At 36.7% G+C, this 72,089-nt stretch overlaps 5 protein-coding genes and 1 pseudogene across 14 annotated transcripts in view; 5 read left to right on the forward strand and 1 right to left on the reverse strand.

Annotated features, from left to right (window-relative positions):
* The first annotated feature begins 7,155 nt into the window (after nucleotides 1–7,155).
* LOC126598957 (transcription termination factor MTEF18, mitochondrial-like) lies at nucleotides 7,156–21,008 on the forward strand. 6 transcript variants are annotated; one of them, XM_050265349.1, is made up of 2 exons: nucleotides 7,156–9,131; nucleotides 20,493–21,008. In XM_050265349.1, the coding sequence occupies exons 1-2, from the start codon at nucleotides 7,408–7,410 to the stop codon at nucleotides 20,527–20,529; spliced, it is 1,761 nt and encodes a 586-aa protein (XP_050121306.1). In that variant the 5' UTR covers nucleotides 7,156–7,407; the 3' UTR covers nucleotides 20,530–21,008. The 6 variants fall into 6 exon arrangements, with proteins under 6 accessions (XP_050121306.1, XP_050121308.1, XP_050121307.1 ...); XM_050265351.1 differs by lacking the exon at nucleotides 20,493–21,008 and adding an exon at nucleotides 20,463–20,481; XM_050265350.1 differs by lacking the exon at nucleotides 20,493–21,008 and adding an exon at nucleotides 20,451–20,475.
* On the forward strand, nucleotides 17,689–19,812 carry LOC126598958 (transcription termination factor MTEF18, mitochondrial-like). The gene has a single exon (XM_050265352.1). The coding sequence runs from the start codon at nucleotides 17,941–17,943 to the stop codon at nucleotides 19,786–19,788; it is 1,848 nt and encodes a 615-aa protein (XP_050121309.1). The 5' UTR covers nucleotides 17,689–17,940; the 3' UTR covers nucleotides 19,789–19,812.
* A 595-nt stretch (nucleotides 21,009–21,603) lies between the features above and the next one.
* On the forward strand, nucleotides 21,604–23,653 carry LOC126598960 (transcription termination factor MTEF18, mitochondrial-like). Of its 2 annotated transcripts, XM_050265354.1 has the most exons (2): nucleotides 21,604–21,741; nucleotides 21,862–23,653. In XM_050265354.1, exon 2 carries the CDS (start codon nucleotides 21,982–21,984, stop codon nucleotides 23,647–23,649), a length of 1,668 nt encoding a protein of 555 aa, XP_050121311.1. In that variant the 5' UTR covers nucleotides 21,604–21,741; nucleotides 21,862–21,981; the 3' UTR covers nucleotides 23,650–23,653. The 2 variants fall into 2 exon arrangements, with proteins under 2 accessions (XP_050121311.1, XP_050121310.1); XM_050265353.1 differs by having other exon boundaries at nucleotides 21,604–23,653.
* A 4,693-nt stretch (nucleotides 23,654–28,346) lies between these two features.
* LOC126598961 (uncharacterized) lies at nucleotides 28,347–30,229 on the forward strand. 4 transcript variants are annotated; one of them, XM_050265358.1, is made up of 3 exons: nucleotides 28,347–28,714; nucleotides 28,814–28,919; nucleotides 29,420–30,229. In XM_050265358.1, exon 3 carries the CDS (start codon nucleotides 29,536–29,538, stop codon nucleotides 29,947–29,949), a length of 414 nt encoding a protein of 137 aa, XP_050121315.1. In that variant the 5' UTR covers nucleotides 28,347–28,714; nucleotides 28,814–28,919; nucleotides 29,420–29,535; the 3' UTR covers nucleotides 29,950–30,229. The 4 variants fall into 4 exon arrangements, with proteins under 4 accessions (XP_050121315.1, XP_050121316.1, XP_050121314.1 ...); XM_050265359.1 differs by having other exon boundaries at nucleotides 29,427–30,229; XM_050265357.1 differs by lacking the exon at nucleotides 28,814–28,919.
* A 756-nt stretch (nucleotides 30,230–30,985) lies between these two features.
* Nucleotides 30,986–33,792, reverse strand: LOC126598959 (uncharacterized; annotated as a pseudogene).
* A 38,289-nt stretch (nucleotides 33,793–72,081) lies between these two features.
* LOC126600726 (squamosa promoter-binding-like protein 9) overlaps nucleotides 72,082–72,089 on the forward strand; it is a 3,764-nt gene continuing 3,756 nt past the window's right edge. The window contains exon 1 of the mRNA XM_050267360.1: nucleotides 72,082–72,089. This exon is cut by the window's right edge and continues 670 nt beyond it. The gene's annotated coding sequence lies outside the window, so the exon portion shown is untranslated.

Genomic DNA, 72,089 nt, shown 5'->3' on the forward strand with positions numbered 1-72,089 from the left:
AGCCGAGCAGCCTCGCAACATGTGCTACTTCTAGTTGAGCATCATTTCAGATTGAGCACCGCCTCATATCGAGTATCAGTTCAAGACGACATCTAGTTACTTCGACCCACACATGGACTGAATTTCAAGTCTCCATCCAAAAGACTATCGTGACTGAAAACTTGGGGGACTACTGTTTGTACCATACTTAGAGCCTTTGTATTTAGACCTCGTATAAATAGTCGGGGGACTTAAGTGTAATTATGTAATAAATGGAGGAGGCCAATTCTTAGGCCACACCCTCACCTTCTCAGAGCTCTCATCCTCATAGAAAAGCTCCATCTATCCCTCATAATCCTCTCAGAGAAATACAATATCAATGTGGACGTAACCCAAATATTGGGGTGAACCACGATACATCTTGTGTTCTTTACTTTCTTGCAGATTCACGATCGGATTTACGTTGTTCCAAGACCTCTGGTTTTGTGCATCAACATAACCCTTTACCCGTTTCAAGATTACCAAGATCAAGAGCTTTCTGACTTTGTTCTTGTTGTCTCATCAAGAAAAGGTGAAACACAAAATCAAAAGTTTGTATGTCTTTGAATAACCTAGTTGCTTCATCGAGATTATCTTGGTTGTGATCAATTTTAATCCATTCAACCACCTCCACCACGGCTTCAAACAGAACAATAATACTAACTATAGTACAATAATGCGAGTTCTATCGTGTATCACATGAACGCATGAGACTACTTTCTTGATTTAACCCTTTACCCGTTTCAAGATTACCAAGATCAAAAGCTTTTTGAATTTATTCTTGTTGTTTCTCTCTAAATGCATCACGACGCTTGCATGACGATCCAATAAGATTCACTAAACTACTAGCATTGATGAAGAAATTGACAACATCCTCATTTTCCTTTGCCACAAATACAAGAGCTATTTGGAGTTGGTGTGCAAAACAATAAATATAAAATGCTTGAGGGTATTTGTTCAAAATCTTTGTTTTAAGACCATTTAACTCAACCCTTATATTATTAGCTCCATCGTAGCCTTGCCCTTGTAGCTTGGACATACTCAAATTTGTTGCAGCAAACAATCTCTCAATGACATGTTGAACACCCAAAAACTTTTCAATTGCTTCTCATTTTTTGTTTACATAATGCAATACCATCGCCATTTGCTCTTTAGTGGAAGCATCACGTGATCCATCAACCAAAAGAGAAAAAAAATGTACCTTCCATATCTTTAGTGATTGCATTAATAATTTCAATAGCACAAGCACAAACAAGATCCTTTTGAATATCGGAAGAAGTATACTTGAGATTCTTAGGAGCATTCTCAAACACAACCTTCCTAACTTTCTCATTATGATCAGCAATAAATTGCATAAGCTCTATATAATTACCCCTATTGCTCGATTTCAAAGATTCATCGTGCCCACGAAAAGCCAAACCCTGTCGCAACAACCATCTTGTGCAATCAAGTGCTCCACTCAGTAAGGTGTGATAATTAACGCGAGCTTCATCAGTTTGCTTAATCACAAATGTTTCAATGTGTTGTTTTTGTGTCATCAAGTCTTTAGCCTGTTGCATAGCTTTATTATGAAGACTTCCAACACCTCCCTCATGGACTCGAAAATTTTCGGATCCTTTCCTCCAATTTTTAAACCCTTTTTCAGTGAAGACATCACTTCCACTACCACCAGCTTTATCAAAATCACATTTAAAAAGATAGCAATAACGGCAAATGCAGCATCTTTTACTATACTATACTCCAACCACTTAAATTTATTAAACCAACATGTGATAAAACATCGATTGTCACTAGCTTTCCTTGGCATGTTGTGAGATTTAGGTTGACAAGGTTCATTTTGGAGGTAGTACCTACGAATTGATTCTCGACAATTGAGTGGATAATTAAGCATTTGATGTCTCAATCCAGGGTCTGCAGGAAGATTAGCTAATATTTCATCCTACTCAGTAACCTCACTTTGTTGTGCACTACCCGGAATACTCGAAGGATGACTACTCGGAATATTTGAAGGTGGAGGAAGACTACCCGGAATATTTGAAGGAAGAAGAGGACTATCCGGAATATTTGGAGAAGGATTTAAGCACTATTTCTTATAGTATTGTTCCATTACGTAACTGTATAACGAAAGAAAAGAAAATATCTTAGACTCTTAATCCTAGAGTATACTACGAATTTAATTAATCAGTACCAACAATCATATGAAATTATGAATAATCAAGCATTCAATTTTTATCCTAGAGTAGACTACGAATGTAATTAATCAATACCAAAAGCAACAATGCATTTGAACGAGGGTTTTAGTTGGTTGAATTGGGGTTTATTATGTTAATGTAAATATGATGTAAAAGTCATCACCATGTTCAGCTTTTTTTTTTTTGGAGTTTTAACGAAAAGCCCGCGGTACTGTTCACTTTAACGAAAAACCACATTTTTACACTAAAAAGTCAAACCTGGTACTATTCACTTAACCCTTTATTTTGCCCTTATCATTAAAACTCAAAGTTTTCAAGCCCTTTTCATTAGTTTTCATTTTTTTTTTCTTGGTAGACTATATGTGATTCATGTTCGTATATGTATATATAATGTATCAATCCTCTTTTATGTACTTCAAAACAAAAAAAAAAAATCAATAATCATAGTATTCATATGAATAATCTATAATCAATAACCATATAATGTATAACCCTATAATCCTATATCAATTAAACAAAATTTTGTATTCAATTATCAATTAGGGTTTGAAATAAAAAAAAATTAAAAAAACTAACATTTTACCTGGAGCTTCTGGTGTGGCGTCTCGACTTTGGACTGGACAGTGGTCTTAGTGGCCAACCAACGGAACGGGGTGGGGGTGGTTACTTTCTTGTGTTCCTAGGATTTGGGACAATTTTGAAAAGTTAAATCTGGGACTAGGACTGGGAGGCAGGGGCGAAGCTACATAGGATCGATCGTCCCTCCGCTTACCAGAAAACAAAGGCAGGAGTGATGCTTGAACCCCCCTGGTTCTGCCGAAAACTGGGAAGCACCGCGCGGTGGTTCTGAAACCAGAAACCTGCGCTGCTCCCTGCGCGCAGGGTTTTTTTTTTAATTTTAAAATCCAGGCTACAATTGCGAAATGAACACGCTTTCGTTTTAGTCATGGCATTCATTTTGATATTGTCCTTTTATATCTACTAGCTAGCTTCTTACAAACCTATGATGTGAACTTTTCTGGCAGTGGCTTGCAACTCAAAGGGGCAGTCCAACTGCAATTAGATGTCCAGCTGCGTCTTCACAAACAGTTGGAGGTGTACATTCATGAGATCCAATTCAGTGATATACATACATACATACATATATATATATATATATATATATATATATGGGAAGTCTTTAAGAGAAATGATCATTTTTATAAAAGCGAGGATTAGTTGTGGGGTACACATCACACCGAACTGTAACGATTCGAACCATTTATTTTTTAAGTTGCACCTCATAAATTATTCTTGTAAAATATTAGACAAATCAGGAATATTTAAAACATCTAATTGAGTTAAAAAAAATTAACAAATACTTTATTATATAAGAAACAATGAAATTTTATCTTAAAAATTAAATAGGCAAATGGTTTCGGATTGAATTGAATTTTTGTAAAGATGATCTATGAATCAAGATTTATAAAATAAATAGTCCAGATCATTGAAGTTCAATGTGCACTGAACCTGCTAATCCCTACTTTTTGAAAAAAAAAAAGATCCCCTTGTATACAGGGCCATATATATATATTATTTCGAAATATTTCTAGTAGCATTAGTAAATCATTCTTGAAATACTCCAATTTTCATAACAAATTTATTCAACTATTTCTATGTGCTGATTCAACAAAAGTTACATTTACGAATTGAAGAACAATGGAAGCAGCTCAAGAAGATGTTTGATCTGCAACAACAAATTAAAAGGTAGTAACCTGTTGAAGACTCAGAATGCGAATGTCACATGCCACGAAGCTGCCCCATCAAATAGTCTCGACGACACTGATCAGGTTTCAACTTCTGAAGGTTCTGGGAATACAAGTTTTCACTCCATGACAAGTTAGCCTTGAAAGGAGAATTAGTCAGTCATTCTTCACACAACAACTGAACTCATACGGTTCCAAAGTCCTCAAAAAGTCGATGTGACTACTGGTTAAGTAAGAAAGAAACTAGAAATTGGAAGATGATACGAAGATTATAATCAATTAACCGGCACTCAGACATTGATCATAGGGTAAATTACACTTTCATACCTTAGGTTTGGGGTCTATTTTAATTCCTTACAATATCTTTAAAACATTTTACTTTCATACCTTAAATACTATTTTATTTCAAAATGATACATCTGTTACATTTTTCATCCATTAATCTGTTAAATGCTGACATGGCTACCACATATATGCCACGTGGCTGCCAAATGTCTACCATGTGTCAAATAAAATAATTTTTTAATTTTTTTTAAAAAACCTGAATTTTCTCAACAAAAAAAACAAATTTGAAACCCACATCTGCAAGAAGAAGAAGAAGAGGGAGGAAGAAAGAAAAAGAAAAAAAAATTGTCCCTCCTCCCCCCAGCGACCCAGAAGAAGAAGAATAAGAAGAAGAAGGAAGAAAATCCAAAAAAAAAAAAATAGAAACCCACATCTGCAAGAAGAAGAGAAGAGAAAGAAGAAGAAGAAGAAGAAGAAGAAGAAGAAGGAGGAAGGGAGCTGGGTCGAGGTGGGGGGAGGGTCCCCGAGGGGGGGTTCTTCTTCTTTTTTCTTCTTCTTCTTCTTCTGGTCGTTGGGGGGAGGGACAAATTTTTTTTTTCTTTTCCTCCTTCTGGTCGCTGGTTGCAGATGTGGGTTCCAATTTTTTTTTTTTTGTTGAGAAAATTCAGGTTTTTTAAAAAAAATTAAAAAATTATTTTATTTGCCATGTGGCATATATGTGGCAGTCACGTCAGCATTTAACAGATCAATAGATGGAAAATGTAACGGAGGTATTATTTTGAAATAAAATAGTACTTAAAGTATGAAAGTGAAATGTTTTAAAAATGTTGTAAGGAATTGAAATAAACCCCAAACCTGAGGTATGAAAGTGTAATTTACCCTTGATCATATTCCATTTAAAGGATATGAATGTTGGAAATTTTGAGTAGAAATTTCATTGTCCCACATTGTTCACTACCAAAAGGTTCGCTCATTTTATAAGACTTTGTCCCTTATAAATAGTGATTTGAGTGATAGACCATGAAAAATGAAATTGAACTCAACCTTGGGGTTGGGCTTTGAGATGCACTAATTAATTGATAATTAATAAAGATGGGCCTTGGGTTCTAATGATTAAAATTTTTAATTAATTTCGAATTTAATTAAATTATTTTTTATTTAAACAGACTCATCTTTTCAGATGAAGTCTACAGTGATGAAAGAACACAGAGAGCAAAGCACCCCTTTGAGAAGATGTCTTCCAACAATCACATCTCATTCTCATACCTGTTGCGAACATGCATAATCCTACTATATACACATCAATTTGCATGGCATTTTGAACACAAAAATATAAAATTCTTCTTCTACAATCCTAAACCTTCTTACTGAGAGAACCACAAAGAAATTTGCAGAAGTCAATTTTCCGGTGCTGGAATTCTAACTTAGATCGTTGAATCTTGGTAAAGCAAACGTCTATAACGATTGCATATGGTTACCATCAAGTTCTCATGCTTCCATGTAATCACACTTGAAATTTTGTACTGTGAATATTCTTTTTTCGCGCGGAATAAATTAGGATTATATTTGAACACAATGTTAAACTTTTTAGTTGGATAGAAGATGCAATAAGATAATTTTTTTAGAAGTTTTGTTATTCTACCCCTCCTCTTAATAATAACAAATTAAAAATAAATAAATAAATCTTGCACGCTATTTTATTAATCTTGCTTCCATTACTTTCAAGAAATTTGCAATCTATATTTCTTCCCTTTCGCATAGCAATTCCAAGAAACAAAAATACAACAATTTGTAATGTTTAGTAGTGTAGTTCTCTCTTTTCCATCGTCATAACTGGCAATTCCAAGGTTACATGTGCACTTTGGAAATAGACTATGCCATATTACACTTACAACGTCCTTGTAGTTTACTGCAATTTTCATTTCGTCCTAGTCATTTTCTTATTATATTTTCGTCCTTGTAGTTTCATTTTTCTTTCACTTTAGTCTAATTAGTCGACCAAGTTGATTCATTTTTCATCCTTGTAGTTTCATTTAGTGATTTCAATCATTTTAAAAGCACTTTTAAACGAGCTTTCAATATGTAGATTCACCAACTTTCTTAAGATTGACACTTGTCGCCTTGTGCACATATGTTGCCACATTTTTAATCTTTTTCAACCAAATTCCCTGTCACGCAAATTAGATTATTTTTTTGAAAAAAAAGGTTGCACAAGGTCTAAATAACACACAAAGAAACAAAAATACAACAATTTGTAAAATTGAGTAATTAATAATAATTAGTGAGCTGCGAATTCTTAAGCACTCTAATACTCATTTTCGCTTGTTCATCACTGGCAATTCTAAGGTTACAAATGTATTTTGGTAAATAAATTAGGCACATTGTACTTGAAGCTTCTTTCATTGGGCGTTTTATATTGTTGAAATGTTCTCCGAGTACAAGATGTAAGATGTCATCAAGCCGGAAACTGTAGATAAAATGTAAGTTTACATCTTTTTTACATCTTTAAAAGTTATGTCTGCATTTTCTAGGGGAATGTATAATGAGATGTAAATACGACTTTTTCATCTTATGCACTCTCAATTGAAGATGCTCTTACCGTTCAGGTAGTTCAACATGATTTCTACTTTCATCACAGTAGTTTTCTTGTTACATTTTTGTCCTTCTAAGTTAAATTTACTAACCACGATTCTTAAACAAAATGAGTAAATGTTCTCTCTAAGTTTTGTTTTTTGTTTTTTGAACAAACGATAATATTTATATTAAAGGGTAGGGGAGTGAGTTAAGCTTTACAATGAGTTTGTCGTAATAATGTGATTTAAATTCATATTTTTTATAAGAATCAAACCTAACATATCTTAAAATAAAGATAAATGCCGCTATACTATGATTCTTGATGGTGATTCACACTAGATTCTATTAATGAATTTGACGAGTGTTACATATTCACTCGGACAGTTGCTCAAGCTCAACCACCTTGTCGTACCGTTTCTGCATTTGGATGGCACTGAAAAGACCATTTCTGGCGGCGATGTGCCACTCAATCAGCAGCAGCAGTTGGACAAACTCTGCAGCCGGAGCGCTAAATCTCGCCGATTAGCGAGCTTAAATCCCCCCCACATTTTTCATCAAAATTCCAAGGTAACCCTTTCGTCCCGAAAGACTTGATGTTTCCATTTTATTCGGCAGAATCTTGGCATTTGAGCTTCCGTAGAAATTACTATGCTGGGAATCTCATCAAATTGATGATGACCCATTTGCACAAACTCAGAACAGCATCTATTCTCAAATGGGTTTCTTCAAATTTTGATAAAAACCACTTTAGATCGACAAGAACCCCAATTCACCCAATTGGGTATTTCCCCATTGTCCAAAACCCTAGGTTTTACACAACTAAAAGGGATTCTGTGACTCAAAGTTGTGAAAAAGGGGATACTACTTCGACTGCCATTGCTAATGGCAAAAGTGATGCTCAAATTTCTCGTGCTATTAGAAAAGAAGCGGAAAATGCATTGTTCGATTATTTGTATTTTACTAGATACTTACAGTTTGCAGATGCAGAGAACATGAGTAAAAACTCCCCACATTTTCTCAGGAAGCTTGTAAAATGTGCTGGTAATGAAAAGGGATATGGGGGTTCAATTGCTCGTTTCTTGCGTTACCACCCTATTAATGAATTCGAACCTTTCCTTGAGAGCTTGGGGTTGAAACCTTCCGAGTATAGTCCTCTTCTTCCTCGCAATTTGATGTTCTTGATCGACGATGGTTTGTTGCTTCATAATTATGCTGTTTTGTGTAATTATGGGGTTGCTCGTAATAAGATAGGAAAGATTTATAGGGAAGCAACTGAAATCTTTCAATACCGTGTTGGGGTGTTACGATCAAAGCTTGAAGCTTATGAAGAACTAGGTCTCAGCCAGTCTGATTTGATTAAGCTTGTTGTTGCTAGTCCTAATCTTTTAAGTGGGGTCGTCAATGCCATGTTGTTCAAGGTGTTGGAAAAACTGAAGTCTGTTGGATTTGAAACCAGTTGGATTATAGGGAACTTATCGGAAGAAAATTCTTATAATTGGAGCCGGTTGCTTGAAGCTCTAAGTTTTCTGAGTAAGATGGTTTGCAGCGACAAACAGTTGGGTGAATTAATTGGCCAACACCCACATATTTTATTTGAGGGCTCAGGGGAAAAGATGTTTTCAGTTATTGGGTTCTTACTGAAATTTGGATCCACAAAAAGCCAGCTATGCTCAATATTTCTGCAATTTCCACAGATTCCAGTTGTGAAATTTGTTTCAAATTTGAGACAATGCATTTTGTTCCTGAATGAGATTGACATGAAGGTTGCAGAGATTGGAAAGTTGATTCGTTTTCACCCCTTGCTACTGGGTTCATGTGCTTTGAAGAAAACGAACACCTTACTTCTTCACTTGAAAGTTGGAAAGAAGAGCCTGTGTAGATACATACAGGAGAACCCTCAAGAATTGAAGAATTGGGTTTTAGGTAAAAGACTTAGGCCATTAGAGAACCGTAGATCAATAACAGAGAAGACTATGTTCTTGTTAGACATAGGATTTGTAGAGAACTCAAACAAAATGAAAGTAGCGCAAAAGGCATTTCAAGGCAATGCATGGGAGTTTCAGGAAAGATTTGATTGTATTGTGGAAGCTGGTTTGGATCGCGAGGCTGTCTGCAAAATGATTAAAGCGTACCCTCTAATTCTTAGCCAGTCAAAGGCTGTTATTGAAATGAAGATTGATTTTCTTGTAAATCATTTGCGTTATCCGTTATCAACTGTGCTGACCTTCCCAAGATTTCTTACATATGGAATTAAAAGGGTCAAGCGTAGGGTGTTTATGTACAATTGGCTCAAAGATCAAGGAACGGCAGATCCTAGGTATGCTTTGAGCACTGTTGTTTCGTGTTCAGATGCATGTTTGATAAGGAAGTATGTAAATTGCCATCCTAATGGTCCTGAAGTGTGGGAGGATTTGAAGAATAAAATTCATTTGGAGCAATAAAATTTTCACTGCTCTCTTAAAAAAGGTTCTCCACTGTTGATTATCACCATGTTGATGCTATGTTAGTTTTACTTTAACATGCTGAGGTTTTCATTAGGATTACGGTTTGTGGTGAGGTGACAAATACGAATAGATACTATGAAATTAGTTAGGCATGACTGCATCTCCACTTCAGCATAGTAAACTTTTACTTTCACATTCATTGTGGAAGGAGAAACTGTCCTCATAACCCTGAAAACGTATCTCCTCATTTTGCAGTTATATTACCAGAGTCATTTTAGTTAGGCTTTCCTGCATGAGGTTAACATTAGAAGTAACATCCAAGTTCGAATGACTTTCAGCCGTTATCAGAATACTATACAGCTATTATTTTATTATCGAAACTCGTGGCCTTCAACTGCCCTTATCAAACTGATGACAAGGTGAGACAAGAACTTGCACAAGCGGCTTGTGTCATGCTTGATATAACTTGCCAGGATAGAATGGTTTGATTTGTGATGGTGTCTGCATAAAACCAAGAAACCGATGCACTAGTGTTGTGTTTGGGATTGATTATTGTGTATTAACAGTTTACGGATATTAGCTTCGTATGCTAGTGAAGTTCAATATGAATACAGGTGCAGTCTTTCATGGTTTGAAATGATGGATTGACACCCTTGTAGTTCTGTGTGAAGTTGATGGAGTTGTTTTTATTGCTGCCATAGCTCGAAGCCCTTGTACAACGCGACAACATTTCGTGTAAGTTTGTAACAAAACAAACTCTACAGAAAGAAAAAAAAGAAGATCAGTTGTTGGTTTGTTGCTTGTCATCGTCTCTGGTTCTGTCTTGTGACAGAAAATACACATCAGGAGCGTTCCAGGAATTAGAAGGAATAAAACCATTCGAGATTTTTACTCGAGAAAAAAAGTTTGAACATAAAATTTGTTTTTAAACTTGGTGCATTGGTTTGGAAGATGTGGATCATACGTAGGATGGTGGTTGTAAACTTGTAGTTCTGGAATATGAAAATTGTTGTACTACTCAGAATCAATAGTAGTAGTCTGCCCATTAGGGCTGGTTGCAGAAGGATTTTTCAAATTACGGTAATCTCAGCCTTTCCAATCATCATTAAGTTACTAATGGGTGACACGCTCTTAGAATGATGATAATATTATGGTTTTTATTGTAATAAAAATGTTATGAATATCACATTTTGTTTACCACATCAAAACGGGACATTTTTATATTGGGATCCCCATTTCTATTAAAGAGATGGTTTCGATTGATCTACACAATGTGGTTTTGCTAACACCAACTTTATAAAGAAATAAGGGGCCGTTTGTTTGACAGGACTAGGGAGGACTGGACTGGACTAGACTATAGTCCCTTGTTTGGTTTGTAGCAGGATTAGTTTTAATGACCTTAGGTCGGACTCGCTCGGATTATTCACCTCCTTACGCGTTCTTAACGAGGAACCCCAGTTTCGGGAGGACTCGTAAGCCCTGAGAGAAAGCCGCGAGAGAGTCACTCATCCAAGAACCTACGTCGCTCGTCCTCATCGCTGCGTCTTCCCTCATCGTCGTCCTTGCCCTGCTCCCTCATCGTCATCTTCCTCATTCTGATCTCTGCGCCTTCCCTCATCTGCATCTGCTCGCCCTCATCTGCTCCGACTTGTCTGGTAAACTTCGCATCTTCGCTTTATTTCGTCAATTTGTTTTGCAGATCGTGGTATTACTGAGCTTCATTTGATTTTGTTGTTTTGGGTTTGAGAAATTTTCAATGATAGACCTCTGCACTTGAACAAATTAGGGTTTTGATTTTTAGGTCAAATTAAGATTAGAATTTGGGGTTTTCATATTTCAACTTTTCTTTCAAATCCTCAGGTAGTAAAAACCGCCATCACAAAATTTGCTCAGTGATGAAATCTAAGCCCTGAAATTTTGTTTCTTTTCGCGTTTTCTGAATTGGGTTTTTTGATTTTTCGGGTTTTGATGCTTTGCTTGTTTGGATTTTGTGAAGCAATTTCGTGTCTGGGTTTCACAAGAGGAAGAAGAAGAGGAGAAGGGAAGCTGAGCAGAAGCAAGGAGAGGCATTGCGGCGGAAACGTCTCAAGCTGTGCAAAAAGGTTGGATTTTGTGGCTGTTTTTTGGCCGTTTGATTGCCTATTTTGCATAATGTATAGCTTGTTTACCACTCATTGGATTTTGATAGTTGGTTGATTTGGTTTTTAATCTCATTGTTGCGAAAAGTTGGTGTCTTTGCAAGAGGAATTACATTGAATTATGTTACTACTCTTTGGATTCTGTGAGTGATTTTTATATATACCCCGATTTTGTATATATAAATTGGTACAAGTTATTAGGTTCTTCAAATATTGGCTGCCTTTTAATGTTTAGAACTAACCCAACTTAAATAATGAATAATTTCTCTTTAGTTCTTGAGTGCCCTGCCTTTCTTTCATCTGGATCGTAGAACAGAATATTAGGATATGGCCTTCTCAGAATCTAGAATATGTTTCTAGCACAGTGGATGTTTTCAGGATTTTGTTTTACCTCCACCATGTGCCATCAACAAGTTTATTAGTATAAACGTGTAGGATATGTAATCTATGTTCTGTTATCTGCCACTTTAAATCTTACTTCATTTTGTTTGTGTTCGGTTTTAATTATTATGCGTTCAATTGTTCCAGGGGAATTCTATATCGACTACAAAGTACAACTTCATTACATTTTTGCCGAAAGGACTCTTTGAACAAGTAATTCACGGGCCTTCAATGAATTTGATTTTAGTTTTCAATCAATCTGCTTGCTGATGCAGTTCGAAGCTTATCTGATTTTTTGTGATGAAGTGTAGTTATATCATTTTGCTATGCGTTATGCATAAACAAATTGACTAGAGTGTATGTATGCAGTGTGTATGTATGCAGTGTGTGTGTGTAGTGTAGTTATATCATTTTATTTTGTCATGGTCCTGAGAAGTTGTTACACTGCCAGTGTGTATGTATGCAGTGTGTGTGTGTAGAGTATGTAGTGTGTGTGTAGTGTATGTAGTGTGTGTATGTATGTACTGTGTTTGCAGTGTGTATGTATGCAGTGTGTGTGTGTAGTGTGTTTGCAGTGTGTGTGTGCAGGGTGTATGCAGTGTGTGTGTACTTGCAGGGTGTGTGTGTAGTGTATGTTTGCAGTGTGTATGTATGCAGTGTGTGTGTAGTGTGTTTGCAGTGTGTGTGTGCAGGGTGTATGCAGTGTGTATGTATGCAGTGTGTGTGTGTAGTGTATGTAGTGTGTGTATATGTGTAGTGTTTGCAGTGTGTATGTATGCAGTGTGTGTGTGTAGTGTGTTTGCAGTGTGTGTGTGCAGGGTGTATGCAGTGTGTGTGTACTTGCAGGGTGTGTGTGTAGTGTATGTTTGCAGTGTGTATGTATGCAGTGTGTGTGTGTAGTGTGTTTGCAGTGTGTGTGTGCAGGGTGTATGCAGTGTGTATGTATGCAGTGTGTGTGTGTAGTGTATGTAGTGTGTGTAGTGTATGTAGTGTGTGTATATGTGTAGTGTTTGCAGTGTGTATGTATGCAGTGTGTGTGTGTAGTGTGTTTGCAGTGTGTATGTATGCAGGGTGTATGCAGTGTGTGCGTACTTGCAGGGTGTGTGTGTAGTGTATGCAGTGTGTGTGTGTAGTGTATGTAGTGTGTGTATGCACTGTATGCAGTGTGTGTATGTATGTATGCAGTGTGTGTGTGTACTTGGTTTATAACCATGATATTACAATGTGAATGTTTTGTATTGTGTGGGGTTGATGCTGAATTGCAATTTTTTGTGGTTGTTGGTTGCAGAGAAGAGGAGCATAAACGGAAGGCTAAGGCTAAGGCTACTGCATTACAGGTGTCCTTTAATTTCCCTTTTCACATGCAATGCCTAGCAATGATAGCAATCCTCATACTAGTGTTCTTAGACACATGTTTATAGATGTATAAGAGTAGAACATTTTGAATATGATGCCTCGGGTTAATGAAAACTTTTTTTTTTCAACGCCACCTGTATATTTGTTGCCTCGGGTTAATGAAAACTTTTTTTTTTCAACGCCACCTGTATATTTGTTGCCTCGGGTTAATGATCTAGTTAATTTGTTTTTTGTTTTTTGTTTTGTTTGGATAGATATGGATCGAAGGAAGCTTTTATTGATCTTATTGTTAGAGATGTCTTATTTGGAGACAATTTGTATTTGTACGATTCTTGTGGTGATGATGCTACGTGGCAAACAGAGACATGTTGAACGACCCACATTGACTAACCGTTCACTTATTAGACGAGAGATTAGTTTGTGTTATCTGAATGGTATAATAGGGAATACTGATACTGAATGTGTCAACGAATTGAGAATGGATAGAAGGACTTTTGGCATATTATGCGACTTACTTCGTCAAGATGGGAGGGTAAAAACTGATGGTTTGGTGTCTGTAGAGGAACAGGTGTGTATGACTTTACAAATATTAGCACATCATACTAAGAATCGTAGTGTTGGCGGTAGATTTTATAGGTCGGGAGAGACTATAAGTAGGTATTTCAATAGCGTATTGCAAGGAATTTTGCGATTACAAGGTATCCTACTAAAAGTCCCCCAGCCTGTGCCTATTGATTCTACAGATCCTAGGTGGCGATGTTTTAAGGTATGATGAGAATTTTTTTTCATTTTCCCTAAGCTTTAACTCTTCATTCCCTTTGTATAAATTAACAAAAACTTTTTTATTTTTTATTTTTAAGAATTGCTTGGGAGCATTGGATGGAACACACATTGATGTGCATGTACCTGAAATTGACAAACCAAGATACCGAACAAGAAAGGGTCGAGTCGCAACTAATGTGTTAGGTGTGTGTTCAGGAGATATGCAGTTCATATATGAAATAGACCCCAAACCTGAGGTATGAAAGTGTAATTTACCCTTGATCATATTCCATTTAAAGGATATGAATGTTGGAAATTTTGAGTAGAAATTTCATTGTCCCACATTGTTCACTACCAAAAGGTTCGCTCATTTTATAAGACTTTGTCCCTTATAAATAGTGATTTGAGTGATAGACCATGAAAAATGAAATTGAACTCAACCTTGGGGTTGGGCTTTGAGATGCACTAATTAATTGATAATTAATAAAGATGGGCCTTGGGTTCTAATGATTAAAATTTTTAATTAATTTCGAATTTAATTAAATTATTTTTATTTAAACAGACTCATCTTTTCAGATGAAGTCTACAGTGATGAAAGAACACAGAGAGCAAAGCACCTCTCTGAGAAGATGTCTTCCAACAATCACATCTCATTCTCATACTTGTTGCGAACATGCATAATCCTACAATATACACATCAATTTGCATGGCATTTTGAACACAAAAATATAAAATTCTTCTTCTACAATCCTAAACCTTCTTACTGAGAGAACCACAAAGAAATTTGCAGAAGTCAATTTTCCGGTGCTGAAATTCTAACTTAGATCGTTGAATCTTGGTAAAGCAAACGTCTATAACGATTGCATATGGTTACCATCAAGTTCTCATGCTTCCATGTAATCACACTTGAAATTTTGTACTGTGAATATTCTTTTTTCGCGCGGAATAAATTAGGATTATATTTGAACACAATGTTAAACTTTTTAGTTGGATAGAAGATACTAGGGCTGGGCACGGGCCGGGGCGAGCCGGGCCGAACCTAAGTTTGTAGGAACCGGAGGTTAAACGAAACGGGCCGGGACGGGGCGGGGATTGGATTTTCTTGTATAGGAACCGGACATTACCCGGCCCGGTTAAAACGGGCCGGTTCGGGCGGGTCCACGGGTACCCATTTTTTCTTTTAGCCATAGAAGAGAAGGGACGACCTCGTTGAGGTCGTCTTCCCCACCACATACGAGAACAAGCAGCACAGCTGCACAGCAAGCAATAAATGAAAGCCCAGATGCAAAAACAACAAATCAAACCCCTTTAATCATGCACACAGACAAAACCAACCACCAAACAATGATCAAAACATCAAAATTGAAAAGAAACAACAATCAACATATAAACAGGAAAAAAAAACATAACAGAACCCAGAACTCGCAAGGATGATACTGTCCTCGATAGTGGTGGTGGGTGGTGGTTGTCGCGCCGGCGATAGTGGTGGTGGGTGGTGGTTGTCGCGTCATCTTCGTCGATCTGGAGCCCACCATCATCGACGAGCTCGCTATCGTCGTCGCGCCATCATCGTCTATCTTCTATCTCTACTATCCCTCAGGTCCCTCGGAGCATCTCCGATCTGGATTCTGGAGCCTCATGTCATCGTCGACGCCATCTTCGTGTAAACCCTAGAACTCGAGAGGACTCTGACAGAACGAATCAGACAAATTGAGAGAGAAATGGATCAATTGCCGTCGGATTCAAGCATCGCCGACACCACCTCAGTGTAAACCCTAGTTCTCAGGCCCACCTCGCGGTACCCTAGCTCATCGACGGCGGCGATAATGATGATGATGGTGGCGGCAATAAAGGAGAGGAGATTTTGCATGTTGGAAGGTTGAAGGAGATTCAGGGAGGAGAGATCGAGAGAATGGAGGAAGTGAGTATGAGAATGAGAGTCTTGGGAGTCTCGGACAAGAATAAGAGAGAGAGAGAGGGTGAAATCAACGGTAGGAAATCAAGGTAGGAATCAACGGTCCGGGCCGGGGGCCCGTATTTTCCCATTTCTGTACCCGCCCCGCCCCGTTATTTACATGTACCCGCCCCGCCCCGCCCCCTTTTGAATTTACAATATCTGTACCCGCCCCGTACCCGCCCCGTACCCGCATTACCCGCCCCTACCCGCGGGTCCAGGACCCGTTTGCCCAGCCCTAGAAGATACAATAAGATAATTTTTTTAGAAGTTTTGTTATTCTACCCCTCCTCTTAATAATAACAAACTAAAAATAAATAAATAAATCTTGCACGCTATTTTATTAATCTTGCTTCCATTACTTTCAAGAAATTTGCAATCTATATTTCTTCCCTTTCGCATAGCAATTCCAAGAAACAAAAATACAACAATTTGTAATGTTTAGTAGTGTAGTTCTCTCTTTTCCATCGTCATAACTGGCAATTCCAAGGTTACATGTGCACTTTGGAAATAGACTATGCCATATTACACTTACAACGTCCTTGTAGTTTACTGCAATTTTCATTTCGTCCTAGTCATTTTCTTATTATATTTTCGTCCTTGTAGTTTCATTTTTCTTTCACTTTAGTCTAATTAGTCGACCAAGTTGATTCATTTTTCATCCTTGTAGTTTCATTTAGGGTGCGTTTGGTACGTGGGACGGGAGGGGACGGAACGGGACGAGGCGTTCTGTCCCGCGTTTGGTACCCCAAAAATGGGTGGAACGGGCTGTTCCACGGGACAGATTTTGGGTGTTTTTGCGTCCCACCTCCCCCCTGGAACGGGTTTGTTCCACGTCTGTGGAACACACTGTTTTACCATTTTAAGACAAATATACCCCATGTATTTTTCAAAAATTACACCTTCGTTCCGTCCCGTCCCGTCCCGTTCCGTCCCGTCTGCGTACCAAACGCACCCTTAGTGATTTCAGTCATTTTAAAAGGACTTTTAAACGAGCTTTCAATATGTAGATTCACCAACTTTCTTAAGATTGACACTTGTCGCCTTGTGCACATATGTTGCCACATTTTTAATCTTTTTCAACCAAATTCCCTGTCACGCAAATTAGATTATTTTTTTGAAAAAAAAGGTTGCACAAGGTCTAAATAACACACAAAGAAACAAAAATACAACAATTTGTAAAATTGAGTAATTAATAATAATTAGTGAGCTGCGAATTCTTAAGCACTCTAGTACTCATTTTCGCTTGTTCATCACTGGCAATTCTAAGGTTACAAATGTATTTTGGTAAATAAATTAGGCACATTGTACTTGAAGCTTCTTTCATTGGGCGTTTTATATTGTTGAAATGTTCTCCGAGTACAAGATGTAAGATGTCATCAAGCCGGAAACTGTAGATAAAATGTAAGTTTACATCTTTTTTACATCTTTAAAAGTTATGTCTGCATTTTCTGGGAGAATGTATAATGAGATGTAAATACGACTTTTTCATCTTATGCACTCTCAATTGAAGATGCTCTTACCGTTCAGGTAGTTCAACATGATTTCTACTTTCATCACAGTAGTTTTCTTGTTACATTTTTGTCCTTCTAAGTTAAATTTACTAACCACGATTCTTAAACAAAATGAGTAAATGTTCTCTCTAAGTTTTGTTTTTTGTTTTTTGAACAAACGATAATATTTATATTAAAGGGTAGGGGAGTGAGTTAAGCTTTACAATGAGTTTATCGTAATAATGTGATTTAAATTCATATTTTTTATAAGAATCAAACCTAACATATCTTAAAATAAAGATAAATGCCGCTATACTATGATTCTTGATGGTGATTCACACTAGATTCTATTAATGAATTTGACGAGTGTTACATATTCACTCGGACAGTTGCTCAAGCTCAACCACCTTGTCGTACCGTTTCTGCATTTGGATGGCACTGAAAAGACCATTTCTGGCGGCGATGTGCCACTCAATCAGCAGCAGCAGTTGGACAAACTCTGCAGCCGGAGCGCTAAATCTCGCCGATTAGCGAGCTTAAATCCCCCCCACATTTTTCATCAAAATTCCAAGGTAACCCTTTCGTCCCGAAAGACTTGATGTTTCCATTTTATTCGGCAGAATCTTGGCATTTGAGCTTCCGTAGAAATTACTATGCTGGGAATCTCATCAAATTGATGATGACCCATTTGCACAAACTCAGAACAGCATCTATTCTCAAATGGGTTTCTTCAAATTTTGATAAAAACCACTTTAGATCGACAAGAACCCCAATTCACCCAATTGGGTATTTCCCCATTGTCCAAAACCCTAGGTTTTACACAACTAAAAGGGATTCTGTGACTCAAAGTTGTGAAAAAGGGGATACTACTTCGACTGCCATTGCTAATGGCAAAAGTGATGCTCAAATTTCTCGTGCTATTAGAAAAGAAGCGGAAAATGCATTGTTCGATTATTTGTATTTTACTAGATACTTACAGTTTGCAGATGCAGAGAACATGAGTAAAAACTCCCCACATTTTCTCAGGAAGCTTGTAAAATGTGCTGGTAATGAAAAGGGATATGGGGGTTCAATTGCTCGTTTCTTGCGTTACCACCCTATTAATGAATTCGAACCTTTCCTTGAGAGCTTGGGGTTGAAACCTTCCGAGTATAGTCCTCTTCTTCCTCGCAATTTGATGTTCTTGATCGACGATGGTTTGTTGCTTCATAATTATGCTGTTTTGTGTAATTATGGGGTTGCTCGTAATAAGATAGGAAAGATTTATAGGGAAGCAACTGAAATCTTTCAATACCGTGTTGGGGTGTTACGATCAAAGCTTGAAGCTTATGAAGAACTAGGTCTCAGCCAGTCTGATTTGATTAAGCTTGTTGTTGCTAGTCCTAATCTTTTAAGTGGGGTCGTCAATGCCATGTTGTTCAAGGTGTTGGAAAAACTGAAGTCTGTTGGATTTGAAACCAGTTGGATTATAGGGAACTTATCAGAAGAAAATTCTTATAGTTGGAGCCGGTTGCTTGAAGCTCTAAGTTTTCTGAGTAAGATGGTTTGCAGCGACAAACAGTTGGGTGAATTAATTGGCCAACACCCACATATTTTATTTGAGGGCTCAGGGGAAAAGATGTTTTCAGTTATTGGGTTCTTACTGAAATTTGGATCCACAAAAAGCCAGCTATGCTCAATATTTCTGCAATTTCCACAGATTCCAGTTGTGAAATTTGTTTCAAATTTGAGACAATGCATTTTGTTCCTGAATGAGATTGACATGAAGGTTGCAGAGATTGGAAAGTTGATTCGTTTTCACCCCTTGCTACTGGGTTCATGTGCTTTGAAGAAAACTAACACCTTACTTCTTCACTTGAAAGTTGGAAAGAAGAGCCTGTGTAGATACATACAGGAGAACCCTCAAGAATTGAAGAATTGGGTTTTAGGTAAAAGACTTAGGCCATTAGAGAACCGTAGATCAATAACAGAGAAGACTATGTTCTTGTTAGACATAGGATTTGTAGAGAACTCAAACAAAATGAAAGTAGCGCAAAAGGCATTTCAAGGCAATGCATGGGAGTTTCAGGAAAGATTTGATTGTATTGTGGAAGCTGGTTTGGATCGCGAGGCTGTCTGCAAAATGATTAAAGCATACCCTCTAATTCTTAGCCAGTCAAAGGCTGTTATTGAAATGAAGATTGATTTTCTTGTAAATCATTTGCGTTATCCGTTATCAACTGTGCTGACCTTCCCAAGATTTCTTACATATGGAATTAAAAGGGTCAAGCGTAGGGTGTTTATGTACAATTGGCTCAAAGATCAAGGAACGGCAGATCCTAGGTATGCTTTGAGCACTGTTGTTTCGTGTTCAGATGCATGTTTTATAAGGAAGTATGTAAATTGCCATCCTAATGGTCCTGAAGTGTGGGAGGATTTGAAGAATAAAATTCATTTGGAGCAATAAAATTTTCACTGCTCTCTTAAAAAAGGTTCTCCACTGTTGATTATCATCATGTTGATGCTATGTTAGTTTTTCTTTAACATGCTGAGGTTTTCATTAGGATTACGGTTTGTGGTGAGGTGACAAATACGAATAGATACTATGAAATTAGTTAGGCATGACTGCATCTCCACTTCAGCATAGTAAATTTTTACTTTCACATTCATTGTGGAAGGAGAAACTGTCCTCATAACCCTGAAAACGTATCTCCTCATTTTGCAGTTATATTACCAGAGTCATTTTAGTTAGGCTTTCCTGCATGAGGTTAACATTAGAAGTAACATCCAAGTTCGAATGACTTTCAGCCGTTATCAGAATACTATACAGCTATTATTTTATTATCGAAACTCGTGGCCTTCAACTGCCCTTATCAAACTGATGACAAGGTGAGACAAGAACTTGCACAAGCGGCTTGTGTCATGCTTGATATAACTTGCCAGGATAGAATGGTTTGATTTGTGATGGTGTCTGCATAAAACCAAGAAACCGATGCACTAGTGTTGTGTTTGGGATTGATTATTGTTTATTAACAGTTTACGGATATTAGCTTCGTATGCTAGTGAAGTTCAATATGAATACAGGTGCAGTCCTTCATGGTTTGAAATGATGGATTGACACCCTTGTAGTTCTGTGTGAAGTTGATGGAGTTGTTTTTATTGCTGCCATAGCTCGAAGCCCTTGTACAACGCGACAACATTCGTGTAAGTTTGTAACAAAACAAACTCTACAGAAAGAAAAAAAAGAAGATCAATTGTTGGTTTGTTGCTTGTCATCGTCTCTGGTTCTGTTTTGTGACAGAAAATACACATCAGGAGCGTTCCAGGAATTAGAAGGAATAAAACCATTCGAGATTTTTACTCGAGAAAAAAAGTTTGAACATAAAATTTGTTTTTAAACTTGGTGCATTGGTTTGGAAGATGTGGATCATACGTAGGATGGTGGTTGTAAACTTGTAGTTCTGGAATATGAAAATTGTTGTACCACTCAGAATCAATAGTAGTAGTCTGCCCATTAGGGCTGGTTGCAGAAGGATTTTTCAAATTACGGTAATCTCAGCCTTTCCAATCATCATTAAGTTACTAATGGGTGACACGCTCTTAGAATGATGATAATATTATGGTTTTTATTGTAATAAAATGTTATGAATATCACATTTTGTATACCACATCAAAACGGGACATTTTTATATTGGGATCCCCATTTCTATTAAAGAGATGGTTTCGATTGATCTACACAATGTGGTTTTGCTAACACCAACTTTATAAAGAAATAAGAGTGTAAAAGCAAACTGAAAAAATATAAAGCTTCGGCTACGGGTGAGCACTTTATTGGGTTTATTGACCGGTCCGATCAACCAACCGAAATTCATTGGGTTGGTTTGTTTGGATGGGTTAGTTTGCTCATTTTCTTGCGCGAAAATGAGTTTCAATAATATCAACCCAAGCCTATTACATTGGCTGTTGAACTCAAACCCGATCAACCCACTCAATGCCCATTGCCCCTCCCTAGTTTAGGCTTCAAACAGTGACCCTACTCAAAACAAATTGACCCGCCTTTTGAATGGGGGAAATGTTGTTGGCATTCCAAAAATTTTATTCTATATTCCTCACAAGTGTATTTTTCTTTATAAATATAAAAAATTTAGAATGTAAAATGAGAACTTTAAAGTCTCAATAACAATTAACTTGAATTCGCTTAATTAGTAATTGAGCCCCTAGCTTCAAAGACAAGAGTGGCCCCACTATTGGACCTTAACTTTCCTATGATTTGGCCTAAAACCCTACTGACCTGACCCTGCAACAAAAAAGTGCTAAAACCCTTCGGGTCAGAGAACAGCTCATCGGCATCGCTACCGAAGCTCCTGCAAAATCTTGCCGAGGATTGAGCCCATGACTGACTGTTCGTCAAATCCTAAAGGTAATACTTCATCAAAAGGCACCATATTTATTTGTGTTTACCTGGAAATCTGGGGGTTTTAGGCTCTCTAGCAATCACTAGGGTTGGAATCTCTTCAAATTTGTCATGACCCATTTGCAGAAACTCAGATTAGCATCTCTTCTCAGCTGGGTTTCTTCGAATTTGTTCAAAAACCGTGTTAGATCATCACCAATCCCATTTCATCCGATTGGGTATGTCTGCAGTGCCCCAATCTTTAGAATGTACGGAACCAATGGAGCTTCTGAAATTGAGGATTCTGAAAATTCGTATAAAGCTTCGAGTGGTAAGGGAAAAAATGCTGGTCGAATTTCTTGTTCCATTCGAAAAGAAGCTGAAGATGCATTGTTGGATTATTTGCACGGTACTAGAGGGTTGCAGTTCACGGATGCAGAGAATATGAGTAAAAACTCGCCTCTGTTTCTGGACAAGCTTCTGAAACAGGTTGACATTGAAAAAGAAATTCCTGCCACAAAGAATAATCAGAAAGAAATTGGGCGAGCAATTGCGCGGTTCTTGCGTTACCACCCTATTAACGAATTTGAGCCTTTCTTTGAGAGCTTGGGTTTGAAGCCTTCTGAGTATTCTCCGCTTCTTCCACGCAGTTTGACGTTTTTGACTGATGATAAGTTATTGGTGCACAATTATACTGTACTATGTCATTATGGGATTGCGCGCAGTAAGATAGGAAAGATTTACAAAGAATCGACAGAAGTCTTTCGATATGATTTTGAGGTTTTAACATCGAAACTCAAAGCTTATGAAGAACTAGGTCTTAGCCAATCTAGTTTTGTTAAGTTTATAGTTGCTACTCCTTGTCTTTTAATTGGGGATGTAAATGTTGAATTTGTTAAGGTATTGGAAAAATTACAGAGTTTTGGATTTGAAACCAATTGGATTGAGGGGAATCTGTCTATTGATGATTCTCATAATTTTCGTCGGATGCTTGAAGTTCTAAGTTTGTTTAGTGAGATGGGTTGCAGCAGCGAACAGTTGGGTCAATTGATTGGCCAGCACCCAGATATTTTGTTTGACGGTTCAGGTGAAAGGACGCTTTCACTAATTGGGTTCTTTCTGAAATTTGGATCTACAAAAAGCCACCTATGCTCAATATTTCTGCAATTTCCACAGATTCCAGTTGTGAAATTTGTTTCAAATTTGAGACAATGCATTTTGTTCCTGAATGAAATTGAAATGAAGGTTGCAGATATTGGGAAGTTTGTCCATACCCACACCCTGCTTCTTGGTTCTTGTTCTTTGAAAAAAACCGGCAGCTTACTCACTAACTTGAACACCGGGAAGAAAAGATTGTGTATATACATCCAGGAGAACCCACAAGAACTGAAGAATTGGGTTTTGGGTAAAAGAGTTCAGCCATTTCCGGACTCGGGAGATGACCTTAGATCAAAGACACAAAAGATTAAGTTTTTGTTTGATGTAGGATTTGTAGACAACTCAGACAATATCAAAGAAGCACTGAAAGCATTTCGAGGCAAAGGAGTGGAGCTTCAGGAAAGATTTGATTGTATTGTTAAAGCTGGTTTGAGTCCAGAGGATGTCTGTACAATGATTAAAATAAGCCCTCAAATTCTTAACCAGACAAAGGATATCATCGAAGAGAAGATTGATTTTCTTGTAAATCAATTGGGTTACCCCATATCGACTTTGGTGACCTTCCCAAGATATCTTTCCCATAAGATCGAAAGGGTCCAGCTTAGAATACTGATGTACAATTGGCTCAATGATCATGGAACAGTTGATCCTCGGCTTTGCTTGAGCACTATTGTTTCTTGCTCAGATAAAAGTTTTATGACTTCTTATGTAAATCGTCATCCTAGTGGTCCTCAAGTGTTGGAGGATTTGAAGAATGAAATTCATTCCAAGAATTAAGCTATTCATTGCCTTTTCTGTTATGGTTCTTTCTGCATTGTTCATTTTTCTTAAGTTGATAGTTGATACTAACATACTTCTTCCTGTTTCTTTCACTTGTGGAGATTTTCTTAGCGTTACAAAACAAGAAGGCACATACGAGTTAGATACAGCAAAAAGTTTTTAGCATCGGATTAGTGTAAATGTGGGTACTTCTGGACGTATTAATTGTTCATGTTCTGCGTAGATGCTAAATCAGTTTATTTTTATATCGAAGTGATACAATAATTTTCTATATAATGTAATGCTTTTTCTGTTTATTCCCTCTCTCTTTTGATGTGAAAAGTTTATCTTTATCTTGTTGATTATTAGTTCATGAGTGCATCTCCACTATACACAACCAATTGCACTTCCAAGTTCATGGTAGTTCAGTTTAAAATGGCTTATCGTCGTGATCCTGAAAACTTCTCAGTTTGACTTGGTTATCAAACTTTAAGCTGTATCTTCTTTAACCGAGGTTTTACTGTTCTAATCAAATTTGAAATTCTTGGGTATGCGTTTCTGAAAACGGATGAAGGGTAAATGATAACCTGCATATGTGGCTTATGCTTGCTGAAACTTACCAGGGCATAATTACTGGATTGGTGGGAGTCTGGTGAAAGCATATGAAGAGTTATACATTCACCTGTTTCTTCTAATTTTGTTGAAGTTTGGAAGTATGTATGGCACTCTTGATGGTGTACAGGATTTCAGAACTGACGTGCTGGTGTTTCGGTTACTGCTCAACAGATTTTGTTCATGCCTTAAAACATATTAAAGCATTCATAAACATATCCACTGTATCCGTTCGAAAAATCAGAGTTATCTTGTTCAACGATTTGATTTTGTCTTTAATATTAATTGAAATAAATAACAGCTAGTGTCAATTAATGCAGTACTAAGTAGGGCAACTGCCACAAAGCTTGAGGTCTTTCGCAGGCGATGTGGCGCATCTCCTCTTTGCCCTTTTTGTAATCTCCATGAGGAATCGATTGAACATGCCTTATTATTATGTTCGTGGGTTGAACGGGTCTGGTTTAGGGGCCCTTTGGGTTATCGTGTCACTCGGGATTCTCTAACCTCCTTCCATGTTTGGCTGGTACACATGTACGAAGTGGTCTCCGAGAGTAGGGAGGACTAGGGGTGGATTTTTTTGCCAAATTACTGTGCCAACCGAATTGCCAACCGTGCCATACCGATTTTGTGCCAAATTTTTTGTACCATCGGTAATGGTACAGTATTGTACCGTACCGAAATTTCATGGTACGGTATTGGTAATGGATACCATTACCACAGTATTACCGTACCATACCGAAAATACAAAATAATATATCATTTATAAATTATATAATAGATAATTATATAACATATATTTATAATATTCCAATAATTTGAAAATAAAACCCTACTTATATTAGCATTGTTATTGATGACTTTTATCACTTGAAATTGTGGAAATCAAACACAAAAGAGTTCCTAATTCTTTCACAAATAGCCAAAATATCTTTGTAACCACCACTTCTATTGTTGCTAGTGAAAATGCATTTAGCCTAGGGAGGAGGGTTGTGGACCCTTTTAGGGTATCCTTGACTCCTAAAATAATGGAGGCACTAGTGCGTACTAGTGGTTGACTTAGGGCAGATGAAGTAAACTTCTACAAGGAACCAACGGAAGATATGCTTCAATTTTTCAAGGAAATGGAATAAGAGAAAACAAGAAATATATGCTTTAATTTTTTCAGTAAATTTGTTATTAAATGGTTTTCAACTTTAATTCTTCTTGCTACTAATTAATATGTTTTCTTTGTTTGTAATGTAGGCTTGACACAAACTCAATTTTCTACAAGTTCAATGCCTCCTCCAAAAACTTCGACATCTCAAGCTTGAATAACTGATTAATGATTTCTCCTTTTTGAATTTTACTTCCAATTTTCATTTGGTTTGAAACTTTAATTTCTATTTTGATTGTTAACTTCTATTTGTTGTGGTTCGTAACTTCTATTTGGATTGTAAGCTTAATTTTCATGATGAATCTTGATGCATCATTTGAATTATTATGTGTGTGAATTGTGAATGATGAATTTAATCTATAATGTATGAGATAAAGGTACAAAAAAAAAAGTTTTGCCCTTGAATTGGGTTAAAAAAACAAAAACAGATTTTGTCCCAAAACAAAATGGCAATTACCATTGCCATATCATGCCAACCGAACTTTTGGCAATACTGAACTTCGGTATACCGAAAGTTTGGTATGGTAATGGTAATAGATTTTACCAAATCGAAAGTTTGGTACGATAATTGGTACAAGGGTTTTGGTACGGTAACCGTACCGAACCCACCCCTAGGGAGGACCGGATGCACTACATGGCTTTGGTTGCATTCACTTGCTGGAACATTTGGAAGTCCCGGTGCAATGCTATTTTTAACCACAAATTGCCGTCTCCCCACCAAACTTTGCTCACAATTTCTGCTGCTACCACATCGTTCTTCAATGCTCGTGTTGTGAGTAGGGTGGGTTAAAAAAAAAACCGAAAAAAACCGAAAACCAAACCGAACCGAAACCGAAAAAACCGAACCGAACCGAATTCTTTTGGTTCGGTTCGGTTTTAGTGATCTAGAAATCGAACCAAACCGAACCGAACCGAATTAATTAAATTAATTTTTTTATTTAATTATTTGTTTTGGGTATTATTTTCTAAACCCAATTTGTAAATTAAAATGTGCTAAACCCAATGTGTTGCCAAACTTTAAGCTCAAATTATTAAAAAAAAGCCTATAAAAACTCTAAACCCTAACCTATTATTTCTTCCCCATATAAGGTTCCGGAACCAAACCTCCTCCTGAAGTACCTACATCCATCTCCATAGCACTGTCTACTTCTGCCCTAGCTTTCTTTTCCAAATCTACTCTCATATAACATGTAACAGAATCCATAAACATTTATTTCGGGTAGATTACTTGGGTAATTTGTTATGGAAAAAAATCCAACACATACTAAATAAATCCACCCACGCATTACTTTTACTAATCAAGTTGTCAACATGCAGTTACAAGCAAACAACCCTGATCTTTGAACAACATCATACAATTTAACTTTTCTAAGTCATTTGTACGATTTTTGTGTTGTGAGGTTGTTAGTTTAGACTTTGAAGACTTGATTGATAATTTTAGTTCAACTTTAAATGTTTATTTTCATTGTCTTTGATTCTAGTTAGAATGCTTATGTTATGATTGTGTTGGATATGTTAAAATTTAAAATTTCAATGTTTTTCATTTTTTGAAAAGAAAAAAAAACAAAAAACCGAAACCGAACCGGAAAAAACCGAACCGAAAAAAAACCGAACCGAAAAAACAGAAAAAAAAATGAACCGAACCGAACCGAAATTTCGGTTTGGTTTCGGTTTTGTCAAAAAACCGAACCGATTTAAACCGAACCCACCCCTAGTTGTGAGATTGGGGGGAATCGGCCGGGGGTAGGTTGGCTTTTCTCCTAATGCTTCTTGGTCTCCTCCTCCGTGTGATTCCGTTAAGGTTAACGTGGATGCAAGCTGGTGGGCATCCGATAATCAGGGTCATGTTGGGGTGGTGGTGCAGGATTCTAATTCTCGTTGCCTGGCTATCCGTAGAATAGCAATTAAAGCCCCGAGCATCGTAACAGCTGAAGCTCTAGGTATTTTGGAGGGGTGTTTGCTTGCTCAACATCAGGGATTTTCAAATATAATTGTGGAATCGGATTCCAAAGAAGTTATTTCATGGGTAAATGGATGTTTTGAGAAATGTAGCTGGGAGGCATTCCCTACGGTGTACAAGATATGGTGGCTGGAGGGTGCCATCCACGCATGTGTCTGGTCTTGGATCCTAAGTTCGGCAAACAATGTGGCGGATTTTGTTGCATTGCACGTGGGCGCAGAGATGTGCGAATTGGTTTGGGTCATTCAACCCCATCTTCGTTTGTGTGAGTCCTGAACAAAGAAGGGCTACCTTGCCCCCTATTTAGACCATCTCCAACCGAATGGTCCAGAGGGTTAGATGGCTAAAAATAACCCAAAAATCGTCTCCAACCAAGGGCTAAGCCAGATGGCTCGTGGAATCTGAGAGAGCCCCACATAATCTGAAAGGGCCAAAGGGCTGGAGGGCTAACTGCAACACCAATCCTGTCACTTATAACCAACATGTATGCTTAAACTAAAATTTGACCGGTACTTAAACAAAAAATTAAATACATTAACTAAGAATTAACCAGTACTCAAACACCAGTTAATATATAGCTCAATTCGATTATCACGGTTGCACTCAAAATCTTGTGTTGCTACTAAAAGGATTTGGATCCTCTCATGAGCTAATGGAGAGGATCCTCCTGACCAAGTGTTATGAGCCGTTGGATTTTCATCCAACGGTTATAATTATTATAACTTTAAAAGGACCCACCTATTTGTAGCCGTTGAATGAAAATTCAACGGCCCATAACACTTGATCAAGAGGATTCTCTCTTTTAGCTCAGGAGAGGATTCAAATCCCTACTAAAAGGTCAATATTGCTCGTATTAACAAAAAAAAAATATATATATATATATATTTACAATAAAAAAAGGGAAAAAAGTGCACAGTGTCAAAGTGATACCCAACTGGATTCGATTGTGACCTAAGCACACTGTTCATTATGTAAAGACACTTGGACTAGGAACTAGGAAGAGCACGACAAAACCTATCTCTCATTACTTTCTCACCAGTTTCTCCTCTTCCCTTTGCCTTCTTCCTCCCTTTACAAGCTCTCAAAATCTTATTGCTTTTGGTTAATCTCTTCACCCTCCATTATTTCTGCTAACCTTTCTCTTAAGTCACATCGTTTTCTGCTCTCGGTCTTCATTGCTTGTTTATTTCAGATCATAGTTTTCAATTTCATTTGGGTTCTGCTAACTTCATCACCAGTGATAGAAAAAACAAGGCTATTCTGGTTGATGGGTTTTTGTTGGTTTCGTGATTGGTCTATTCATAATCTGAGATATGGGTTTTGTGAATAAGATGCAGAAAGTGGATATTTGCTTTCAGGTCAGCCCTTCCCTCTTCTCTCTTCTCCATGTGTGTGTGTGTGTGTATATTGATTTTCTCATATGAATGCTTATGTTTTGTTATGTGAATAAATGGTAGAGAAGAGAAAATAATTTGCTTTTGTCATCGTGGATTTCTAATTGTTTGGAACCTGAGAATTTTGAAAGTCGGTGGAGTTAATTCATCATAATCTGAAACTGAAAGCGTAAGTCTTCACGTTCAAATCTATGAATTCTCTCTTGCATATTTTTTTTTATGCAGCCAAAGTTGGGATTAGGATTTGGATATATAAAAGTGAAGCCAGAATGGTTTGCCTTGCCATTGGTTGTTGATCCAAAAAGGATCGGTCTTTCTTGTTGATCTGCAGTTACTAGTAAAATAAGTTATAGAGAAGTCGAAGGAGAAATAAACGGAAACACTTTAGCTGTTTCGTGATACTTAGTTACCGTTTCCAAGTGTTTCCGCTTATTTCCCCTTCGTCTTCTCTATACTAACGTGATTAAACTGAGATTAAGATGCGCTTTTGGTTTTGGATATTTGAATTATTGAGATCAAGGGTTTGGACCTGCATTTTCTTTCTTCTTAATTGAATTCAAGAGAAACAAAAGAGAGTGATAGGAATTAACTTTATATTGGCGGCTGATATGGATTTGATTCGGTCGTCTTCTGCTTGTGGATAGCTTATTTGTTTTCTGTCATACAAAGTTTGCAGGTTGACAGGTGGAGTTCATTCAGCTACACAGTGTAGTTTTTGGAAATCATTGGTTGCGTGTGGAAAAATTCCTTTAGTTGGGATATTTCTTCACGACGTTTTTGCTACTATGGGTAGAGGTAGAGGAAAAGCAAAGAAACAAAATGTTATTGCTGCTCGTGAGGATACTGGAAGTGGTGAAGAGGAAAGGATTCTACCAAGCAGGAGAAGAGGAAGGCCACTAAAGACATTGAAGGACGATATTGTAGAAGGAGAAGCGGCTTTAAAGACAGAAGATGGCGATGATGCAAAAGGTCGTGTTTTGAGTAAAGACATGAAAGACCAATCTGCCATAGAGAATGGAAGGAAAAGGAAGAGGTCGGCTCAGGTTAAAGAAACTATAAAATCAGTCGAAGAGGATAAAATGATTGAAACAAAATCAAGTCTTGATGACCCGAAAAAGGCTGTTGGATTCCGACAAAATGGGAGTAGGCGGAAAAATAAGCCTCACCGAGCTGCTGAAGCTGGTGTTGAGTGCAAATGAGTTCAGTTCTTCTGTTGTGATGGTTACACACCTTCTTTGCTCACCTCCTTGTTGCTTCACCTATCATTCCTTATACTGTCTTTGTTATGTGTTTTGCATTTCTATAATTTCTGAGTTCCTTCTTAGCTAGCAGATGATTTTGACAGTGAGGTTCCGATAACAATGTTTGCTTGTTCCGTACTCTTTGCTTCTGTTGCTAGCCAGAGACATGCTTTCTGTTAGCTGTAAAAAGAATATCTCTGACCAACTTCATTTTTTAATATTAGACGAAATGCCTTCATTTTTTTTGCATCTATTCCTTTTTGCCCGAAAAGGAAAATAAATATGGGCATACACATGTGATGAATGTGAACGTATGCTTGGATTTGACTACTAGTTAACGAAATAATAGTCTAGGGAAGGAGTATGTAAGCGTTCAAGTTATCAAAATCCAGTTTAAACTAGTGCTTTGATGCTCAAAAGAATGAATACTGAAAACTTGTAGCTGGAGATAGACCTGTAGACCCGATGTTTGAATAAAGATATGTCCTTCGTGATGCTGTATTATAGGCCTTGAATGGATTTTGTTGCACATTCGTTGAACATGTGAACTAGAAATGTGGCCTTTGTAATGGTTTTCCATGGTATCGTCTGAACTCTCTCTCTCTGTCTCTCTAACAGCAAATGAATAACGACGTACTCTGACTTCTTATGAACATGTCCAGTTTACCTCACTCGCACTCTGGAAATTATCGAACCTGCGATGGCTTGATGTTGCCTTCTCCCATATTTCCTTGTCATTTTAAGCCTACTTGTTTGAATTTACTAGCGCTTCTGTTAGAATCCTGTATTTCATTTTCTATTTCACAGATTTTTATGCTCTCTCTCTCTATCAATAGAACCATTAAAACTAGTTTTTATTCATCTCTCTTCTATTTCGTTCGAGCATAGACGAACCCTCGCTCTGTTTATATGTTGGCAGCATCCATCAGGGGCGCACTTGCACGCATCTCTCTCTTGTACCTAGTTGGATGCCATGGTTCGAAAACAAGAAAAGTTGTTGGGTACAGAGTTGTTTGCAGATTAACATCAAATAATTTGGTGGATAAGTTTACAAACTCATAGTAACACTCAAACAAATTGAACCAATGCGTAATACAAAACAAAAAGTATTTGAGAATGAAACACTCTTCGTTGAAGTGTTGCTACTATTAATGGCTAAACATGTTTTGGTACCCTGAACTCTGTACCGTGAATACCCTGACGCCATCTACTGCTATTATTATCGGGCTCATTAGAAGGAATGAACATCTTAAGCAAGTCAGCCAACAACTCGAGAAATCCCCTATTATCCGCCGCCCACTCGTGCTCCAGGTGTATATTAATACCACACCCCAAACATTCACAAACCAATCCTACGCACATGTTAAGACAGTCGGGACACGGACGTAAGCGCTCTCTCTTATCATTAGGAATCGCGCTTTTTCTCTTATCAACAAGAGCGACATGGTGCTGGTGATCATGATGCTTGTAAGAGCCCCCTAACTTGACTTGCGGATACCTCCCTCGAATGCAATCAGGATGACATTCAAAGTCACAATCCGGGCAGGAGTAGAACCAATGTTTTCAATCTCGTATTCCTTCGCATATGTCACAATAGTACTCATGGAGGTCATTTTTAACACTAGCATAAGTGAGTCTGAGAGGATGATTGTCGTATTTGTACCTGACTATAAGAGGTAATTTAACACAAGGAATACACAGACGGAAGTCGCATCTCTTACTGATACATCTGAAGCAGAAATTCTTATCACGAGTACCACAACTGCTGCAGGACACGAGCTGTCTGCTGAACTGGAGGGTGTGAACATGAGCATCACAAAGGATCGTCTTACGCTCATAAAGACTGCTGCAATAAAGGTCCAGGTAGAAGTCGCAATCTCCACAACTGTACGAGAAACCTTGGCTCAAGGACTCGCACATGTGACACTTAAACACGCCACCAACAAAAGATGCCTTTGGAAGGAGTGTGAGCTCGTGTTCGTGAAGTGGGAGAAGCCTCATTCGGGGTAATTTAGCACAATTTATGTGGAGAGAGAAATTACATGGCTTTTCTATTGCTTGTTCTGTGCATGACCTATAAGACTCACCCCTCATGATGGGTAGCATGCAACCGTTGCAAGTAATTCCTTCATCTTGGTCGTCTTGTCTTGCCACCTCTTGGCCATCAATGAGGGTTAACTTGTGTTGATGACTGAAGTGCTCGACCTGCAGGGCTTCATGATCATCAGCGGTGGTCTCATTGGCTGGGGGACATCTGGATGTGGATGGTTCATCATCATCATCATCATCGACGAGGATGTTCATGATTTTCCTCTTTTCTTAAGCATTTACAGTGGGCAGCATAACCACGACATTCATGATCATGACAACAATACATAGCACGGTTTTCCTCCATGTTTTCTGCGCAAATGTCACAGAAATCTTGGTATCTGGGGTACATGTCTTGGAACCACCAGGTAAGCTTGAGGCGGTGTTGGTGGCGTGGTATTTTGACTTGGAGCGGTAACCAAGAGCATGTGCGATGGACAATGAGCTGGCAGATTTTACAGATGTAGGAGTTGTATTGAATATTGTCATCCCCTTGGCCACAGACATCGCAAGTGAATTTAATGGGCCTCCTCATAATGGTGAAGATGTGCTCATGACCGTCGTTTTGCCACTCGAAAGCACATTTGATGTCTATCCAGAAGTTGCATTCGGAACAACAGTAAGCAAGTAACCATTCTTGTGGATATAACTGGCTACACACACCACATTTGGAGCCCCGGTGCCTTGGCCGATCTAGGTTTCTGAGAATAAGAGGGTGTTTGGGGTGGAGCGGGTGGTGGATCGCACGGGGTAACTCCGCACATGACTGATGTATATTGACGTCACACATGTCGCAAGTGTAGTGAGGCCCAAGCACTGGTTCTAGGCACCCCTTACAGAACCGCGGTGGACCATCATTCTCCGTCTCTTCCTTGAAAGTCCATGAATGCTTGTGAATTATCGGATCCATCTATTTATCCGATGCATGCAGTACCACTTAATTTAGTAGATATTACCAACTAATATGATAACAACTAAAAACTTATAAACATGATGCAAATTTTCACCAATAAATTAATCATAAATAAAATAGGTTATTAAAATATTAAAAAATAAGAAACATACTATTCAAGAATATAAGAGGAAAGTAAGTGATCATTTATCAATTTACCAGTGGTAGAAATGTGTTGTGCTTGACATCGGTGGGTAATCTAACATTTAAATTACTAAAGTTATTGTTTCACTCAAAAAAAAAAAAAAAAGAATACAAGAGCAAGATCATTTTAACGAAAAATTATATTTTAACATTAAAAAATTAATACTGATAATATTTACTTTATCCTTTATTTTGTTTTTATTTATAAAGTTTTCAAGTTCCCATTCGTTTTCATGAAGAAATATTATTTAAAAGTTGAATTACGAAGAAAAAGTTGTACACAAACCTCGACCGCCGGACTCGTACGCCTGCCGTGCGTGCTTTGACGTCCGATTGGAATCTGGGCTTTGCTCCCAAACTCGAGGTGAGTCCAATGGTGGCGGTCTCGAGCCTCGGCCGAGACGAGGAGGCTAGGTGTTCTGGCCTTGTGAGGAGAGCGGAAACTGGTGGTGCCCTTGATTTGGGCGATGGTGACCGGAAAAGTTGTGCACCGTGTGTGCACAGTATGCACAGTGAGGGCGGAAGAGAGAGTGCGTGAGGGAGGACACAGAGAGAGGAAGTCTTGGGTTGAGGGAGAGAAAGCAGAGGTGGATTTCGTTGGTGGGTGAGTGCTTTCCTCAAAGGGAAAACCTTTATTTAAAGAAAATAAAACCCACAAAAGACAACACCAAAGTCAGATATTTCTTTTTCTAAACAGTAACCCACGGATAGTTTTCACTTGTACGATCACAAGCCCGTGTTAAAATTTATCGGTTATTATCAAACTTTAAACAGTGTAGTTTTTCCGTTACAAATTTGAGTTGGGTCTAATTTGTGCCCCCGTATTTGTATTGAGAAGCAATTTTCAAATAAAATACTGAGAAACAAGAACTTCCATTAATTTAGTGGACGGGGTAAAATACTTTCTTGTTTCTGTACATCTACTAAATTCATCTAATTTTTCATAGACAGTTTTTGAGAAGCACTCACCGCATATGAATAATGTAAGATGTGACATTATTGTATGCGCATCATTGGGGCCCTAGATTTACTCAGAGAAGCATGTTAAAAAGTAAATAGTAATGCTAGAAAAACTAAATTTATAGACAAAATTTGCAAAATTAAAGGACATGAAAGTTGATGATTTGTTTATTACTTAAGTGTTGATAAATGTGTTCATTCATATTAGCAACACGTTATTTAGTTTACAAATTTAGTTTCTAAATTTAATATTCCTAGCATGACCCGTAAGTAAATAGCTAGATGTGCTTAAAGTAGAAGGCAAGGCAAACAAAAGGCAAAGGTGTGATTCAAAAAAAAAAAAAAAAAGCAAAAGGCATGCTCGTTTTTTTTTTTTTTTTTGGTTTAAATGTCAAAATGATATATGTGTTATAGTTATCTTGCCAATTTAGTCTCCATGTTTTCAATTTGGCTAATTTAGTCATTGTGTTTGTTTCTTTTAGACAATTAAGGACATTTCATTAAAAAAATTTTAAAAAAATTCATAAGAAAAATTATATGAGATATAATTACGCTTTATCTTTACATAAAAATGCAAATCAATGAGAAATAACACATATAAGAGATAAAACTTTCGATCTGAAAAAATGATAAAGGCTATGACATAAAAAAGAAAAGGGTAAATGTTAGAGAGGAGGTCGGAGAGTTGAGAAGAAAATAGATTTTATTTTAATTTTTTATTTTATGATCTTGTGTGTAGACCTGACATTCGTGTCATGTTTTTCGTGTTCGTGTCGTTTTCGTGTCATACCCGATATCTTAACGGGTCGTGTCGTATAACACCCGTTAAAATAAACGGGTAAAATGACCCGACCCAAAATCGACCCGATAATATTAACAGGTAATATGATCCGACCCATTACCCGTTAAGGAAAATATATTTTAAACCAATAAATAATCAAATGAAAAACATAATACTAAATAAGTATATACATTCCATATTATCACATCCAAAACATAAAAACGCAATTTTGTTTTAAGTATATTTTCGCTTACCTAAAGTCTTTAATAGTTTTTTAATTAATGTAGAAGTGTAAAAAAATATAGAAAACAAATATATAAACACTCATAATGACAAGCTTTATAACTTTCATGAAGAGCTTAACTTCGAAATTCACCACTATAATCATATAAATCATAGATCAAAATTTAACCGTTGATTGTTGTTTACATTTATACTTCATTGTTCTCATCAAATTTCGTTTTTTTAGATTTTCTTTTTTGAAAACATGATCTATTAGAGGGTGCAGGTAGATGAACGGTTTGGATCGTTGATATTATATTTAGAGTTTTACGGTTAGTGAAAATATTGCTTGATGTTTATAAAGTTTCTACAAATTATATGACATTGACTCATATTTCAGTTAACCGTAAATATCGAAACGTGATATCATCTTCTTACATCCGCCAGATGATCATGTTTTCAAAAAATAAAATTTTAAAAATGAAATTCAGTAAGAAGAATAAAGCGTAAATGACAATCAACGGTTAAATAAATTTAAGGTTTTACTAATACAAAATTATCTATTACTAGCGGTCCAAAAACTTTTTTCAACGATCAAACTGTCAAACTTATTTGTACACATTCCAAGATTCCATACGTAAAAAATCGTAAAAAACAAACATTCAGAGATTACGTAACGGAACAAAAGTTTTCGACGGTTATAACGAAAAATCACAATTTAACGGTTATTTAGCTCCGATTTTGATGATTTTTTACAGATACACTCATCGACCCTATAAGAATGTAATGAATAAATTTGATCTTTAATTTAAAGTATTTACAATTGTGGATACCACAAAAACTTATTTTATACTTAATAGAAGTATAATATTAACTCTAAGTATTTGTTTAATCTACCGTTTTGACGCAATATGCATTCTACGAAACTTTTTTCAACGATCCAACCGTCAAACTTATTTGTACACATTCCAAGATCGGATACGTAAAAAATAGTAAAAAACAAACATTCAGAGATTACGTAATGGAACAAAAGTTTTCGACGGTTATAAACGAAAAATCACAATTTAACGGTTATTTTATCTCCGATTTTGATGATTTTTTTATAGATACACTCCTCGACCTATAAGAATGTAATGAATAAATTTGATCTTTCATTTAAAGTAGTTACACTAGTGGATACCACAAAAACTTATTTTATACTTAATAGAAGTATAATATTAACTCTAAGTGTTTGTTTAATCTACTGTTTTGACGCAATATGCATTCTACAAAACTTTTTTCAACGATCCAACCGTCAAACTTATTTGTAAACATTCCGAGATCGTATACGTAAAAAATCATAAAAAACAAACATTCAGAGATTACGTAACAGAACAAAAGTTTTCGACGGTTATAAACGAAAAATCACAATTTAATGGTTATTTGAGCTCCGATTTTGATGATTTTTTACAAATACACTCCTCGACCCTATAAGAATGTAATGAATAAATTTGATCTTTAATTTAAAGTATTTACACTAGTGGATACCACAAAAACTTATTTTATATTTAATAGAAGTATAATATTAACTCTTAAGTGTTTGTTTAATCTACCGTTTTGACGCAATATGCATTCTACGAAACGTTTTTCAACGATCCAACGGTCAAACTTATTTGTACACATTCCGAGATCGCATACGTAAAAAATCGTAAAAAACAAACATTCAGAGATTACGTAATGGAACAAAAGTTTTCGACGGTTATAAACGAAAAATCATAATTTATCGGTTATTTTATCTCTGATTTTGATGATTTTTTACAGATAGACTCCTCGACCTATAAGAATGTAATGAATAAATTTGATCTTTAATTTAAAGTATTTACACTAGTGGATACCACAAAAACTTATTTTATACTTAATAGAAGTATAATATTAACTCTAAGTGTTTGTTTAATCTAATGTTTTGATGCAATATGCATTCTACAAAACTTTTTTCAATAATCCAACCATCAAACTTATTTGTACACATTATGAGATCGCATACGTAAAAAATCATAAAAAACAAACATTCAGAGATTACGTAACGGAACAAAAGTTTTCGACGGTTATAAACGAAAAATCACAATTTAACGGTTATTTGAGTTCCGATTTTGATGATTTTTTTACAGATACACTCATCGACCATATAAGAATGTAATGAATAAATTTGATCTTTAATTTAAAGTATTTACACTAGTGGATACCACAAAAACTTATTTTATACTTAATAAAAGTATAATATTAACTCCAAGTGTTTGTTTAATCTACCGTTTTGACGCAATATGCATTCTACGAAACATTTTTCAACAATCCAACTGTCAAACTTATTTGTACACATTCCGAGATTGCAAACTTAAAAAATCGTAAAAAACAAACATTCAGAGATTACGTAACGGAACAAAAGTTTTCGACGGTTATAAACGAAAAATCACAATTTAACGGTTACTTTAGCTTCGATTTTGATGATTTTGTACATATACACTCCTCGACCCTATAAGAATGTAATGAATAAATTTGATCTTTAATTTAAAGCATTTACATTTTTTTTTTATATATGAGTGATTGTATATATATTTTTTTACATTTTTTTACATTTCTACAATAATAATTATTAATTTTATTAATTTTGCCCTCAAATAAAAAACATTATTCATGAGGGTTTGAAGGATTTTAAAAATCTAAACGATAATATAAGTGTAACAATTATCTATTCGTAGAGGAATAATGATAAATCACGAGTGTTTATATATTCTTTCACATTTTTCATACTTGTATGTATGTCTTCTTAGTTCTTGCATATACAAATACTATACTAGTATATTTTAATTTTGGACAAGAATTTGTTATGTAAAATTTATCCTAGTAATGATAATAAGGAACTCTCATAATAAAAATAAATAATGACTAAAACTTTTTTTTTATTTTTTTATAATTTATATAGAACAATAATACAAAACTATATATTTAATATATAATATATTGTATATATTAATATGACTATTGTATTTTATAATAAATCTTTTAGTAATTAAACTTTAAAATTATTAAAATAATTTTTTTCTTAACGGGTTACCCACGTGTTACCCGCGTGTATACTTGTTAAGAACCCGTTATTAACGGGTCACCCGATATTGACCCAATAAGTTATCGTGTTGACCCGAAACCCGTTATTTTCATGTCGTTTTCATGTCATGTCACCGTGTCGTGTCAAAAATTGCCAGGTCTACTTGTGTGTCATGACCCTTACGTTAAGAATTTAAGAATCTTTGATGACTAGGCCATGTTTATTTCTTTATCGTTGTACATTAAATTTGATAGCTTGCATTGCACGAAAATTAAAAGAATCTAATAATTTGTTAACCTTTAATAATTCTGGTTTAGGTCATTGAATTTTCTTTTTCGTGCGACAAATATTTAACTTCATTTATAAGATTATTTTGCAAAGATCATACTATATGGTATTTGAGCAATATTAGAAAATATAAAATAATACAAGAATTTTAATGATAATAATCATAGTAAAAATTACAATATAAATTGTATACAAAATTAATGTAAACAACAAAGAAAGTAAGAAAAACTAACAAACTTGAAGATTGAAGACTTCAATCTAGGGGTGGGCAAATGGGTCTTGGATCCGCGGGTCAGGGCAAGTACATTCGGTTTGTGACACACCCCGACCGGAGGCGAGGCATGTTGGCCATCACCCGAAGGTGACGTATCCAAAAGGTAAATGATGTATAAAATATGGATAAATTTAAATCAAAACTAGAATTTATTTAAGCTAATCAAGAGAGTGTGCAGTAGTGGAAAGAACCCATAAAACATTAGTCAGAGCATAGATGACAGTATTACATAAGTAGAGTAGACAAATTTAGTTAAAGTACTTATTACACAACCAGAAATAAGCTCCTACATTTATTTAGGGAGATGTCAGAATCGCCAAGGTCCCTCGTGCACCACAGAGGATTCAACTAACGAAATCCTGGAGGGGCGAAAAAACAGAAGGTGTGAGTGGGCAAAAACAAAGGTTTATAAAACACATTTATTTTTCCAAACATACTAACCCCTCGCCGTAAAACAAATATAGTTTCCAGAAAATCATACTACATATAAGTATGAAATCAAGGTAATTCAACAATAATTCAACAAATACACAAAACCATAGAGTCTCGGCTGTGGCATAAGAAAATAAAGTGCTCATCAATCTATGCTAACACAGGAGTTCATGCAGAGAATTTTGGCATGAACAGGACTACGTGTAATCATAATATACGCTCTGTTACTACAATCATGTGACGACTGGCGCTAGGTGCATCATATATGAGTCCTAGTTGCCTATTGCAACCTAGGACAGGACTGGCACCTACAATGGATCCAAAGTGAGCTTGCGGTGCGATGTGAACATAACGCGAAGCCCGGCCCTGGCCCGGGGTAAGTAATACATCAATGCAAGCATGCATGATAAGCAGGTAAAATGTATGTGAACATACCATGACAAATTATAAATCTTAACAATATAATAGCACTTTCAAAAATGAAATGAAGCATGGCATGATAGGCATAATATTAATCCAAAAGCATTTGTGGAAACCATAAAACTTGCTGAGCTTTTTGAATTGGAGCGTTTCTTGCTTGCAATTTTGAATTATTTCAAATTATGAATGACTGTTTTTTTCTTATTTTTTTACAACATTGAGGAGAGTGGGTTTTGCTTAAGCTTTGGAGAGCTTAGAGCAATTCCACCATTGCAAAGGCCCCCCCTCAGGCTATTCACTATTTAATCCACCCAGTGAACAGTAACTGTCTTTTGCATCTTCATCCCTACACTGAATAGCCCTAGCAATAGGCAATAAAATATTAGTATTTTTTTATTTATAAAATAATACAAAATAATTTAATTTGTAATTTCGGATAAAATATTTAATCATTCTCGTTGCGCCACGTGTCATTATCCGAAAACTGCATGCTCTGCTGGTTAATCGTTCTCGTTGCGATACGTGCCATTATACAAAATAAGATTTTTTATTTTTTTATTTAGTTGATAGTTGATAGCTCTAGATGTGTTATTACATAATAATTAGCTCTACTGGTTAATCCAATTAGTTGAGGTAAGGAATATATTTTGGCTGATAAAACTATATGCTCTCATGGATTTCTCCCAAAGATTGGATTTTCAGTTTTTGGCATGTTAAAAATTTAGTTTTTTTTTATCATTTCTTGAAGGGTAAATTATATTTTCATACCTCAGGTTTGAGGTCTATTTCAATTCCATACAACAACTTTAAAACATTTCACTTTCATACCTCAAGTACTATTTTATTTCAATATAATACATCCGTTAGATTTTCCATCCATTGATCTGTTAAATGCTGACGTGGCTGCCACATATATGCCACGTGGCTGCCAAATGTCTGCCATGTGGCAAATAAAATAATTTTTAAATTTTTTTTAAGAAACCTGAATTTTCTCAAAAAAAAAAAAAAACAAATTTGAAACCGACATCTGCAAGAAGAAGAAGAAGAGGGAGGGAGGAAGAAAGAAAAAGAAAAAAAAAATAGAAACCCATTGCAAGAAGAAGAAGAAAAACAAATTTGAAACCGACATCTGCAAGAAGAAGAAGAAGAGGGAGGGAGGAAGAAAGAAAAAGAAAAAAAAAATAGAAACCCATTGCAAGAGGAAGAAGAAGAGGAAGAGGAAGAAGAAGAAGAAGAAGAAGAAGAAGAAGAAGAAGGAAAAAAATCAAAAAAAAAAAAAAAAAAAAAATAGAAACCTAGATCTGCAAGAAGAAGAAGACGCTGGGCGCCGGGGGGGAAGGGTCGCTGGGCGCGCGCGGGGGGGGGGGAGGGCTTTTTTTTTTCTTTCTTTTCTTCCTCCCTCTTCTTCTTCTTCTTCTTCTTCTTCTTCTTTGTCGCTGGGGTTGGGGGGGGGGGGGTTTGGGACAAATTTTTTTTTTCTTTTCTTCCTCCCTCTTCTTCTTCTTCTTCTTTTTCTTCTTCTTCTTTTTCTTCTTTTTCCTCTTCTTTTTCTTCTTTGTCGCTAGGGTTGAGGGGGGCCACATCAGCATTTAACGGATTAATGGATGGAAAATCTAACGGATGTATTATATTGAAATAAAATAGTACTTGAGGTATGAAAGTGAAATGTTTTAAAGTTGTTGTATGAGGTTGTAATAAACCTCAAAACCTGAGGGGCTACTGTGTAATTTACCCTTTCTTGAAAGGATATGAAATTGGAAATCCAAAATATCAATTTTTTGTTGAAATTATTTGACTTGTGGGTTCAAAAATTTAAATGCAAGAGGTCCTGTTGGTCCATTTTTGACCTTTATATATATATATATATATATATATATATATATATATATATGTTAGGTATGAATTTATGAATGTATGAAAACAGTGGATGCTAAATTTAGGAGGATATTGCTCAAATGAAGATATTTTTGTATGGATATTTAGGATTAGTGTGATTTCTGCTTCTTGAATTGGGGCAAATAGCACTTTGATATTGCTCTTGAATTGGGGTAATTTTAGGAAACATGTGAAATTATAGAAGTTTCTATGTTGAATTCACTTTATTTCACTTTGAGTTGTTGTCAAGGGACTGGTTTTAGGAACTTTATGGTGCATGAGAAAGTTCTTCGGGTTATTCAAACATTCGGTGGTTAACTTTCCATTTGGAGATTCTAGAAAATAAGTCGTAGTCATGAATTTTCAGTTTCATTTAAAATGGTGTACAACGACATCCATAATTCTGTGTTAAGTTTTTTGTTTTTGGGTTAGGCACTTATATGGTAATGCCTCTGTTCTCTACCTCATCCTCTAATCTTTTTCTTTTTCTTCTCTTTGTGCAACTTCCAAGTATGGTGGAATCAGTGGAGCTTCCCACTCGCCTAGGCATCTTTCCTTTCTGAAACAAGGTCCTTCTACCTTGCGCCATCTTCGAATTCATTGCACTTCACCCTGCAAGTACCTTTGAGCCTTAAAATTTGTCTATTGATTGATCGTTTTTTCTATTCGAATTCTGAGAAAACTTTGTATTTACTTTAACCAGTAGTTGTTTTAGCTCAGCACAAACTTTATAGCTCTGCAATTACTCTGCTTGCTTGGAAATTATGTTCCTTTTTATGCTCTTTGTTGCCCAAACTGTGTCGTTTACCTTTTGCTGCATATTTTGTTCTTCAATTTTGCTAGAGTTAATTTCAAATGCCAACTTTCCTTTTTCCCTTTTTTAGGTAATTGATCATTATGCAGTTTGTAAGTTGGAAAAAGGTTAAAATCTCTGGCTTCCTTTACTAATGTAAGCTTGCATGAAAGAGAGAAACAATAACCAAAAATTTATCTGAACCCCCATTTGGTTTTGTTTGATTGATTGTCTATTTAGCGTGTTTTTTAGTTTTGCTTGGTGTGTTCAAATTCATTTGGGTTTATATGTGATTTCCAGTCAATTATTTTTTTATTAGTTACAGATCATATTTACCATGGAAGTTTGAATCTTTGTGGATGTTTCAGTGTAGTTCTTGGGTACACACATATTTATCCAATAAATAAGTTCATGACATTGTTTTCAGGGGATGGACAAGTCCCAGGCAGCAATCTCTTTGTTGATCATCGCCGGGAAAATATCGAGGTCATTTTGAGTTCAGATTCAACCAGCATGTGGTAAGCATTTCTTTTCTGATTACTTTCATTTGTTTATTTGTGAATCAATAACTTTTTTAGGAATAATGAATGTCATAATTGCTGATAAATTGATACTTCGTTCGGAGCTTGAATTGTAGATCTGTGCAAGATATCCATATATGGATCAATGCTATGGACTCTTCTCAACCTAAGGACCTCAAATTTCAGTGTGTCTTCCATCATTTATCCTACCTCACTATGTATGGAGCTATTACATTTGCAATCATATTAATTCCTTGAAAACAATATTTATATTTCTCTGTAAACTACTAATTTTGGAAAATATGAAAAGTAGTCTCAATCTTGCCCGGGGGTGTTGCAAGCCGATTCAATGCTACGAGGCACTTCGTTTAGGGCTATTTGAGGGAGAGAGGTGTTGGGTGTCTGAGACAAGGGGTTTCAAGGATTAGATTTTGGTGGGATTTTCAAGGATTAGGTTTTGGTGGGATTTGAATGATTAGGTTTGGGTTTTTGTTTGTGCGATTGGCAGAGAGATGGGGGGGGTCCAAGATAGGATTAGGAGATTTGGTTTAAGGTTTGCAAAGTCAGAGATAGGGGGTGTCCAAGAGAGACGCGGGAGGATTTAGGCGAGGGATTTGGTATAGGGTTTGTTTTCTGTGATTTGCACAGACACAGATAGGAGGATTTTCTGCAAGGGTTGAAGGGAACGGGTAAGGGAGGTATGGGTATGGGTTTGTTGTGATGGGTTTTAGTAATTTTCAATATTCTTCAACTCTTTTTAATTTGCAAAATCAAATTACCTATTGAATTTATAACGTGCAATCAGTTTCTTTTTAGTTGAGTTCAAATAATGTTGATTGCGCTGTTATAAAGCTCTTTTTTATAGTTAGGTTGAAAATCATAACGATAGATTCTTTATTTATTTGGTCCAATCTGTAACAGATGAGATTATTTTGTTTGATGTTTCAATAAAAAATTGATCTTTTTTGTGTGTGAAATTATAAAGGAATTGCAAGTCAAGTATATCTTAGATTCTTGGTTCCATACTCACCTTCCCACAACTATTATATTATCTTTTGACTGGATGGATTTTTATAATTTCCTGGATCTACAGTTACAATGCTTTTATAATTTCGTACATCTATCCTTATTGTTCGTTCATGATTATGTTGAATGTTTTTCAGGTTAAATGTGTCTTATTCATGTAGTTAAGCCTAGTGCATTCAAGCATCGCGTGGACATATTACTAGTTTTTGTCTAATTTGAGTTAGTGAATACAATACACGCTGAAAGCATGACTTGTTCTCTTAGAGATTCCAGAAACTCAATTACTTTCATCATCATCTAACATGCATGGTATCAGAGTTCAGGTTCAATCTGAACTGGGCAACGGTCTCTGTGAAAAGTTTGAGAGAAACCAACAATAAATCTCTCGGATTCGAACCAATTCAGACCAAAATGGTTGGATCTGGAGGTGGTGAGCTACAAGCTCCCATCTTTGATAACACCGAGTTTGAATTACATATACTGATTAAAGCAATTTTAGAAAACGACCGTATTGCTTTGCATGCCTGCGTTCTGTTGATATTATCATCACATGGATCTATAAGATTATAGTGGCTACGACATCAAACACTGATTACTTCTTATGAACATGTGAACAGATGTCTGTATCCCGCTTCTTGCGGTTGATAATTGAGGATACTCAGCATAGGAAACCTATGTGAGTTCAAAATTGCGATTTTATTTTTACTTTACAGTATTAAATCTCTGTAATCGTGTGATGTCATTTGCCTTCAAGCATGATGAGAAGGAGAATTCCCGGACCCCGAAGCTTTTCGTTAGTGTTTGTTGGAGAAGTAAACCAAATTTCAGTTACTACGTTACAGTCATGAATAAGGATTAATAATATATAGAAGTTCCCGGAGTTCTGATGATTGAAATTACTTGAGTCTATCATGATTTCTCTAGAGTTTCATTGACAAAGTTGTTCTTAATTAGCTAAATAAATTATGATGTATTGAGCTATAAAAGCCATGTACTATTATCAGTTTTGTGTGTGAAGAAATCAGAAAGTTTTTTTCGAGTTAAAAGCCTCTCCCTTCTCCACTACACCAAAAGTTTCAGTCAAGATTTTCTATCCCTCTTCTTCCTACAGTGTTCGTATAATCACTGATCATATATGACTGTTAGATGGTGAACGTATTATGTAAACACAAGTATCATAGCCAAGTCCTCAATCAAATAGTAAATATGAAGTTTATGAAAACTTCAGGGAAAGGTGCCAATATTGTGTATACAAGATATCGATATTTATGCAACCAGAAGAATGAAAAGTTTCATTCCAAACGGTACATAGCTGATAGCAACATTTCACCTTAATATTCACCTAGCTTGTTCTTAGAACACTATTGCACATTAACTTAAGAGGATGATTGTACTGTAAAATCAACTTAAGAGGATCCTGTCATATTTGTGCCTGATGGTGGGAGGTAACTGAATACATGAAGTACATACATGAGCGCTGCATTACGTTGAAGCGGAGGGCGTGAACATGAGCTTCATGTGTATAAAGGTTTACGGCAGTTTTGACAAGAGAGTAATTTCTCTTATCAAAAGGGATTATGCTCTCTTCTCAACAAGCGTGACAAGGTGTTTTGAGTGGGTAGGATGCTTGTAAGTACCCCCTAAATTCACTTGGGGATATCTCCCTAGAACACAATGAGCATGACAATGGAAATCACAATCTGAGTAGGAGTACAGCCAATGAATCTGAAGACGTTTTCATACGCAGATTTCACAATAATATTCACCTAGCTCGTTGTTATCACTATAATAGGTGAGCTTACCAGGATGAGCATTGTATCTGTGCCAAGCAGTAAGAAGTACAATGTCTATCTATTTGTCTCGTTTTGGATTGCATTGTATATGTCGTTAGGTTGATGAATTTTGTATGTAGTTCGTTTTGTTTTACTCCATGATAGCTTATCCTGGTAGCATGTCTTTTTAAGACGCAACTTTTGTTCTTGATAATCACGTTTGAGTTTGAGATAACTTTTTACACTATCGTTTTTACTCTCTATTGGTGCTTGAATAAAACATCTTTTCCAAAAAAAAAAAAAAAACACTGAGGGAGATGAGGTGCGAGAGAGAGAGAGAGAGATCAGACCTTCTAAATGCAAAATGCGGGTTTAGGCCTTAGTTATTTTACAATGATCCTCCTTTTTTTTTTTTCTCTTTCTCCCCCGCTGTTTTAAGTGGGCTTTGGTTACAAATAAGTAATGCTTTTACAGTCAATGACAAAACAATGCAGAAAAAAAAACAAGAGTTAACAGGGTGTGGATGAGCAGTATGCTTGTAACTGCTACCTAACTTGACTTGCGGATACCTCCCCAGTCCCCAGAAAGCAATGAGGATGGCAATCAAAGTCTCAAACTTCGTAGGAGTTAGTAGGATCTCGTCCTCCGATCCTTCACATGTTTCACAATAATACTCACGTAGTTCGTTTTCAACTTCGTGATAGGTGAGCGTACGGAGAGGATCATTGTGGTATTTGTACCTTGCAATAGGAGGTAGTTTAACACATGCAACACACAAATGGAACTGACACTTGATACAACTGAAGCGTGCGTTGGTAAGAGAAATACCACAGCCCCTGCAATCTTCTTTGTTCGGCTGAAGGTTGACGAAGAGCGGATGCCTATGCATCATGCGTATTCGAAACCAAAATGAATTGGAGGTCAAGGTATAAGTCACATTTGTTACGATAAGCCTTGACTCAAGCTCCGGCACATATGACACTTAAACACTGTCAAATGAAGGAGCCGCCGAGAGGAGTGTGAGGTGGCGTCGGTGAAGCGGGGGGAGCATTGTTAGAGGTAAATGAGCACAGATTTGGTGGAGATTGAAACGGTATGTATTGTTCTTGTTCGGCGCAACAACTATAAATGGCACCGGTGCTCACCATTGTTCTTGTTCTGCACAACAACTATAAATGGCACCGGTGCTCATGGTGTGACACCAAATTTGGACTCGTCTAATTATCATGGTGCATTCATCATATTTAAATTAAAGATGGTTCATATTTTCATTTAAGTTCATGATTAGTCTTGCATTAAGTTTTTGCTTAGTAACCTCTTCATGGAAGGTAGAAGGTTGTTCCATGCCTAGCTATTTAAAACCATTACTCATGTATGGAAATACAATTATTCAGAAATTAAGATTTACTTTTGAACTTGGTTTAGTGAAGAGTGTTTTTCTTCTTATCCATAAACTCTTATCTCTTTGGTGGATTCCTTAGAGTGGCGAGTTGTTTATCGTTGAGTTTTCACTTGTAGTTTCTCTTTGATCTCCGTTATCCGGTGTCAAATTGGTAATCAAAGCTCTATTCAATCATGGTTGGGAGGCATGGGCGTCGCGGAGGCTGACAAGCTCACCAGTACTCACCACATCGTGAGAGAGATCTGTGTGACATTGAGATGGACGACCTAAGGAGACAAGTGCAGTAGCTCCAGCACCGTCTTGAGCGCTATGAACCTCTAGAACATGATGATCCCCGTCATAAAACAGAGAATGATAAATTCAATGAGAATTTTTTGTAGGTGACAAATTTCTAAATCTTAATCTTCCTCCAAAGTTTGATCTTTGTCAAGTGGTTCTTGTGAAATTTGTTGTGGTATATGTCGACATAATTTTGTCTATGATGATGGTGATGACGAGCATGCAATTGATGTGGTTGTTCCATGCCTAACTATTTAAAACCATTATTCATGTATGGAAATACAATTATTTAGAAATTAAGATTTACTTTTAAACTTGGTTTAGTGAAGAGTATTTTTCTTCCTATCCATAAACTTTTGTCTTTTTTTCTTTTTTTTGGGTGGGGGGGGGGGAACCTCGATGGTACGAGGGTAATTTTATTGATAATGAAAAAATAAGTTATACCTAGTCAGGGGGGACATAAACCTTATCCCTTAAACAAACAGAGATCACAAAAAGGAATATTCTAAAAAAAGGGGGGGACATAAACCATACCCTTCTAGAAACAAAAAACGAGAATGATACAAAGAAAAGAGGGGGGACATGAAATCTAACCCCTCTAGAAACAAAACATAAAGGTCTAAACCTGCAAAACAAGTCAAACAACACCAGGAGAAAAAACAAAAGATAAAGAGTTTATGGATAGGAAGAAAAAGTGTTCACTTGTGATTTCTTTTTTATCTCCGTTATCCAGTGTCATGGCGATGGGTCGCATGCAACCCTCACAAGTAATTGTACCATCAAGATCTCTAACCACTGCATCACTGAGGATGAAGAAATGTTGATCATGACTAAAATGCTTGATCTGCTGCACTGCCAGTTCTGTCTGGTAATCTTCCATGTTCGGCTGCTCTTGACCAAGCATAAGATCGTCATTGTCATATCATCAAAGGTGTCGGTTATTTCGTCGAAGGTGCAAAGTGTCAGCAACATACCACACCGACAATAATAAACAGCGCGGCTTCTATCTTTGCTCATTTGCTTGTATAGCAGATTTTACAAAACTGGTGTTGGATAATATGCTAATCTAACTATTAATAAAACTTTCTTTGTCATCTAAAAAAAATGTGAAAAGACTATTTAGTCTTCTATCACAAAAAAAAAAAAATAATAATGGGCAGTAATGTAAATTCCAATACGCTAATCTAAACTACATATTAATAGAATCATGTCTTCCTACTCACACGTTCTCTTTCTCCCTCTCTCTTTTCTATTTTAAAAACAAAAATAAAAAATGTTAACGCAAGTGTGTAGGCATATACTAGTAAATAATAAACACAACTCAGTAAATTACCAAATAATAAATAAATGAAAATAATATTAAGCAGATAAACTGAAGATTGAGGCTTACATACATCAATGTCCTTGAAACAGAAATTTCCCCCTACTATGTGCTTATAGTTCTGTAGGCGTCTCAGCTTCACCAAGATTCAACGATCTAAACTAGGATTCCATCACTGAAAAACTTAGTTTCTGACGAATTTTTTTGTGGTTCTCTTAGTATGCTTGTATAGATGAAAGAATGATTTTCGATGATAGAATAAGATGCACATGCATGCATTTATATTTGCATAAACCTGTTCACAAAAGGTACCAAATGAGCGTGAGGCCGTGTTATGCGGCGTAGTAACGGAAAGATTTTTCATTGTGATCGGTACACGAGGTGGTACACTACATGTTACTATATAAATGGTGGGATATGTGTGTTAAAAGTTAATAATTTAAAAAATAAAATTTTCCACCACTTATATAAAAACACCTTGTACGGTCAAAATGAAACATTTCTGGTAGTAACGAATGAGCACATCCTTTGTCAATCAAGAGGTGGGAGACGATACATGGATACGAGACAGAATCCCATGTTCCGCCGCAGATATGATGCACGTGACGGCGATCCTCAAGAATGAGGCGCCAATTCAAAGGCACATTTGATGTCCCTGAGATCGCAATCGGAACAAGTGTAGGCTAACCGGCAAGGCTGGGGGCAGGAATCGCAAGTGTAAACTGTGAAAGGATCTTTGTAACATTGGAATTTGAGGGGGTGTTTGGGTTGGACCGGGTGGCTGATCTCACGGGGTAGCTCAGCACATGATTTGTGGAGATTGTAGGGGAAAAAGGGGTCGACACATTGGTTACATGTGTAGCAAAGTCCATCCACTGTCTCCTCGCACCCGTCGCAAATGATGAATCGACCATCTTTTCTCTGCTCTTCTCTGTACGTCAATGAATTGTATTAGTCATCAGATAATCTTCGCCAGGCCTTTAACTTAATTATGTGAAAAATGAAGAGATATTCTATAATAATATATATTCTGGTGTGTGTGGAATTCAATTTGTATATATGTGGGAGGCTTTAACGGGATGTTTTTGTGCAACTTAGTATCAACTTTTAGTTTAGCAAAGATATTCTTTAATAAGTTTCATCTCGTAGCCAGCCATTGAAAAAGGCTGCTAACTAAGATACGAGTGGGAGACGGAAGCAAATACAAGATTAGCATAAACAATGGTGGAATCAGAAATTTTTAATAGGGTTGGTTACCAAATTTTTTTGGTGATGCCTGACGAAATTGGCCGTAGAATTTCTCTCTACACTAACTACATTTGAGTTTAGTACAATTAGGTTTAAGGATCAGTTTGATTGACAAACATTCAACATAAGAAGAACTACGTTTAGGAATGTTTTCTTTGCTAAAAGGCTACTTGTGTAATAGCACATGGTAGTATTATATGTAGCTACACCAATAATCATGACTGAATATCCTCAATCACTTAAGCTTCAGTTTGTTACAATAATAACATTCTAACAAAAACCACTTTCGATATATTATACTAGTTAGTACGTAGTTTTTGTATTTACCATAGGATAAGTGGGGAAAATGAGTTAAACAATATTATGCGTTGGATATTGCCAGTTACGCAGTGAATAGTATGATGTTGACCACTTTTCTGAGTTTGCTTCACAATATTTCTTATAACCTGAGCTGGTCATTTTTTTATGTTATCACTAAAAGATCAAATATGCAAAAATTCACTCAAATATGAAAGTGTCTACGACTTTATAGATAGACGCACAAAGTGTTATTGATAGATAATGAAATCTTCACAATAATAATCAAGGGGTTAAATAATTTCTGATTAGGGCGAATTTTTCCAAGAGTGATCTATAAATAAGAACCTAAAATGAATGGCTATGGTCATGAGACTATCAAACACTTGAGTGAAGAAAGTTTAGGTTTTGCTATAAAACCAATTGACAATATGAGAAGTAAGCCAACTACTTATAAGCACATGCAAGGTCTCTAATTTCCATGATGTGGGATTCACTTTCACCACGCCCCATTTTGTGTGGCATATTTTCAAGTTTAGTACGTGCACAACACAAATGAGATGACATGGAGCACGTGTGGCCATTCGGCTTCACACATGTGGGATAACCTACTCTGATACCATAAAAATTTGAGGTCTACCAAAAAACAAATTGATAATATAAAGAGTAACTCAACTACTTATAAGTATATATAAGGATTCTTATTTTTCAGATGTGAGAAATACTCTCAACATTGAGTGCTCCTATATAATAAGTTTATTGCTATTTTTTTCCTACCCTATGCGACACATGATAGCACATAAACTCATTGCATTTCTTTTTTACTTAAGAGAAAAGAGAACAACAATATTGCAGTGCCTATTGGCCTTGCCTTGTAAAGTAATTGACAACAGAAGTAAAATTGTAGAGCATTGTCATCACTTTAAGTTTTAAGAAAATGATAACTATATAGTTTTTTTTTTCTCTTTCTCTACAAACACATTTGTTTAATTTATCTGTAAAATATATTTGATTTATTCAATTTGACGGTTTGAAATACAGAGCAATATGTAAGAACAAAAAAAAAAGTATAGTTATAATTACCCCATATTTTATGGTTGTCAAGAAGTTGGTTAAAATAGAGTAGATTCTCTCCTATCCAAATCTTCTCCCCTCCTTTCTTACTTTGTCTATCTTTAAAAAAGTAACACAAAATATTAAAGTAGCGTAATTGTGATCATTCAAATAAAAAGAGACTCTCGATAGAAATCTTATTCCGGTCAAAATGTTATATTATTACTTGATAGTTGTTCTTCTCCTGAGCAGTTCTCTAGGGATCCTATGGATCCCGCAATCTTGTCCGTTCATTTTATATCGTGCGGTCAGTTTTCGTTAGATACTATTTATATTTGAATTTTAAAATTTAAATTTTAAATAATTTCTAACCGCACGATATACGATAAACGGACATGATTGCGGGATTCCTAGGATACCTAGGAAACTGATCAGGAGAGGATCCTGGTTCATTCCTATAAACAAAGCGACCACAGTATTTGCTTTGTTTTGTACTAATTAGTCCTTGAAAAGTGTGAACAACTTGCAAAGAAAATATTCGTACATAATCATACCATACTCTTCCTTTAACAGGAAAGAAAACCAGTTCAGTGATACTTTTTGTGTAAATTACTGTATGGAGAGGTGGTTTCGTTTGGCAATTGCAGATTGATCAAGCATTTTGTCCCCTCAAAAGAACAAAACAATTATACCAAACACCGCAAGAGCAAAAAGAGTAACACGCTGTTGTAACAAGAAACCAACCCACTTTAAGATTCCCCAATGAGGAAGCAACGCTTCTGGGATTAATCATAACTGACTGCTCAACTGCTGTTAACTTGCTATAACTTCAGGTTATTGGCCTCCAAAAGGACAGTCACCTGCCACACCAGAAAATGCTCACCATTTTTTGGCATAAATAATCAAATCATTATTCTATGCTTTAGGTGAAAGAGGGCAGCTGGCTCATGCAAGACGGGGAGATTTTTCCAAAACTTGAAGTTGGTCATTTGCTGATGAGTGATTCTGATAGTTTTTTATGGCTTTTGTAAGTGGGCTGGCTTGTTGGGAGTATGCTATAGAATTGATATTGACACTATAAAAAAAAAAAGGTCATACAGTTTGTATACTTTTTTTTTTAATGTTACATAGTATGGAGTACTTTAAGTGTTTTAATCATTAGATCTTGGTTTTTGTATTTTTAAATAAATACCTAACAGTTAAAACACTTGGAATACTCGTTACTCTAGAGCACCCAAGAAAGTCCCTAGTTTGCAAGAGTGTATTTCTCAATTATGCTATCGAGTTGATATTAACGCTTTAAAAGATGAGTGTAGAATGATTTTTGGGAAGTGTTGATAACAACTTAGTTATTAATAATGGGTTTGAGAGAAAAACTTCGGTAGGGCAGATGCTCCTCCTCTGACTCCTCTCGCTTTCACAAACACTATAAACTCTTTTTATTTGATGACGTCATAAGCTCGAATACGTGATTCCTTATTAAAGGAGAATAAAACGAGTTAATAATCACATGATGTTCCAATCTAGTAATACATTGTCATGTGTTGAAAAAACTACACATGTTATTGTTTTATTAGAACAGGACGTCACAACAGCAAAAATCGTTATATATAAGGCTCTCGTACCGAAGATTCTCTTTCATTCAACTGCCAGCCTTCATGTAAGGAAAAAGAAGAATTCATTGAAGTCCAACCAAATTGTAACCAAACTAAAACTAGTTACCAACCTTCGACTCCTTTAGGCCATCAAGTTTTCCCTTTTCCAAACACAGCTCTGATTTCATGTAGTTTCACTGGAAACGGAAAAGAAAACAATTCAGACACCTCACGCACTCACAGGGTTCAGAATTCAGAGTGAGATTCTTGCCAAGATACATGCAAAGCAGGTCTAGGACTCGTTATATAAAAATATAAAATATAAAAAAAAATCAAAAGTACAATTTCTCAGGAAAAGGATCATTTTTTCAAAGAATTCTAGAGATCTTGTGAGCGTGACCGTTTATCGTACATCGTGTGATCAGTTTTCGTTAGGTACTATTTATATTTAATTTTAAATTTTGAAATAATTACAACCGCACGATGTACGATGAACGGTTACGATCACGGAATTTTTAAAATCCTTTTCCAATTTCTCACATGCAAAACACCCAACAAATGTCACGTCTTATTATTTTCCATAAAAAAAACCAACAGGATCCTCTTCGGAATCTTTTGGTGAGAATCTTGAGAATCCATGAATCGTGTATGTTTATCGTATATCGTGTGATCAATTTTTATCAAGTAATATTTTTAAATAAAAATATTTAAAATAATTTCTGACCGCATGATGTACGATGAACGGACACGATTCACGTATGCTTGATATCCTCACAAAGAGAATCCAGCGAGAATCTAGGCTCCAAAAAAAATGTCACCTTCAAGCTTCTATTTACAAAAAGAAACAAAAAAAAATTAAGAAAATGCTCTAATCTACCACTATTACAGTTTAAAGTGAATGAATGACCAATATTGCATTCACTTTGAACTGTACTAGCAGCCGCTTAACTAGTATTCCGTTTACAGTAATAGTTGTAATTTGGAGAATTTCTGAAAATGTTACTTTTTTTCTGAAAAACTAAAAGTCAATAGGTGCTAGTTGGGCGGTGGATTGAGACCTATCGTTTAGGCGGTTAGGTGGGGCCTAACAGATTTAAGTAAATTTATTATATATCGTATAAATAAGTGTATATTTATACTTCAAAACACATAATTGTATTAGATTAGATACATAAATTGCAAAATAGAATGACATATAGATTATAAAATGTTAGAACATAACGCAAAATTAAAGTTATTTATTTTTGTCTAAGTGAGACTCGCAAGACTAAACGAGCGCCTAGGTGGTTTGAACAAGCTAAGCGGGCGCCTAGACAGTCTAGGCGGGCGCTTAGGCAGATTTAGACATCATTTTTTAATTTTCAAATGTTTAGGAATTAATCGAGGTCGTGACTAGCCGTCTAGCACCTAGACGTGGTCTAGGTAACGCAAAGTGGAAATTTTTAAAACAGTGCTTCCTTCTACTCCTACAGGGACGTTGGAATTTCAATAAATATCAAGTTTGAAATGGAACAACTCAAGGCTGAGTAGATGGTGACTTGTACAAGAGCAAGAGACAGATCTTCCCATCTTTTAACATTGGTTTTCTCGTTAGAACAATAAGATATGAGCCTTGGTAGCAGGAAACTAACGGGGCACTCAAGGCGAATTACTAGATTTTGACCACTGCTGAACACCAAGAGACAGTTTGTACCCTACTTTAAGGCAGGACTAGAAACATGTTCCTTTGTTTTGCCTTATTATGTGCGAAAATTCTACAATGTAACTGGTATAAGGGATGTACACCGATGCACTCGAAGACTAAATTTTAACAAATTTAATTTACCCATTCAAATATTTGTGCATCTCAAACACCAATGTGTTAGAGAGAAACTTTCATAGGCTTGTTTTGTATGATTCATCATTAACACGTTCCTGTGCAATCTCTTCATATGACATTTTGTTATTGAACTGTAATACCTACAAGTTGTTCTCTAACAGTACAGGTTGATACACACTCCAAGGTAATTATTGTCCTAGCAAACATGTCATGTTAGCATGACGAGCAAAGGCGTAAATGAGGGTGTGCCATATGTGCAACAACATAGGGCCCCAAAATCTTATTTGACCCCACAAAATATTATGCCACAAGTGATTATCCCAGATGTTATGAAGTTTTTATTGACATGGTTGTTGAAAATTGAACTGTTTTTTTGTGAAGAAAAATTGTAAGGAGACTCTTTTAAAGTAGGACTTTTTATAAATTCCTTGTTACTTTACATTTTAACGTCAATTCTTGTACCAACATTACAAAATATTATACAAAAAATATAAAGTACGAAAAGTCTAAATATAGTCCTACTTTTGAAAAAGTCTTTTAGCATTTCTTTTAAGTTAATCGATGATGCTTTATATTTGTTCCTTTATTTTTTTTTTATGTTATTTGTAAATTAGTAATTTTTGTTTGCTAAGGAGGGCCTCGTTTTAATATTTTCGCACATGACCCCTATTATCTCAACCAAACAGTGATTTGAGTGTAAAATCATGTCCTTACAAATCAAGACTCCATAACATAAAACAACACTAAAAAGAAACTCTCATAAGAAGAGACTATAAACTCGCACAATAAACACATAACGAGTTGTTGTAGTTTATTCAGACTCACAAAAATTTTGTAACTTGAAATAACCCCAATGGCAATTCATATCCAAAGCTGGAGCCAGAAAACCACTTGAGGAAACATATCTTATTTTCACGATAAAAACATCGTTTGACACCATAAATGTTAATATAGTCATTCTTACATGTGAATAATGACTAACACATACCAATAATAACTCATTAAAGTTACAAAAAGAAAAGTTTTTGCATGTATGTGTGTTGACTCTAAAAATTATGAAGCCTACATGACGCGTATGCCGAACAACTATGAGCTAACTACGTCTTTCTTTTGAATGCGGACATGACACACCCTGACCGGAATTGAGGCATGTTGGGCGACACCCAAAGGTGACGTAACCAAAAGAAAGTGATATATAAAAATATGGATAAATTTAAGGGAACTTTAACGAAAAGCACCCGGTACTGTTCACTTTAACGAAAAACCACATTTTCACACTAAAAAGTCAATCCTGGTACTATTCACTTTACCCTTTATTTTGTCCTTATCATTAAAACTCAAAGTTTTCAAGCCCTTTTCATTAGTTTTCCTTAAATTTAAACCAAAGCTAACATTTATTTAAGTTAATAAAGAGAGCGCGCAATAGTGGGCAGAACCCATAAAACATAAATAGTCAAAGCATACTAACCCCTCGTTGTAAAACATGTATAGTTTCCAGAAAATCATACTACATATAAGTATGAAATCAAATGCAAATCAACAAAAAAAATTCAAAAATCCAGCAATTTTTCCACAATCCGACGAACTAGACGGCAGTGGTGGTGGACGGCAGAGAACAACCGGAGAAGAAGGAGAATATTCTGTTAAACTTAATGGAATATTCTAACGCCGTTAGACTTAATAGAAGATTCCGTCAAATCTGATGGAATATTTCCTGGGAATCTACCAGCGCGTGCAGGCACGTGGGCACGTGGGCACGTGTGTGGTCGCGACCTGGCGGCGGGTGGTGGCGCATGAAGGCGCGTGAGGGCGTGTCTGGTCTCGTGGTGGTGAGTGGTTGTCGTGCACGGGTTCGTGACATTGTGTAGAATGTTTTCGTATATTTAAACCCAAGTATAGTTTCCAAAATATACATACTACTTATAAGAAAATACATACCATAGCCTGCAATATCTCAAGAATTCAATACGTCACAATATTTCGTACGTAAGCACATGACGTTCGTAAACACATAATCTCGCATAGCAACCATATCATATAGAGTGCTCATCGACACATGCTGACACACAAGTTCATTCAAAGATATTCTTACATGAACATGACTGGGTGTAACAAGGATATACGCTCTAGTACTACAATCACGTGAAGACTAGCACTATGTGCAGCACATACGAGTCCTAATTGCCTATAGCAATATAGGACAGGACTGGCACTTACAATGGATCCAAAGTAAGCGTACGGTGAGATGTGCACATACACGTGGAAGATTGGCCCTGGCCCGGTTGGGTACTAACACCGGTGAAGCAAACGATGAGTAATAACATAAATATAGTCATGCCACAGTGATTCGATAATTCTAGTCAACATAATATTATTCGTTATAATTATGGCATCAATAATAATACGCATACTTGTGCATCATGTAGGACATAGCATAACTTCATAATTTCTATCAATGCGCTATATCTTATAAATGTCACACTAATCTAGGGATATTGTAGAAAACTCTTTATGAAATGTATAAATTGAAACTAACAATTATATATATACTATATAAAAGAAAAGACCCACTCACCCTTGTTTTTCGCCCTTCCAGGTTTTAGTGCTGAGCTTTCGTGTCGATGAGGATTCTTGGCAAATCTCGGTATAGGTGGCTACCTTTGATGGTATAATTCTTATCCTGCCTTACTGTACTTTACTTATACTCTGACATCATGTGCGAAATGAGTTCATTTCCATTCACAAGCGCACTCTTAAAATTAGGCACTTTTAGGTTTAAATTTATTCTCATATCCCACTACACTACACTTTATGGCTTCGTCACCTTCCAGGTGTCGGCTAGCACAGCTCGATTCAGAGTCCAAGTGGACATTCCGAGTCAGGGTGTGTCAGGACGTGCCAACTCGCAACCAAGCTTAGTAGGGCGAGTATAATAGATATGGTTCTAGAACCTGAAGACAAGATTGCTCAATTCACTAAAGTTCAGGATCATGCGTACTGGGTTCAACTGCTTCAACTATATTCATGAGAATATAGGTGTGTCGAATTGGTATCAGGTTGTAGGGGAAAAAGTACTCAAAGAATATGAGTTTATTTATGATAAATGTGGTTCAGCCATCGAAATCTTGAACTATGAAATACACCTGAGAGTAACCAACCATAGAACACCTCACTTCGCTTGAAGGGCTAATGAAATAACCTCTTTAATTAGGTGAAAAATTTAAGAACTTTTCACCAACTAAGACTTGAACAGACAACCAACCGACCAAAAGCAATGCTGTTTATTTATCTAAACTGAAGGTGTTGTTGAATCATCTGGTTTTACGACTCTAGTGTTGTTTACTTATCCAGATGTCGTCGGTTGTTAACAAAATTTTGTTTACTTATCCACACTGAAGAGGTGTTGACGAGAAGATTATGATAGTTAGTGGTTTTCTCAAAGGTATGAGAAGGCAATCGCATAGAGTGAGGATTTTCGTGTAAAACATTTTGGGTTGTTTGTTGAGTTGAATGGGCTTTTCATATTGTAAAACCTCTTCTATTTATAGAGATAGACCTTGTAATAAACATGATTATAGACCTCGTAATAAACATGATTACCGAGGTAAAGTTCTAATAGGACTGTGCCTACTCGGTAATTACCCGAATATTTTGTCATTATCCCTTCCTTAGCCGAAACCCAATCTTCATCCAGTCTCGGCTTATTTGATATGATCTAGGATTCTGAACCTAGTCCCTCAATGCACTCGATTCTAATTCTTAGAATACTCTGCATCTCATCAGAACTTATCCTAATCCTTGACAATCTTCACTCACTTAGGAATCAACCAAGGCACTGACACATCCCGACCGAGATCAAGGCATGCTGGCCGTCACGTGAGGGTGACGTAGCCATGTGCACAGTGCGGAAGCGATAAAGATAGCAACTATACAAATAATTAAAAATTAGATTACTAGGGTGCATTACTAAACAAAAAGTGATAGAAGTTAGTTACAACAGTAAACACTCCTAATAAGAGCATAAAGTCTAGGTGCAGTCTAGTAGGACAAATACTAGTTATACAGTACCAGGAATGTCCTACTATTATTTAGATAAGTTAGAACAACTGACAATCCCGAGCCACCAACAGTAAGCTTACTTAGAACCTGGAGGGGTGCAAAACAGAAAACGTGAGTGGGCAAAAACGAATGTTTTACAAAATCATTTCATTTATCAATATACTAACTCCTCGCTGTAAAACATGTATAATTTTCCCAGAATTAAGATATAAGTATATACATATATATATATATATATATATATATATATATAATTATATCAATTCAATTCATGCTTCACATAATCATAATCATATGTATGCCATGTCAAAATATAACAAAGTAACCAATCCAGGTAAGAATGATTTCATAGAAACATGATATGTTAGCCGGAACCCCTGAGGTAGTCTGTACTGCTGAATTCATAGCTCAAAAGTCAATCTGGCAGGAGTCACTACAATGACCTATACGGCAATATATTGCACATAAGTCGAAACCACTAAAGAGGGTATGTACGACAAGATTGGGTGAAATATAATTATGCTCAACTCTATTAGCCGGAACCCCTGAGGTAGTTTGTACGGCTGAATTCATAGCTCAAAAGTCAATCTGGCAGAAGTCACTACAATGACCTATACGGCAATATACTGCACATAAGTCGAAACCACTAAAGAGGGTCTGTATGACAAGATTGGGTGAAATATAATTATGCTCAACTCTATTATCTCATAATAGTTGGTCGATGAATCGCTAGTCACTTACGAGTCAGAACCGTGAATAAGGTCTGTACGACAAGACTATGCACTTAAGTTGGATCCAATATGAGCATATAGTACGGGAGGTGACGTAAATAAACAGGCATGTACCTCATATCTCTGGCTAATTCACAATCACTCTAGGTGCAGCTTTATGAGCTCAACATTACTTAATCACATATCACATATCACATATCACATCATCGATGATTCACACAACCAAACATAACTTATTGAACTCACCTGTGCCTTCACAGCACCACATTTATATATATATGCAACCATGCAATGCATATTCAAAATATAGAAGCATTTGGCATATTATTTCAAAGCATACTTTCCTTAAAAATGCATTTCTGGGAAATATATCAAGTATATAAATATATACTGAAAACAAAAGCCCACTCACTGGTATGTCGAAGGGTCGTAGCCCCCGAGTCGCCTGTGGATACGCTCATCCTAGGGATAAGTCTCACCTATAAGCAAATTAACTATAAAAACGTTGTTTTAAAGTACATAAGCAAAACTAGCTAATAACTTCTCATACATTGCTCAATTTGGGTATATGAATATACCACAGTGATCTACACAACCTCACGAACATTGTGATATTTTTAGAAAAAAAATTCTATGGCTCATGTGCCCTCATGTGCCGGGGAGGGCACGGCCTCACGTGTTGCCTACGCGCATCGTCTTCAACCTCCAGACGCCTGAATAGTGTCGCCGACGCCGGATTCTGGGTAGACCTGCAATTGCCTTTTTCTCACTCGTTTTTGCACCATTTTCATGCAATTTATACCAAAATGAAGCTCTTAACTTGTAGAACATGATTATACTAATTTAAAGCTCTAAAAGTCACGGGATCTCACCGGAGAATTCCAAGAAAATCAGCCAAACTTCGTCCACACGATCCCGACGTCCAAAACCTTCAAACGAAGCATTCTAAGCTTCCTTGGGACCTCACTAAGCTTGCTATGAGCTTGGATTGTCCTAAAACATAACCATTTAAAAGTTCGTGAATAGTGCTTAACTCGGAGCTTGAATTTTTAACGTGATATCGAACGAGTTCTTACCTGAAATGGGTACCTTTAAACTCGTATGATCCTCACGAACACAATGGTACTAATTTTGGCCACGATCCATGAAGTTTCAAGGGTCTTGGGTGCTTGTTCGCCCCATTTCGAATGAGAGAAAGTGAAACCGAGAGAGAGAGCACGGGAGAGTGAGAGAGAGAGACAGGATTTGTGGTCCAGATTTTTGGGTCACCAATCAAAACAACCCATTTTCCTTACTTCCAATTGGTTCCAAAATAATAGGACCTTAACACATTGGTCCTCAACCACACATAGTCCCATAATGCCACAAACGCTCAAGGGCATTTTAGTCTTTTCACATCAACGATAACAAAATAATGTACATTTCCGGGACGGGTTGTGACAGGCACGCTTAACCTTGACCATTTCACAGTTTTACTGCTATAGGACTTAGTCTAATTAGAGATTTCTTGGACTAAAAGCCCACTGGCCTAAGGAATTATTACTGGGCTGAGAATTATAGCTTTTCAACTTGGGTTACTCGTTCTTGGCACAAACCTTTATTTCAGGCTCAAACAATGTGAAACTGTAATTTGTCTGCAATAGAAAATGTGTGAAACCCCACCCCCATTATTAATTTTTAAATTCATTTTGTCCCTGAAAGTTTATAAAAATATGCAATTTGGTCCCCCTATCCTAATTTAATCCAGACCTTTCATCTAGATTTCCTTTCTCCCCCACGCTGCCACGTGGCACCACCTTAACTTATCCCCTATCTCTCTCTTTCCCTAATCTTTGTCTTCTCTCTCTTGTACTCATGCTCCCCTTTTCCCAGCAACACCACACCCACACACACCTACACTGTCACCTAGACGAAGGCATGGCACCTCCACCACCCCAAGGACATTTTTTCTCTCTCTCGTCATAGTGAGGCTATAAAGCCTAGAAAACCCAGGAGAAACCCCCGGCGCACCCGCAACCTTTCAAGCCCAGATTCTGGCCGTTTTTGTCCTCTTCACGGTGATCGGAGGTATGAAACATCTCCCTCTTTTTCCTACTTTCATTTTTGTACTAGTTTGGAAGCCTAGTTCTAGCGCCACTGTCGACAGGAGCATGGGAGGTTCCGGCCTCTTTTCTCGGCTTGTTCGAGACCAGGCCCTTTGGGCCACATAGAAAGTTTGGGCCTTAGGCCCGTTGTAAGCCTTCAGAGGCTTAAGGCCTTCGGGCCGTTTCTTGTCACCACAAGCCCTTGACTTTTAGGCCGGTCCTTAAGCCCATTTCCCTGAAACCTAAACCCAAAATCCCAAGTGTTCAGGCCCTGGGCCAATTGGAAGTCAGGTCTTAGGCTCATTAACCCAACCCATCTAAAACCTAAGCCCAACCCTAAACCTAGCTAAACCCTAAAACCCAAAACCCTAGGGCCCAACCCGGTTTAGACCCAAACCCTAAATCGGTTCAACCCGGTTAACTCGACCCTTTGACTCTGACAGACCCGGACCTATTGAATTTGACTCGATCAATGTTGACCGTTAACAGTTGACTTTGACCGGTCACGTTGCCCGTTGACTTTTCGGGTTGACTTGTTCAGGTTTCATTCATTTATGACATCCTGGACCCGTTTATGATTTCCATTTCTCCAAATTAAATCGTTTGAGTATAGTTTTATTAATTGTACTCTTTATGTGTTTAGGTGTAATTACTAACAGCGATTCCATCATTCCTATTTCGTACAGCTCATCTACAAAGGAGTATTTGTACCCTTTGACTCTGACCGACCTGGACCCATTGACTTTGACCCGATCAATGGTGACCGTTGACGGTTGACTTTGACCGGTCACGTTGCCCGTTGACTTTTCGGGTTGAGTTTTTCGGGTTTCATTCGTTTATGACATCCAGCACCCGTTTCTGATGTCCATTTCTCCAAATTAAATCGTTTGAGTATAGTTTTATTAATTGTACTCTTTATGTGTTTAGGTGCAATTAATAACAGCGATTCCGTCATTCCTATTTCGTACGGCTCATCTACGACAGAGTATCTGTGAGTGGACCTATTCTAAAATGCATGTTTTAATAGTAGAAATGCATACATGAAAAGCATGATTTAATGTTCACGTTTTAGATAACGTTTTATGAGTAAATTGGATTTACCTTATATGATTATCATGCTTACTTAGGATATTTTGGAATACTATATTTTCTATAGAATCCATGGTCTTTGTAGGATATCTTATAGATAACGACATACTATTTAGAACATGTTTTTACACATTTCTTTATAGTATAGATGATGGATGACTTTATACACTGAAGATAGTTTTGAGATATTTATGTACCTATGTTTAGAAAGACTATGTTCAATGTTTTGTGCGTATCTAGTGGTCACTGTTCAGCCTTTGAGTAATGATACTTATATTGGCCTTCTGGTTGGGTGATGTAGGGGCCTTCCGGTCGATTGAAGATTTATATATTAAGCCTTCAGGTCGATTATGATACCACTAGTTAGCACACTATATACGAGATATGTTTTACAGAAAGGTTTTATGGCATGCTAGGGTTTTCGGAAAACCTATCACATATTATACTATTAGTTTTCATAAAACTTTGGGGGTTAGTATGTTTATAACTATTTTTATTATATATATCAACTTGGCCTACACATGTTTGTTTTGTGCCCCCTCAGGATCTAGGCACGAGGAATACGACCCGAGCTACAAGGCATTCCCATACCAGTGACATCGTGCCATCTTCCCTGATTGGCTACTCTTGTAATAACACATCCCACTTGTACTCTATTTTAGAATATGCTCTGAACATGCCAAGCATCATCGTTGTGAATTCATTGTTGGTAGTTAAATATTATTTATATCACTATTTTCACACTATGAATTGTCACATCTTATTATCTTGCTACAAATTAGTTGCATGTTCTCAGCATTTACATTTATAAATGGCTTACGTCACCTTTGGGTGTCGGCCAGCACGTGACCATTCCAATGTTCGTGGGACATCGGGATCGGGGCGTGTCAGATTGATATCAGAGCATACTTAGGACTTCATTATTTCAATTGGTAATCATAATCCTTTTTGTTCCCATAATATGCAGTCTTTTTAAATCTTGTCTGTTTCTTATCTGAATCATGGAACATCTTGGTGGGAATGTGTCTCGATGACCTCATTCTGGTCTTATGGGGGGATTTCAGCAGTTGACCTCTGTCATATGGAATGCTCTTCCTGGTAGTAGTAGATCGAGTCGTACGTACATGGAAATTGCTCGTAGCCATGAAGTTATAGAATTAAGGGTAGTTGGAGCCTGTGAAGAGGTTGAAGATTGGCTGGAGAAAATAGAGGATACTTTAAAGGCCATGAAATGCCCAATGACTGAATGAGCAACTACTTCTGGTTATTTCATCCAGGTGACGCGAGGTCTTGGTGAAGATCAATTAAGAACTCTTGTCCACTTGGTTCTTTGATGACATGAGCTACTTTCTGGAGATTTTTCAATGCACACTTTCTGAGCCCCAACTATCAGTTAAGGATAAGGCAGGAGTTCCTAGAGTTTCGGCAGGGCGATATGAGCATCACGGAGTTTGATAGTACTTTCCGGTGCCTATCGAGACATCATGAGGGAACCTATAGGAATCCGCAGGAAATGAGGATTCAAACTTTGATTGCACTGAACCCAGACTATATCGCGAGATTGTGGCTGCTCAAAGTCTTAGATCCTACGAAGATATAATCGAGATGACTTTGAATATCGAACAGACAAGGTGGGATAGTTATATTCAGGATCAACTTTAGTTTCAGAACCAACCTCGGAGATAAAACCGACCTCGTAATCAGATTAAGGGGTCGTTTTGGCCCTAGACACTCTCATTTATTCAAACGATAGGGCCAGGGTTCGGGATCATTGACTGACGGCTTAGGAAGCGAGTCAACGAAATACTCCTTCAGTCATTTTAATATGGGTGCTGCTAATCCGAGCTTGTGTTACTGATGTGGCAGTTTTGGACACCTAGCGCGTTATTGCGCTACTCCACGTCAGTCAAATAGTTCTACTTCTGGCTCGGGTTACGGTGGTAGTAATCGTCCGAACACCCAAAGCTATGTTGAAGCAGTAATACACAGAGTTATGGAGGTAGTGGTAGCCATAGTACTCAGTTTTCTGCCCGGCATTAACCACAGCAGTCCGGAGTAGCTTCAGGTAGCTGTAATCAAGGGAACAGATCAGGTCGTAACAACTAGAGCCCTAGAACTCGAGGTGGCCGTAACAGTGGTGCAGGATGTCAGGTCCATGAGCGTATCAACACCATGACTCAGCATAAGGCTGAACATGATCCCTGAGTCATTACTGGTACGTTACTCATTTGTAGTTATCTGGCTAGAGTTCTGATTGATTCAGGTGCTACATTTTCATTTGCATCTTCATCATTTGCACGAATTATAAATTCGCAACCTACACCGCTTGGTTTTGATATGCTAGTACAAGTGGCAAATGGAGATCTCTTCTGTGCGTAGTTGGAGTATAGGGATTGCCAAGTGGTAGTTGAAGGGAAACTCATGGAGGTTAATTTAATTCCCTTCAAACTAGCGAAGTTCGATGTTATCTTAGGAATGGATTGGTTATCCAGGCACTATGCTTATGTTGGTTGTAAGGAGACGTTTGGGACGTTCAATAGACCTGGACGACCGTTAGTCACATTTCAGGGTGAGCGACGAATCATTCCTAATAGTATCATTTCTGCTATCCAGGTGACTAAGTTGTTGCATAAGAGATGTGTGGGATTCTTAGCCCACGTATTAACGAGGGATGAACCTTTTTTGCATCCTGAAGATGTGCCGGTGGTGAAAAACTTCAGCGATGTATTTCCTGAGGATTTGCCAAGGTTGCCACCAGCGAAGGAGATCAAATTCACCATCGATTTGCTTCCATGAACAAACCTTATTTCCTTAGCACCGTATCGAATGGCACCAGCAAAGTTGAGAGAATTGAAGATATAACTCCAGGAGTTAGTGGATAAGGGTTACATCCAGCCCAACATGTCTCTCTGAGGTGCTCATGTCTTGTTTGATAAAAAGAATGATGGGTCGATGAGACTTTGCATCGACTATAGACAGTTGAATAGGGTGACGGTGAAGAACCATTATCCTTTGCCTCGGATTGATGACCTATTTAACCAGCTGAAGGGTGCTCAGGTATATTTTAAGATTGATCTTCGATCAGGTTATCATTAGCTACTGATCCGTGAAGAATATGTGTCAAAGATTGCCTTCCGCACTATGTATGGGCACTATGAATTCCGTGTCATGCCTTTTGGATTAATAAATGCACATGCAGCATTCATAAATTTAATAAACAAAGTATTCAAACTGTACCTGGATCGGTTTATGATTATGTTCATTGATGACATCTTAATCTATTCCAAGAGTGTTGCCGAGCATATAACGCATCTGAGGTTGGTGTTGGAAAGGTTAAGAAGCAATTAGTTGTATGCTAAGTTTAGTAAATGTCGGTTTTTGCTGAACTAAATCATTTTTCTTGGACATGTAGTCTCTGCTGAGGGAATTAGTGTGGATCCTCAGAATGTTTTAGTAGTGTCTACTTGGGAGTAACCGAGAAATGTTACTGAAGTGAGAAGTTTTCTAGGTCTGGTTGGCTATTACAGACGTTTTATGCAGGACTTCTCAGCAATTGCCCTGCTTCTCACTAAGTTAACTCGTAAGGGGGTCAAGTTTGAGTAGGATGAGAATTGTGAACAGAGCTTTCAGGAGCTTAAACGACGTCTAACTCAGATTCTCGTCCTTGCCCTTCCAAACGACGGTGGTGAGTTTGAGATTTACACTGATGCATCTCTGTCAGGTTTGGGTTTTGTTTTGATTCAGCATAGGAAAATTATTGCTTATGCTTCCAGGAAACTCAAGAATCACAAGAGAAACTACCCCACTCATGATCTAGAGCTCGGAATGGTGGTTTTTACTCTCAAGATCTGGAGACATTACTTATATGGCGAGAAGTGTCGTATATTCATTGACCACAAGAGCCTGAAACATGTATTCACTTAGAAATAGTTGAATTTAAGGCAAATGAGATGGATGAAGCTCATCAGTGATTATGACTGCACTATTGAATATCATCCCGGACATGCCAATGTAGAGACAGATGCACTTAGCCGGAAATATCACGGACAACTTGCCTCCATTCGAGCTATCCATGTTCCACTATTATTTTCTCTTCTAGAAACCGATGTTACTATGGAACCAGATAAAAAGGGAGCTTGGTTAGCGCACTTCCAGGTTAGACCTGTTTTGGTGGATATAGTTAGAGAAGCTCAAGAACTTAATCAGGAGTGTGCCGACATAAAGAGGCAGGTACATAAGGGAAAGAGAGAAGATTTTAAGATTCAGAGAGACAGAGCCTTAGTGATGGGAAATAAGTTGTATGTGCCTAAGGATAATGAAGCGGTGAAAAAGGAAATCCTTGATGAGGCTCACATTTCAGCGTATGCCATGCATCCGAGAAACACCAAATTGTATCACACTATCTATCTGTTCTATTACTGGGTTGGAATGAAACAAGATGTGGCAGATTATGTGAGGATATGCATTATCTGCTAGCAGGTGAAGGCAGAGAGACAAAGACCTGAATGGCTATTACAGAATCTCCCGATACTAGCATGGAAATGGGAAGACATCACTATGGACTTTGTGTATGGGTTACCGAGGACGCAATCGAGATTTGATGGCATTTAGGTGATTGTGGACCGACTCACTAAGACCATTCACTTCTTGCCTGATCGACAAACCTACTCATTGGAGAAGCTGGCGAAGTTGTTCATTGATAATATTGTCAGACTTCATGGTGTACCAGTCTCTATCGTTTCATACAAAGATCCCAGGTTTACCTCCAGGTTTTGGAGAGCTTTCAATGCTACCATGAATACTCAATTGTTGTTTAGCACTGCTTACCACCCATAGACTGATGGTCAGTCAGAGCGGGCAATTCAGACATTGGAGGACATGTTGAGAGTGTCTGTTCTCCAGTGGAAGGGTAGCTGGGATAATTATTTGTCGTTGGTTAAGTTTGCATACAACAACAACTATCATTCTAGTATCGGCATGGTACCTTTCGAGGCACTTTATGGGAATGCGTGCTGGATGCCGTTATGTTGGACAGAAGTCGACGAACGGGTATTAGTGGGACCAGAAATTGTTAACACCACTAATGCTAACATCCAGTTGATTAAGAGAAACCTAAAGGCAGCACAAGACCGACAGAAAAACATTGTAGACAAACATTCTAGAGACCGTGAGTATAAGGTCGGTGATTTTGTTTTTCTGAAGTTTTCTCCCTAGAATGGTGTAGTTTAGTTCGGTAAACGAGGAAAGTTGAGCTCTCGATACGTTGGTCTTTACCAGGTTACAGAAAGGATTGGTGTAATTGCCTATAGATTTGAGCTACCACCGTAGTTGGCACAAATTCACAACGTTTTTCATGTTTCCATGCTCCGGAAATATGTATCAGATCTCTCATGTCCTCCAACCGAAACCACTGAAAGTGAATCAAGATGCGAGCTATGTCGAATAACCAGTGGCTATCATTAACCGACATGATAAAGTACTAAGGAACAAAGTTATTCCGTTGGTGGGAGTAGTGTGGAGAAACCATGTCGTTAAGGAAGCGGCATGGGAAACAGATGAGTTGATGAGGAGCCAGTATCCATTTTTATTTGGTTCAGTTGTAATTTTAGGGACGAAATTTTTATAAGGGGGTAGATTGTGAAACCCTACCCTCTTTATTAATTTTAATTACATTTTGTCCCTGAAAGTATATAAAAATGTGCATTTTGGTCCTCTATCCTAATTTAATCCGGACCCTCCATCTAGATTTCCCTTCTCCCCCACGCTGCCACGTGGCACCACCTTAACTCATCCCTTATCTATTTTTTTTCCTCGATCTTTCTTTTCTTTCTCTCTTTCACTTTCAGTTCTCTCCCTTTTAACTTTCACTCTCTCTCGCACTCACGCTCATTTTTTCCCGGTGACACCACACCCATACCCACGCGCACCCACACCCACACCCACACCCACACCATCACCCAGACAAAGGCACGACACCTCTACCACCCCGATGACCTTCTTTCTCTCTACCACCTCGTTTCTAGTCGCCATGGGCCCTTGGCCTTTAGGCTGGGCCCTAAGCCCATTTCCCTGAAACCCAAACCCAAAATCCTAAGTGATAAGGCCCTGAGTTGATTGGAAATCGAGCCTTAGGCCCATTCACCCAGCCTACCTAAAACCTAAGCCCAACCCTAAACCTAGCTAAACCTTAAAGCCTAAAACCCTAGTGCCCAACCCAGTTTAGACATAAACCCTAAACCGATTCGACCTAGTTAACCCAATCCGTTGACTCTGACCAACCCGGACCTATTGACTTTGACCCAGTCAATGCTGACCGTTAACCGTTGACTTTTTCAGGTTTCATCCGGAACCCCTTCTAAGCTAATTCTGACGCCGTGGACCCATTTATGACGTCCGTTTCTCCAAATTAAATCATTTAAGTATAGTTTTATTAATTGTACTCTTTATGTTCTTAGGTGCAATTAATAGCAGCGGTTCTGTCATTCCTATTTTGTACGGCTCATCTACTTCGGAGTATCTGTGAGTGGACCCCTTCTAAAATTTATGTTTTAATAGTAGAAATGCATACATGAAAGGCATGATTTAATGATCACGTTTTAGATAACATTTTATGAGTAAATTGGATTTACCTTATATGATTATCATGCTTACTTAGAATATTTTGGAATACCATATTTTCTATAGATCCCATGGTCTTTTAGGATATCTTATGGATGATGATATACTATTTAAAACATGTTTTTACACACTTTTTATAGTATAGATGATGGATGACTTTATACTATGAAGATGTTTTTGAGATATATATGTACCTATGTTTGGAAAGACTATGTTCAATGTTTTGTGCATATCTAGTGGTCACTGTTCTACCTTTGAGCAATGATACTTACATTGGCCTTCGGGTCAGGTGATGTAGGGGCCTTCGGGTCGATTGAAGATTTATATATTAGGCCTTCAGGTCGGGTGATGTAAGGGCCTTTGGGTCGATTATGATATCACTAGTTAACACACTATATACGAGATATGTTTTACGGAAAGGTTTTATGGCATGCTAAGGTTTTCGGAAAACCTATCACATATTATACTATTAGTTTTCATAAAACTTTGGGGGTTAGTATGTTGATAACTATTTTTATTATATATATATATATATATATATCAACTTGGTCCACTCATGTTTGTTTTGTGCCCCATCAGGACCTAGGTACGAGGAATACAACCTGAGCCATGAGGCATTCCCATACCATTGACATCGTGCCATCTTCTCTGTTTGACTACTCTTGTAATAGCACCTACCACTTGTAATCTGTTTTAGAATATGCTCTGAACATGCCATGCATAATCGTTATGAATTCATTGTTGGTAGTTGAATATTATTTATGTCACTATTTTCCTGCTATGAATTGTCACATCTTATTATCTTGCTACAAATTAGGTGCATATTCTTAGCATTTACATTCATAAATGGCTTGCGTCACCTTTGGGTGTCGGCCAGCATGTGACCATCTCGATCTCCTTAAGCCGTCCATAGTAGAATGAAAAATTAAGTTTGATTCCAATCTTATAGGATTCAAACTCCTATAGTAAGTTGTAAAATTTGAGTTCTATGAGAGTAATACTAAATTCATGAGTATAATTATGATATAGTTATTTAAGATTTGAACTCATAACTTTGATTCCTATACAATACACCTTTTTAAGAAAGAGAAGAGAATGACCAGTAGTAGATTCGAAAATATGTGTCCCGCAATTAATAGATATAACTCAGCTCTAATAAGCTCACACTACTATAGCAATTGTGTTATAAAAATTAAAGTCAAAATGCCGAATCCCTGTTTATAGGAATCAAATTCACTCAAATTATTGAGAAAGACCTGACATGTATGTAGCCAAGTATTTTTCATGTGCTAATTATATGAACCAACTATATAAGAAAAAATGAAAGCGTAAGAATTTGATCATAGTGGAATAAATTTAAGGGATAATTTGATTGCGGTCCCTAATCTTTAACATTCTTTGATTAAAACCTTAATAGTATTCAAAGTTTGATCAAGGTCCCTTGACTTTGTACACCTCATTATATTACTATTAATATTTATATTCTTATAGTTTTGCAATTAATTGTTTGATATTTTATGAGATTTATAATCCTATAAATTTAAAATCCTTCATTATAATACTATTAGAAACGGTTATAATAAAAAAAATTCAAACATTTTAATTGAATAAATGGATAAAAACTATGTAAAAATAAGAAATAATAAATGGCAAAAGAATGTATCCATAGTGTTAAAAAAATTGGTATATTTTACAAAAAAATTGGTACATTTCACATATAACAAAGTGGTACATTACTAAAGAAGAATGGGTACATCATAAATAAATTAGGGTACAAATAAAAGATTAAAAATATGAGTACAAATGAATTTTTAAAAATATAGGTGCTAAAAGAAATTAATAAATGGGTACAAAATAAAACTAAAAAGAAAATACTACAAATTTAAAAAAAAATGTTGCAAATTAAAAGTGGGTACAAACTAAAAATATAAATATATGGTACAAAGTTTAGGCATAAAACATAAATATACCATATGTAATTTTTCTATCATTGATTAAATATACAATGTCACGTGATGGTATACACATGGGTACAAACACAAATAAAACTTTAAAAAATATGGGCACAAAAAGAAACTAATATATGGGTACAAATTAAAAATGAAAAGAAAATTGGTACAAATTAAAAAAATATTTGCAAATTAAAAATTGGTACAAACTAAAAATAAAAATATATGATAAAAAATTTAGCCATAAATATAAATATACTAATTGTAACATTTTTAACACTACAGGAATATATTTAAAAATAAAAATATTTTATTATTCAAATAATTAATGATGTTATTAATACCAAGGACCTTGATCAAAAATTGAAAATGAATAGGATTTTAATCAATGAAGTAACAAAAAGAAGGATGTGAACCTAATTTTCCCTAAATTATAAGGAGTCTTTTTGCTCACCATCTTTTAAGTGATGATAATATTTACTACCTTATTCATCATTATTTTATGAGTTTAAATTTTAAAATTTATGTAATAAATATACACAAATTTCAAAATTTAAATTTATCTAATAATAATAAATAATAAATAAGGTGACCGAACATTACCTCCTATCAAGCTAATGCAAAAACAATCGGCCCCATCACCATGCACCGTCTTGCATATGGGCATCCATATCCAAGCAAAACAAAAGGAAAAAGCTTGAAATTCTTAGAGATAGAGAGTGATAGAGATTTATAAACGACAGTTTGTGTATGGTAGTAATTATCAATCGCGCAAAAGGAGTCTCTCGTAAAGCTGATTGATTCAGTGCCCCTCATCACTGAGAGAGAGAGATTAGGTACCTTATGGATCTCTCTCTCTCTCTCTCTCTCTCTCTCTCTCCTCTTTTCTGCATTTTGGCTCCATTATTTTTGTACAGTCACAGA

The sequence above is a fragment of the Malus sylvestris genome, chromosome 14, assembly GCF_916048215.2.
Source record: "Malus sylvestris chromosome 14, drMalSylv7.2, whole genome shotgun sequence".
NCBI classification, from domain to species: domain Eukaryota; kingdom Viridiplantae; phylum Streptophyta; class Magnoliopsida; order Rosales; family Rosaceae; genus Malus; species Malus sylvestris.

Excerpts from the sequence above, each read along its gene's own strand:
- LOC126598957 (XM_050265347.1), top strand. The coding sequence starts at position 7,408 with ATGTTTCCATTTTATTCGGCAGAATCTTGGCATTTGAGCTTCCGTAGA. Across the intron at positions 9,132-20,046 it reads CAAGGAACGGCAGATCCTAG|TTATATTACCAGAGTCATTT; the intron begins GTATGCTTTGAG and ends CTCATTTTGCAG.
- LOC126598958 (XM_050265352.1), top strand. The coding sequence starts at position 17,941 with ATGTTTCCATTTTATTCGGCAGAATCTTGGCATTTGAGCTTCCGTAGA.
- LOC126598960 (XM_050265353.1), top strand. The coding sequence starts at position 21,847 with ATGACCCATTTGCAGAAACTCAGATTAGCATCTCTTCTCAGCTGGGTT.
- LOC126598961 (XM_050265358.1), top strand. The coding sequence starts at position 29,536 with ATGGGTAGAGGTAGAGGAAAAGCAAAGAAACAAAATGTTATTGCTGCT.